General features: G+C 32.5%; 1 protein-coding gene across 1 annotated transcript; it reads right to left on the minus strand.

Moving 5' to 3' along the window:
• Nucleotides 1–10,263: 10,263 nt before the first annotated feature.
• LOC145284053 (uncharacterized) lies at nucleotides 10,264–56,549 on the minus strand. The gene is made up of 4 exons (XM_080133131.1): nucleotides 56,048–56,549; nucleotides 20,075–20,301; nucleotides 14,889–14,984; nucleotides 10,264–10,917 (listed from the first exon to the last, which is right to left on the minus strand). Exons 1-4 carry the CDS (start codon nucleotides 56,067–56,069, stop codon nucleotides 10,576–10,578), a joined length of 687 nt encoding a protein of 228 aa, XP_079989257.1. The 5' UTR covers nucleotides 56,070–56,549; the 3' UTR covers nucleotides 10,264–10,575.
• Nucleotides 56,550–72,089: the final 15,540 nt, after the last annotated feature.

A 72,089-nucleotide genomic window follows, 5' to 3' on the forward strand; every position in this document is an offset into this window, starting at 1 on the left:
AATTTATTCTATATTCATTATACTAATCAAAATTTATTCTATATTCATTATACTAATCAAAATTTATTCTATATTATTTATACTAATTCTAATTTATTCTATATTCATTATACTAATTCTAATTTATTCTATATTCATTATACAAATTTAATTTATTCTATATTCATTATACTAATTCTAATTTATACTATATTCATTATACTAATTCTAATTTATTCTATATTCATTATAGTAATTCAAATTTATTCTATATTCATTATACTAATCAAAATGTATTCTATATTCATTATACTAATTCTAATTTATTCTATATTCATTATATTAATTCAAATTTATTCTATATTAATTATACTAATTCAAATTTATTCTATATTCATTATACTAATTCAGATTTATTCTATATTCATTATAATAATTCAAATTTATTCTATACTCATTATACCAATTCAGATTTATTCTATATTCATCATACTACTCAAAATTTATTCTATATTCATTATACTAATTCTAATTTATAGTATATTCATTATACTAATTCTAATTTATTCTATATTCCTTATAATCATTCTAATTCATTCTATATTCATTATACTAATTCTAATTTATTTTATATTCATTATACTAATTCTAATTTATTCTCTATTCATTATACGAATTCAAATTTATTCTCTGTTCATTATACTAATTCTAATTTTTTCTGTATTCAGTATACTAATTCAAATTTATTCTATATTCATTATACTAATTGTAATTTCTTCTGTATTCATTATAATAATAAAGATTTATTCTATATTCATTATACTAATTCAGATTTATTCTATATTAATTATACTAATCAAAATTTATTCTTTATATTCATTATACTAATTCTAATTTATTCTATATTCCTTATACTAAATCTAATTTATTCTATATTCATTATACTAATTCTAATTTATTTTATATTCATTATACAAATTCTAATTTATTCTGTATTCAGTATACTAATCAAAATTTATTCTATATTCATTATACTAATTCAAATTTATTCTATATTCATTATACCAATTCAGATTTATTCTATATTCATTATACTCATTCTAATTTATTCTATATTCCGTATACTAATTCAAATTTATTCTGTATTCATTATACTAATTCAAATTTATTCTATATTCATTATAGTAATTCTAATTTATTCTATATTCATTATACCAATTCAGATTTATTCTATATTCATTATACTAATCAAAATTTATTCTATATTCATTATACTAATTCTAATTTATTCTATATTCATTATACTAATTCAAATTGATTCTATATTCATTATACTAATTAAAATTTATTCTATATTCATTATACTAATTAAGATTTATTCTATATTCATTATACTAATCAGAATGTATTCTATATTCAATATACTTATTCAAATTTATTCTATATTTATTATACTAATTCAAATTTATTCTATATTCATTATCCTAATTCAAATTTATTCTATATTCATTATCCTAATTCTAATTTATTCTGTATTCAGTATACTAATTCAAATTTATTCTATATTCATTATACTAATTCTAATTTATTCTGTATTCATTATAATAATTAAGATTTATTCTATATTCATTATACTAATTCAGATTTATTCTATATTCATTATAATAATTAAAATTTATTCTATACTCATTAAAATAATTCAGATTTATTCTATATTGATTATACTAATCAAAATTTATTCTATATTCATTATACTAATTCAAATTTATTCTATATTCATTATACTAATTCAGATTTATTCTATATTCATTATACTAATCAAAATTGATTCTATATTCATTATACTAATTCAGATTTATTCTATATTCATTATACTAATTCTAATTTATTCTATATTCATTAAAATAATTCAGATTTTTTTATATTCATTATACTAATTCTAATTTATTCTATATTCATTATAATAATTCAAATTTATTCTATATTAATTATACTAATTCTAATTTATTCTATATTAATTATACTAATTCAAATTTATTCTATATTCATTATACTAATTCAGATTTATTCTATATTCATTATAGTAATTCTAATTTATTCTATATTCATTATAATAATTCAAATTTATTCTATATTAATTATACTAATTCTAATTTATTCTATATTCATTATACTTATCAAAATTTATTCTATATTCATTATACTTATCAAAATTTATTCTATATTCATTATACTAATTCTAATTTATTCTATATTCATTATACTAATTCTAATTTATTCTATATTCATTATACTAATTCTAATTTATTCTATATTCACTATACTAATTCTAATTTATTCTGTTTCATTATACTAATTCAAATTTATTCTATATCAATCATACTAATTCAAATTGATTCTATATTCATTATACTAATTCAGATTTATTCTTTATTCATTATACTAATTCTAATTTATTCTATATTTATTATACTAATCAAAATTTATTCTGTATTCATTATAATAATTCCTTTTTATTTTATATTCATTATACTAATTTAAATGTATTCTGTATTCATAAAACTAATTCAAATTAGTTCTATATTCATTATACTAATCAATATTTGTTCTATATTCATTATAATAATTCGGATTAATTCTAAATTCATTATACTAATTCAAATTTATTCTATATTCATTATACTAATTCAAATTTATTTCCTATTAATTGTACTAATTCTACTTCATTCTATATACAATATACTAATTCAAATTTATTCTATATTAATTATACTAATTCAAATTTATTCCATATTCATTATACTTATTCTAATTCATTCTGTATTCAGTATAATATTTCTAATTTATGTTGTATTCACTATACTAATTCAATTTTATTCTGTATTCATTATACTAATTTAAATGTATTCTATATTCATTATACTTATTATAATTTATTCCATATTCTATTATACTAATTATAATTTATTCTTTATTCCTCATACTAATTATACTTTATTCTGTATTCATTATACTAATTCTATTTTTTTCTATGTTCATTATACTAAGTCTAATTTATTCTGTATTCACTATACTAATTCAAATTTATTCTGTATTAATTATACTAAGTCAGATGTATTATATATTCATTATGCTTATTATAATTTATTCTATATTCATTATACTGATTATAATTTATTCTGTATTCATTATACTAATTCTAATTTTTTCTCTATTCACTATACTAGTTCAGATTTATTCTGTATTTATTATACTAATTCAAATGTATTCTATATTCATTATACTTATTATAATTTATTCTATATTCATTATACTGATTATAATTTATTCTATATTCATTATACTGATTATAATTTATTTTATATTCATTATAGTAATTTTAATTTATTCTATATTGATTATACTAATTATTATTAATTCTGTATTCATTATACTAATTAAACGTTATTCTGTATTCATTATACTTATTATAATTTATTCTATATTCATTATACTAATTTTCATTTATTCTTTATTTATTATACTAATTATAATTTATTCTCTATTCACTATACTTATCCTTATTCATTCTGTAGTCACTATACTAATTCTAATTTATTCTATATTCATTATACTAATTCAAATTTATTCTATATTCATTATACTAATTCTAAAACATTCTATATTCATTATACTTATTTTAATTTATTCTATATACATTATACTAATTATAATTTTTTCTGTATTCACTATACTAATTATAATTTATTCTCTATTCACTATACTGATTTAATTTATTCTGTATTCACTATACTAATTCTAATTTAATCTGTATTCACTATACTAATTATAATTTATTCTGTATTCATTATTCTAATTCTAATTGATTCTGTATTGATTATACTAATTCAAATTTATTCTGTATTCACTATACTAATTCAAATTTATTCTGTATTCACTATACTAATTCAAATTTATTCTATATAGATTATACATATTCTAATTTTTTCTGTATTCACTATACTAATTCAAATTTATTCTGTATTCACTATACTAATTCTAATTGATTCTGTATTCACTATAATAAGTAAATTAATATAATTTCACACCAAATATTGTAACTCACTAATGGATTTCAATTATTTACAGTTTTAGTGTAAATTATAAAATGATTAATCTAAAAGAACAACAAACATTAAACAAGATTTCATTATTCTTTTATTACAATTATAATTACAAAAGATTCGATTAAAAATTGATTCTTTTTAAATGTGTCTTACAGTATTCAATCAATAATTAATCTTTTATCGGAGTTTATTCAGATAAAACCAGTATGTGTACTTTAAAATATGCCATATTTATTTCCGGTCGCCTAAAATAAATTTAGATTAATAAATAAATTTATTAATCAAAACTGAAACAGAAGTTATATGATTTCTGTAGAATAACGTCATTATAGTATACGTTTATAATATCTGTCATGTGTCAGTTTACACTCGTATTGTTAGGTTTATATATGCATAACAGGTGCACAATTAAGTGTGTGCATTCGAGGTTTGGAATGATTTATTTATTTAAATAAAATATGGCGTAGTATGGCGTCTAAGAAAAGAAGTGCATAAATACAATGATGTGATATAATTATGGATGATAATAGGATAAATGAATTAAAGGAAAATATTTTTGTTGCCTTGAATTTTGGAATAAATAAAAAAAAATATTTACTAAAATAAAAGTGTGAAATCTGAATACGTGTAACAGCAAAAAGTAGACAGTGTAAAAGGACGTCTTTGTTCTATTCCAGAACTGAAAACGTCGTTAGTAAAGAAAGTAGTAATAGCTTTGTTAAATATGGTTTGAGTGAGATTTCTAAACGTCATATCGTTTTTAGACATGTACAAATATACGATGCAATCGCCGTTATTTTTTGAATTTAAATGTTCGATGTGCAATTGAAATGAATTTAGTGTTTTTTGTTTTCGTATTTATTGAGTGATTATATGTGTTAATTTTTATAGGTATTATTTTCGGTTGTGTAAGCAAGTAAACTAGTGTCTAAATTTATGGCTCTGTTCTGTATATATATATATATATATACTGAAACATATTTAATTAAAGGAAAATTTTATAGACATTTGTATTGAGACGAACGCTTTCGATTATTTTAATAATATCGATAATTTATTCGTAATATAATATCATTTTAAATTTTAAAAAAAAATTCTTTGTCCGTGAATATGTTAAACAATTTTGAATAAAAGAGTTATGCGTAAATACGTCTATACATACACATGCACACACACACAAACACACACACACATATATATATATATATATATATATATATATATATATATAAATCAGGATTTTAAACTACTGAGTAGTATCACACTAATATGTGTGATATTTAAATAAATCTGGATATAAAAGAACCATTATAATAGACACCTATTTAGTCGGCTAACTGCGGAATATTATTTTATATGTGCAATTTCTGCACTTAGACATACATATAATTTTTCACAGACATTGAGTACTGTTTCTTTATTAATAACACTATTATATAAACAAATGTATATATATAAATATAAATGAATATATATATATACATATATATATATGTGCAGTAATAGCTTTGTTAATATATATATATATATATATATATATATATATATATATATATATATATATATAACGTAAATAGTAAGTTGCTTAAGTTTTTTGCTAATCTATCTATACTCATATAAATTCGTGTTTTTTTTGTGTGTATTGATATTCATATTAAAAATCCTCTTCTCTATTTATTTAAGTATTTATTCAAAAAGAAAATATCGCAAACTTTACAGAATTTTAAATTAAAATTACATAAAATGTGTAACAAGTCTTTTTAAATGTGGCATGAGGCCAAAAAGGGTGTGGGGGGAGAATGGGGGTCGAGGGTCGTCCACTTGGTCTATTCCCTATAACTAGCTGCAGTCACCACAATACTTCAGTCACTCTAGGGGTTGGATCTACTTAGAACCCCGATGATATGAACAATATTTACAATGACTTTTTTTTTTTTTTAAACACTGATTTATTTTACAATGAAACAATGAGGGTGATGCGTATGATGTATGAGGGGTGAAATTGTGATGCGTGTGATATATGAGGGTGACTGGCGGGGGTAATGAAAGCCTTAAAACACCCCAAAATAAAGAAAAATAACAGTAATAGAAAATAAATGAACCAAATAAAACGTTAAGCGATGAATGTGTTAATCAGAACCCACCCTTACCTATTTAATTTTGAAATGCTTCCTGTTTTCCGGTATCAGCCGAAAACAAGGGAGCACTTCCTAAGAGGGAATGGGGACAACTACGGACAGAATAAAGGGGGGGGAGGGGATATTCAGTGACCTCCAAGAAAAATACCATTGGGACAGGTTTGGACTAAAATAAATAAATCAGGACTGGGCTTCTTTGGAGGTATTCTAACACCTAAAATAAAGGTTGGGGACATGGAGCTCATTTATACCAACTAGCTAAGGGACTGATCCACTACGGGATTGTCTTAGTTTTGTCTGAGAGTTGCTTATCTGGTCGGCGTGTGCCATGCCTAAGCAGGGAACACGTACTCAAGCCTGTTTCGTACGAACGCACATAAACTAGCGGTGTGAATCCACCTCCTACTAAACTGTGAGCGAGATAACCTCCTTCTATCGCATCTGATTTTGATTTTAAGTTGGTGTTTAAAATACAAAATCAGATCCCGATGAGAAGGCGGCTCCCCCCCACGCCCTATCTCTATGCGTGAAACCCACACTACCAGTCTAGCTACGGTCAAGTTCGCTAGGAACACCATTCGTTCCTCCCTAGGCCACAAGGGATCTACGTTATAGACTACGGATGCTAAATCCAGGATCGTCACCTGATCGGGGACGATGCGAGCCGTGACCTCACTGACATACTCCCAGAATTCACGGAGCTTGGAACAAGTATAAAAAGCATGTTCTACAGTTTCTAAGCTATCTTCCTCGCACCGTGGACAAAAAGGACTAAACGTACTACCAATTCTGAACAGTATGTCATTGAGGGGTAAAGCGTTTCTAACCAACCGCCAGGTCAGGGAAAATTCGGAATTATTAAGATATCCCCGGCCTGGCGCCCAATTCCATAGACAGCGAACCTCCCCCTCCGACAGCTGCAGCCGCTCCCCAAGCGGGTCCGAAGCGGTCCCCACCACTAATCCCCGATCTCTTCTCTATTTATTTAAAAAGAAAATACAATTTTCTTATATATGGGTTGTGGAATTGCAGTCACTAGAAGAGGATCTAGCTAATTTGCATATTCTTTTAAACATTCATTTTAATTAATTATCTATTAGATTTTTCGGTTTTCTCATGGGATAATCATTTTTAGTTAACTATTACGTGTAATTATATTCATGCAGATATTCTACATGATTTATACTCGCATAATATTCGCGTAAAAAGGTTACAGCAAACACAAAATTGTTTCCTTATGTATATGTATATATTTTTGTTGCATCTATAAAATATATATTTTTTGTTGCATCTATAAAAGTGAAAGTGTCTATCTGTCTGTGTGTCTGTGTACATTTCCCTATGCAATAACTCTGTCAATTTTTAGTCTACAGACTCGAGATTTGACATAAGGGTACTGGGATTTGTGAAAATCGATGTGATCGGTTTTTGGCCAGAAATTCAGCTGTTAAGGGGTCAAAGTTCAACGATTTGACCTTTGAGAACTCCACCAAACCCCTCCGACAATTTGGGGTCTAAACACTTGCAATTTTAGATATTGGTTCCTTGGACATGGATCTAACTTAATAACTTGATTTGAGCCCAACACAATGAATGTTAAGGGGTAATAATAGGGGTCAAATTTATAAAAATTGACCATTTTTTTCTCAGCATACACCTACTAACACCCGGGCAACGCCGGGCCGAATGCTAGTATATATATATATATATATATATATATATATATATATATATATATGTATATGGGGGGGGTTTGCAACATCTTGTCAAACGAGTGCCACTCCCTCAGTCATTGGATGTCCATGAGCTCGAAGACGACATTTTAGTCCTGCCAGCGGACCCACACGCTGAAGCAGACATGACACCGAATACGGTCACTCGTACATATACATACATACACACACACACACACATACAAACATACATACACGCACATACACATACATATCTAAGAACATGCACACATACACACACACACATATATATATATATATATATATATATACATATATAATGATTGCAACGTGTTGTTAGACTAGTGCCACTCTCTCAGACACTCAAAGTCCATGAGCCCAAAAATGGCTTCCATCGCCACGGGACCATTTTACTAGACAAATGACTGAGAGAGTATCTATACAAAGATGATGTTACCGAGTCTTAGCTTTGTACGACAGCTAAGTCTCTCTCTCGGTTCAAAATGTTGAGATCCAGCAACAAGCAAGAGCAAGATAGCCAGCAACAAGTTAAACCGCAAACCAGCTTAATGCGGGTACTAGTATCCTGCTTTATGTTTTTTTAAATCAGAGATTTACTTCTCCTAGAAAGGTAGCCTTCACCACAACTTACGGGAGCGCTCTCCACCCGAACACACACATACATACACACAAACACACACAGTGCTAGTTGGCCGTTGATCCCGAAAAAGGGTTCATTCGCCCTTTATGTCAGGTCATGTCATATGCTACTGGTACCATGTAACCCAGTACTACCTGCCTCATGGTTGAGTCACCGGCGACAAAACTGGTTCCCCCACCAGACTTGTTTGGTGAAGAGAGTGGCTAGTCTCCCTGAAGGATTAAAACATACATACATACATACACAATACACAACACACATACAAACACATACATAGATACATATATATATACATATATACATACATGCACACACATATACATACATACGCACATATTCACACACATATACAAATACATACACACATATACATACATACACACATACATATACGTGCACATCTATGTACATATACATACATACACATACATTTACCTACATATATATATATACATATGTATGCATTTATACACTTACATATACATGCATATATACAGATACACACGCAAACATATATACATACAAACACACGTAAACATATATACAGACATACATATATATACATATGCACATAGATATTCATACTTATACATACACATGTACATATATAAACATATATACACATATACATACATGCACACATATACACATACATAGATACATATAATGATGGCAGATCATTTATTACATGTTTCCAACATTTCAGCTCTACACGCGTCACAACTTTTCCATCGTCACATGACTATTTTTATAGACAAATGCTTGAGGGAGTATCTATGCAAAGATGATGTTACAGAGTTTTAGCTTCATACGACAGCTAAGTCTCTCTCTCTCTCTACCTCCCTTTCTCTCTCTCTCTCTCTCTCTCTTGATTCAAAATGTTGAGATCCAGCAACAAGCAAGAGGAAGATAGCCAGCAACAAGCCAAACTGCAGACCAGCATAATGCGGGTATTAGTCTGCCGCTTTATGGTTTAAGTCAGAGATTTGCTTCTCCCAGTGGCGTTGCCTTCAGCATAATGCGGGTATTAGTCTGCCGCTTTATGGTTTAAGTCAGAGATTTGCTTCTCCCAATGGCGTTGCCTTCACTCTATATACACATGGAAATAAACACAGATACGTACACGTGCATGCATACATACGTAAGTACGCATACATGCCAACATGCGCATACACACATACACGCATAAATATACACATGTACATACATATGCATATACACACGTACACATACACGTACATGTAGAATATACATGAAGAAGCGTCCATGACGACGATGATGATGGATAGTACGAATAAGTGAATTTAACATGATTACGTAAAACAATCCAATAACTCCCAGCAGGTAGAAGAGACAGTCATTTGCTTTGCCGCTTGTGCAACTTTTAAATTCAAATGCGTCCACAACGGCACAGATCCTCAGCGTTCATAACGACGATGATGATGGTTGGTACGAATAAGTAAATTAAATATGAATAAAAATAGAAAAACAATCCAAATATACACAGCACGTAAAAGAGACAGACGTTCGCTTCGCCACTTGTACAATTTATATATATATATATATATATATATATATATATATATATATATATATATATATATATATATATATATACATACATGAAACTCACACAAGAAGTAATATCGGAATTTAAATATTTCATATTTGCATTACATGCTCGTTATTGACATTTGAATAATATTCTCCAAATAATACTTCTTTTTGATATTATTTAAGTTTATGCCTTAAATTAGAGTAATTATGTAGTTTCAAAATCATATAAACGATTTTGATCAAATTTTTAATAATTATTTTAAGTAATATTATATCTTGATTTTAATCTTCCTGAATATAAATCTATACAACTTCGTGCACACACACACACATATATATATATATATATATATATATATATATATATATACATGTTTTATTTGCTTTACATCTCACCATAATAATTTTGTTTTTTACGTTGAGTTACTTGTTTATTTGTTTCAAAATCCTATCTCATTTTCATATCGAGATAAGTGGAAATCTAAAAGTTCCACGTATTTTAAAACGACAATTAAAGTATTTTCAAAACGCATGAATGTCGATCTACTGCGTTGAATAGTCCTTGGTATAATGGATCTATCCGCAACTGGGAACTCCTGTGGCTGATTCTTAATTTCAAATGCGAGCTGAATCTCACACATCTGCGACAAGTTACTGAACAATAGCTGTTTTACGTCAAATTTCAGGTCCATGTCCATAACTTGGTGATAAATATAATCCAGAAACACAGCTACCCTTGATAACTGGCTATAATGATCGATCAACATTTTCATGATGTCAGCCTGAAAAACAAAGACAGAATATTAATACCAAAGTGTTTTACTTCTTTTAATAATTAACACATAAATGCGTGGGATTTTCCAAAGGCTATCTATAAATTTTATGCATGTGAAAACAAATGGAAAATCAGAATAACCACAAATGAAATGAGATTGAAAATTAATTCATGGAGTTACTCATATAATTATTAGTTAGTAATCAGAAGATTTTATCAGAAATGTGCGAAGATGTTTCTTTACTTCATAGTAAAGCAATGTCTACAGATTTTCTTTACTTTCTCTTTAGAAGAGTAATTACATTCTGATACACAAAAATTCTCTGAGCAGCCCTGTTAGCATTCCATGTTAAGGGCACCTTAGACGATTAGCAATAAACTTATTCCTCGTTAGAGAAAAAGTGAAACCCGTAAAGGTCGAGATCTTAGAACTGAACAAAAGTGTACGACATCAGTCAGATTGAAACAAAGACATTGTCGAACTGATTGTTATGACGTGTCCGCGTCTGGTTAGAATAACACGAGTAACACTCACATATATAAACTCACATATAAAACTGGGAGATAGAAACAGAGGGTTCAGGTTACTTGAAAAGTGTGCGAAATGGTATACGTGAAATAAAAGAAATAGAAGAAGAAAAAAATTATGTGAGATTTTTTATTTTATTTTGGACATGCATTGTCGTAGCTGGGAGGAATAAAGGAGATTGCTTTAATTGACTGACTGCTAAGTCCTGCTTGTTCACCGTAGATGTCGCGTGGTGTCGGAGGATGTTTTATTCTGATAACTAGAGCTATGACAACAGCATATTCTTTCCATTGTTTTTACTCTCGAGTATATATCCGACACAGACACAATCAATCAACCGAGAACCTCATCACTGTACATAAAAAAACATATGATATCAATGGATACCTGAGAATCAAACCAAGGAAAAGAATATGCTGTAGTCATAGCATTACTGATAACGTTTCCCTTTGGCCGATTGCCTTTGAAATTGCGTTTCTTCTCCCTGTTTCCCCGAAAGTACTTACATGAGAAAATTTTAATTTAGTTGTTGCCAAACTTTTTACTAACGTTGCCTCTTAATGATAATTCTCTCAAATTTACGCCTGAAAGGCAATATGCCTTTTTGGCTGAATAAATATAAATTAAGTGCAATAGAGGGACTATTGCGGAAATTCATCCCTTTTAGCACTAACACATGTGTTCGAAATATTTTAAAGGAGTCAAGATTTACTTTGAGTTATATAATGTCCTTACAATCCTTCATATATTATGTTGCAAAGATTTATGCTCAAATGCAAATGCATGGAAATTTGAATATATTAAATTTGGAAGGCATATAATGAGTGAAGAAACTAATAAATAGATTATTTCTTACAGGAATAAATTGGCAATTTAGTTTTAACTACATTATTAGAACGAAGAGTAAAACATTCTATCAATGAAAGTGTTCAAGTAATCAATGTTATTCCTTACTACAATGAGTATGTTTTAATACATATCCTTCATATGTAAGATCATTATCAATGTAATTTCAAAATATTGATGTATTATATAATTTATAGTTGTTTCTCTGAGTAAACTATCTTTCGGGCGTGGTAATTTTGATTCGACCGTAAGTTTTTCTCCAAAATGGAAAACCCTTTTGAATTAGCATACATATCTTTAAATATATTATTTTCGTGGGTAGAAGTTCGCCCCCGGAATAGTGGCCTTCAGTCAATTGCTTGACTTGCTGATTATTCATAGTCGTGTTCATTGTGTACGAGAAAAAATAGTTAGGAAATAATCAACGGGCAATCTAGTGTTTAGTGAAAACAAAACAGAAAAAGATTAAAATGATTTAAATTTTATTATTTTGTTTAGATGGTAGTTTACCAATTCAAACTCGTATTTCTCTTTATTGCATGCATATATATATATATAAATGATGATGATGATGATTGTTGCATCTTTCCAGATGATCACCGTCATTTTGAGTCTGCAGTACCCCTGCAGTTTTGCACATCTTGAAGCAGATGTGACATACAAATTGAGCAATTTCAACTGAGTTGACTTCGTCAGGAGGCCGAAGTGTATTCCTATAAACAATCATACGTCTTCTCAAACTAGCGGTATACTATATATATAATGACGATTGCTACATCTTTCTGTCACGAATTCTCCCCATCTCGTCGTCCATGCCATCTCAGATGATTCTGCTCTCCCGTCGCGGATTTGCATATTTTTACTGAGATGTGACATACAAATTGAGTACATTCTACCGAGTTGATTTCCTCTAGAGGTTGAAGGATATTTCTATGAAAAAGCATATGTCTGCTCAAACCAGCAGTGTATGTATATATATAAATATATATATATATATGTATATACTTACACACACACACACATATATATATATATATATATATATATATATATACTCGAAGTGTAACCCGATATTGCTATGATTAGATGCACCACACTTCTAATACATTTATTGTCAGTGTAACTGCACATTCGTCAATTAAATCGATCGACTACTTGCTTTAGTAAGGAATCCACAGTAAACACCGGGAATGAACACACACACGGTCAAGTGCTTTATATATATATATATATATATATATATATATATATATATATATATATATATATATATATGTACTCAAACACGTCTGATTGAACACGATAGTTATTTTTTTCGATTTTTCTGGATATCTTTTCCATTCGCTAAACGGTTTTTTTTTTAATTTCAGCTGGCATGTTGTATAAAAATGCGGCCAAAATTTGGTTTTCAACCATATTCTACTCAAACACTTTCTATCAGTACATTCGATTATCACCAGGAGCGATTGTTGTTGTTAGCATTTTCTTTTTCTTTCTGTTTAAGGCTTTGTGTATTTATATTTTTTCTTTGGTTATAAAGGTGGGTGCAGGAGGGTTAGGGATGAATTATTTTATCTTTTAATTTCGATTTTCCTATTTTATAGTTTATTCATTTAGTTTCTTATTAGTTATTAAATACTATATATATATATATTTGTCCCGGGGGTAACTGAGGTCCGGTTAAAAAGGGGGTGTAATTGTTTTATAAGTATGTCTTCTAATAATCTTAGTCGTCGTGTGCAGTTGTAAGGTATCGAATTTTAGTATTGTTAGTTAAGATATTTCTAATGTCGGACGACTCTAGGTTTTTATCATGGAATGTTAGGTGTTGTTTTATGGCGCTATTGTATGGTTAGTCATCGGGAGAGTGTTGTTGTGGTGTGGCGTATGTATGATGTGTATGAGTTTTTAGAGCGGGTTCGGAGACATTCTTCGAAAGGGACAAATAAATTCATACACTCTATTAGTTCGGTTTAGTTTGGTGATAGTATTGTTATTGTTTTTAATTATTAAATTGGAGGTCTTAAATTTGGTATAATATATTATTAGTTTGATCTTTTTGTTCTAGCGTGTTCAATCAGACGTGCTGGAACAATGACTTGCTGCCAATATATATATATATATATATATATATATATATATATATATATTGCTTAAAAAAAATAACCGGCAAAATCCTAGGGGCCCCTTTAACCAACAAACTCATCGGAAGTTGATCGTTGGTCTACGCAAAAAATAACTAAAAATAGCACGTAAGAGCAGAGACTTAATGGGGTGTGTCTGTAAATTTTATCGAGGTAGAACAAAGAGACGGGTCAGAATACAAATAAAATAAAATATTTACAATTATGTTAAATATATGTACACGTTGAAACAAACGGAGAGTTAAAATACATACCCAACTAAGTCTAATGAGGTGACAAATTTATTATGTTTACAGAGAGAGAACTTACGTGATGAGTTTGTTAGTGAAAAGAAGCACTAGGGGTTTGCTAGCTATTTGCTTTAAAGCAATTTATAAGTTTTGTACCGTTAGCAGCTGTGTGTGTGTGTGTGTGTGTGTGTGTGTTTGTGTGTGTGTGTGTGTGCTAAACCTTTCTTACCTTTTCAGGTATTTCCAGCTCAGCAGACTTCGGAAATCCCTCGAGATTCTTATTCCGTAAGAAGTTAATGATTTCGGGATCATTAAAGTGTGTTCTCTGAAACAGATAAATATATATATAATTATACACATTATGTTTAAAAATCAATAGTACAACTCAGAAATTATTATCCTTACGGTATCCATACTAAGATACACACACGGGAATACATGTGTGCGTTTATGTCTGTTGGTTTTCGACTTATGCGCCATAGTAAAAAATGCAGATCAACAATCATTATTGTAAACATTGGACACACAAAATTAATTTCTACATATTGAATATATAAAATCTATGTGAGAAGAGCACAGATAAGATAGGTCTGAGCCATGTGTTAGCACATATACCAACAATCCCGTTGACAATAAGTTAGATATGAAATCCATAATGCACAGATGAAAGGTCTTAGTGTTATGATCAACAGAAGTTTGTTTATAAATTCAACATCTTGTGAATTATGATCCGTCTTATTTCACATAACGTCATACAACAGACTAATTACAGTACATAATTATGTTAAGCATAAACCATTGATCGTAAAAGGATACAATATACGACGGACTAATTAGATTAGTAATGACATGCAAAAAGCACCACATTCATAATCAAATCCTGCCCTATACGTCATTGTTGGTTGGTTGTTTTTGCGTTACGGCATATCAACCCTTTTCGGGTTATTCAATGCAGATTCCAGTTATTTTGAAGAAACTTTTTTTAATAGAATATTTTTCTTTCAACTCGGTTTATATTTAATCCATAGTTGGGACCTCAACAGGTACTACCACTCCGGCTCAGGGTGGACTTGGGAGCAATAGCAACTAAAGGGTGGCTCAACACACCTCAAAGCTAGCAAGCTGGGGCCTCACCATCGGATAAAGTTTAAGGTCATATCCAGGACCCCTGCCCTATACACATATAAGATAGTTATGTGATATTAGAATTAAACAATAGATTTCATAAAACACAACAATGATTTGATTACAACATCTTTAAACACATTTAACCAAATGAGTGAAGACCTATTTCGAAATATAAATATAACGTATTGAAAGATAATAATCACTGATTAATTATGGATAAACGTCATAAAATGAACGTAGTTATATGTATTAATATCAACCTCAAATGCTTAAAATGCCATAAAAATTCATAATTATCAACTGTGTTTCATCGAATATGCTAGAACGAACCAATCAAAAATATTAATTAAGTTTTAATGGTATTATTTTTATTAGTATGCAATTTTTTTGTCGCTATTTCATGGACTATATATTTATGCATATATATATATATATAATATATATATATATATAATATATATATATATATATATATATATATATATTGTTACAAAATAAAGTTTTAAAATAAAAGTGGCGTCATAAAGAATCATGTGATAATATTACATGGTAGGGAGAGGAGAATATTAAAAACGATGTTTTCTGATGTCTATAAGTTCAGTGACCATTCTACTAAAATATTAAAGCTTTCAGAACAATATTAATGAGAAAAATGTTACTAAAAACTGGAAAAACTAGAACACGAGGCACTTTTTAGACAAAGCATCTTCAAGCGTGTAATGTTCAACGTTTAAAATAAATAAACGTGTACTTACATGAAGTTACCTGCAGTACATCACAAAAACGGCAAAATTATCAAGCGGGGAAGAGTAAAAACAAACATCATATAAATATCGTCCATATTCTAATAAAACGATGGAGAAATCGCCTTCTTAAAACGTATATAATTTTAAAATATATACAGTTTTGTTAGCACTTTTTAACTTATAAGACATGATTATTTTACCTGCAAGTCAAAGCTCTTGCTTGGTACAATTACGGCCTCCGCAACATAACACAGAACACGCTAGAACTTCCATACTTACAAAACAGTTTAAGCGCTGCCTTAAGGAGAAGTGCTTTGCGACTCCCTGGAAGACCTCATCAGTTTGACCTGTATTTAAGAATTCAGGTGATAAGTCATCTCCCTCTCAGTACAGACCAATAAGTCTCCTGTGTGTTATGAGTAAGTTGCTGGAATCCATATTAAATAGTGAAATAGTCAACCACCTCAGCAGAAACAATCTTCTTAGTGACACACAATATGGTTTCCGCTCTGCAAGATCTACCGCAGATATGCTAACGGTTATATCTCACAGGATTAGCGAATCTCTTGACAAAGGCTTCCTTTCTAGGGAAATTACTATTGACATATCAAAGGCCTTCGACAAGGTATGGCATAAGGGCCTACTTCACAAGATTTCCAGCTACGGTATGACTGGAAATGTTTTCTCAATCATTAAATCATTTCTCTCCGATAGGCTCATAAGAGTAGTGGTAGATGGACAAAAATCAGAGTCCTGCAGTATTAATGCTGGAGTCCCTCAAGGGTCAATCCTGGGCCCAACTCTCTTCCTGATCTACATCAATGACCTCCCTAAACACATACTTAAATCATTCGTTGACATCTATGCTGATGACACGACCATCTACGGCAACACATCAAAGGCTGCAAATGACAAAGTTCTCTCTGATTCTTTCTCCTCTGATCTCGAGCGCGTGGTTCAGTGGGGGAAGACGTGGCTGGTTACTTTCAATGCATCTAACACCAAACTCCTATCTTTACATCATTAACGCTCTGATCCCTATCCGGCATCAATTAAAATGGATGGCTCTCGTCTCGGAGAAGCCCCGTGTTTTGACAAGCTTCTGGGTTTGACCTTTACTCCTGATCTAAAATGGAACACGTACATCAAGTCTGTTGCCAAGGTCGCTGGAAAGACGGTGGGATCCTTCTACCGCTCCAGAAGATATCTCACTACTGATGAAATTCTCTATCTATATAAAAGCCAAGCACGCCCAAGGATGGAATACTGCTGCCATATCTGGGCTAAAAAAAAGCCTATCCTGCCTTGACAGAGTACAAAATCGACTTCATGGCTTAGTGGGGGATGCCCTTTTCTCTGCAACCTATCTCCCACAGAAGAGACGTTGCGAGCCTATCCTTGTTTTATCGTTATTTCCATGGCAGGTGCTCGACTGAACTCCAATCTCTGGCCCCCCTCGCCAATCTTTCACGAAAAACACCCGTCTAGCTGAATCCAGTGAAAAATTTCCCCCACTCTTTATCTGTGCCTAAATCAAAACGTGGATTCCATGAACAAAGCTTCTTTCTTAGAACTGCACGCCTGTTGAACTCTGTTCCATCTGCCTGCTTCCCACCTGACTACAACCTGGATGTCTTCAAGTCCAACGTAAGCAAATTCCTAATGAAACACTTAATCAAATCTCTACACTAACGTACTGTACTTGCAATAACCCTTATCCCTGAGTGCTTCCGGGCCTTGATAAGTGGTAACCACCGTGTAAAAAAAAGAAAGACACTGAGGTTGTATTTGAAACGGGCCTTGCGTATATGGCAAAAGCAACTACCAGCCTACACCTCGCCACGCTATTCTCATAGAGTTGCTGATCACTTAATGACTCAGCAAGAGCCGGAATACGCTATGTGAACGCCCGGATGTGTTCTTTAAACTCCTGGATACGCCCGTTTATACATTTCATTTCAATACCCGTAGCTTGCAAAAACCTGTAGGGATATGCCGCATCACTATGGTTTGAAGAGTACAACGAACATAGCCAGTCTCACGCAAATATTTCAGTTTATATATCACCACACATTTAGTAGTACATGAAGTACAAATTTCTAAAAGACTGTGAAGATACTGCTGGTGCCAAACATCGCACGGGGCTCTACTACATAACATTAATGAGATAAAAAGGGCATAATTATATCTAAAATATTGTTACTGATAAAAGCATTAAAGGAGATTTACAAATAAGCCCGACACTTGGGGAAACAAAAACAATACTGTTATATAAAGATTCCCAATTAATTTGGTAAATATACTTGAAAATTGTGTCACAGAGGAAATTAATCTTTCTACTATTTGGGAAAATAAATTTCAACTAATATACATGTTCGTAAATGTTGCTTTCATATATATAGTAGTGCTGAAGTTGTTCCCTGGTCTTTCTACGAAAACGACTAAACTTGGTAAAAGAGACATTCTGTTCTACCTTCAAAGTGAACTCTAGTTTTGGGTGGACATTATTTTATTTTAAGAAGATGACAACTAATATATGACGTAACAACGAGAAAGTATAAACCCAAAAGTTGCCTAAAAATCTAAATGAAAAGCAAAAATTTCTGAAAATCAATAAGATATTATCGCCGCCAGGTCAATATGATTATCCATTTCGTTATTAAGCTGAAACTGGCTTACTTAGAATAAGGTTTTCCAGAAAAGCAATGGGTTACAATACGGCCTAACAGCATTTATTTATTCGAGTTGATTTTTATTACTTCTTCGATACAGCTTTCATGTCCTAGTGGAATGTTATTTTGACTATTAAACATAGAAAAACAAAACAGAGAAAAGTTGGGTTTTTTTTTAAATTAATTCTTTCCCTTACCTCACCATGTAATATTTTTTGATTTATTATAAATCCACTTATTCTTTTTCAACTTGAAAATCTAAGTTTAAGAAGCTAATTCAACGTAAATATTTTTAAATAAACAAACGAGGGCGCTATGACGCAGAAAAATTCCATTTATAAACAAACAAATATTTGTTTGCTTTTTTTAATACCAGCGTCTTAAACTTACGTTTCCAATTCTCAATTTAAACAATGCAAAAAAAAAAATATATCTTCAAATCTACTTCACGTGCAACTACACGTATGTCTTCATTTGGACATTTGAAACTTCAGCGTTGACGAAGACCACAAGGATCTCATTTTTGTTAGTGATGTCGTGCTATGAGAGGATGGAAAGAATAATAAAATACACAAACTGTTTCTATTCTGACGACAGCAATATGATGCTGAAAATTGGATTTATATACAAATATGTGTTTTTATTTATTTATTGTAATATCTGCGTTGAATTTACTTTATGAACTTACATTTTCAATTTAGATTTAAACAACGTTTTTTCACGGAGGGAACTGCTCATATATATATATATATATATATATTATGATATATATATATATTATGATATATATATATCATAATATACAAGTATGCACACACAGAGAGTGATATTAGAGAGAGAGAAGGGAGGAAATCACGCTCGATACTTACAATTGTATTCTCGATGTATTTCGCCAGAAAATATGAATCTTTTGTTTTTTCGACCAGGTATACAATATTATTTTGGTCACTTCCTCTCTGACTTCTAGTAGAAGTAATACGATTAGTACATGGTTTAGCCCAAGGAAATGTCTCTCTTGCAAAAGGAATTGCTGTTGTTTGGGATATGAAAAGCAATACTATCGGGCCGTACACCAGGAATGCACCAATAAATATTTCTGAAAAGAATTGAAGATTGTTTTATTGGATTAGTTTTAGATTGATAATTAGTATTATTTTTCATGGTACTATTCTCATCTGAGTTTCACTGTGTTTCGGCCGATACAATCCCAAATCTTGTAATTAACACTCATTTCTAAGTGATAATGTTTTTGGTGATTGTAAATTCAACCCTAAGTACAAGCGATAATATCGAAGAATAATAGAATAATTAACACTTCTACAAGGCTTTTTCTGGCTGAAAGCAAACAATATATCCAGTTGATTAAAAAATATGCAGTTCAAAATCGGATATAGCTTTTCGTGGTAAGCATAAGGATCCGTAATTTTAAAAGAAAATGCACCTGAAAGAGTTCTTGAAAATATACACAGATAATGAGACTATCAGTCAAAAATACTCACATAATAATACAAATAAGCGAAGGTTATTTGCAATTTTTATTAATTTTTAACAATTCATAATTAATTTATTTATTGATAGTTTTCTTTTAAAGAAATGAATAAAAACGTAACTATTTCAAATGATTAACTGCACTTGGGTGACATTGGGAATATTAACTAACCAAATCAGAGTATATCATAATGTGGAATTGTTTTTCGGCTACTAGACTCCAGCTATGTACAAAATTCTTATGAGAAAAAATAACTGAAGAAAGATATAAAGGCACATATTTATATCATTCTTATAGTGGGAAGAGTAGAGCCATCGCTCCTAAAGTAAAGCAATTTGGACAATTAAATACGGCCTTGGTAATCTCGTCAACATTCCCTGTCGCGCCATCTCAGCCAGCTAGCAATAAACTAAGTTTAGCCGAAAAGGGGGTGACAATTTTTGTGAGAGTGCATATCCTAAAACCACCCAGGACCATACCTGAAACCAAATACGGGACCACCGAAATTACTTCTTTTCTACCAGACAAATTGTTGAGATCAGATTCATAACTGGTATGTATACAGACATCGATTGCAAATGGCCGCCGTTGCAACTGATTAATAAAACAAACATAAAACATATATTTCGAATAGATAAGGGTGTATACTCGTCTCCCGACACTGGCTGCAAAAGACTACTATGCGATCCTGAAGAGCGTTCAGATTTTGTTTTAAAGCATATATATATATATAAAGTTATGAAGTTTGCAGTATCCACATAATTCAAATACACATTATACATTACCTAAGTTTTAAAAGTGACGAATATGAAAAGATTACAAAAAAAGTGACGAATATGAAAAGATTACAAAAAAAGTGACAAATATGAAAAGATTACAAAAAAAGTGACAAATATGAAAATATTACAAAAAAAGTGACAAATATGAAAATATTACAAAAAAAGTGACAAATATGAAAATATTACAAAAAAAGTGACAAATATGAAAAGATTACAAAACAAGATATATGATGTGACCACTCAATATGTTTAACGTTAAACATGTTATTATTAATGATCTCTGCTTTGCGTATCTATTGTTATTTGATACCTAATTTCAAATGAATAAATCTTTCCTTTTATTTAGATGCAATTACTGTTAAAATGGCGTCATAGATGTGGAAGATATAACTCATGTTTTCGAATTTGCGTGCCATCTCTCCGCGTTTTGCCAAGTTGCTGCTAACCTTGATGCTGAGGTCTCCGCCTTCATTGTGATTAGCTAAGACACAATGCCAACGTCAATCCGCGCCGTTGGTGCGGTTGTAAAGTACGCTTAGTCAACCAACCTATTAGCATATTTTTAGCATTATTCCATGGGCCCGGGCCCGATGATCAATATTTTAGTCATATGATAACCTAAAATGAGGTACTTTATAGCTCCTTACGAAAATCCCATCATTATAAAAAAAAACGATCGAGCGTAACTGGAACAGACACCAAAAAAGAGATTGTGTACTCCATTTTCATAAGAGTGCACTAACTTTGATTAAAGAGTTCTCAAGTCTCGATTCATTTAATATTCTTTATAATTCCAATACTAACTATTATGTCTCTGTTAATATTCCTGCACAGGCGGCGATATTTTTTAAAAGATGAGGCCGGTGCATTGAAACTTAAAGCATTATAACAATTCTTCAAATATTCGTTATAGGTTCGTGTGAATGATATTTACAGGGTGGAACGATAAATTTGTCGCCCTAAAGGAAAGAACTATGCAGCTTTATTTGAAAACTTTCCTTGAAAAAAATCAATTCAGGTAACTTGATTATGTAGTAGAGCCGACATCTATTCCATGTAACTGCCTTCAGCCTCCAGCACTGCCTCGATACGGGTCCAGTACTGGGAACATGCTATTTCAACAAGCGCTGGCGGGAACTCGGCGAATACAACAGATGGCGGCGATCAGGTTGGCTTTGGTGTTGTGGGAGATCATGTTGGTAATGTTTTCGATGTATGACCAAATAACGTAGTCCAGCAGGTTCAGGTCAGAGGAGGGCAGGGGCAGTGAGAGAAGAATTCAAAGTCGTAGCACTCCTTCTGAAGCCACGCCTGGGTCACTTTGGACTTTTAGGTCGGCTTCGAGGCCTGTGGCACAGTGGGTAGAGACGTTGAATCTCAACGGTTCCTATTGAGCATTATGTGAAGATAGCGATTTCAATCCTACCTAAAGCCGGACAGACGCTTTGTTGGCCAAAACGTGGTGAGGTAACAACAACTATGGAAGGCAGTAATTGTTGAGGATGCAGTTAGAAGATTCGGGGTTCCTATCCCGTCGTGATAACCACCTGATGAAAGCCGAAATGAATAGTTGGTCGAAACATCGTGAAATAACAACAGATTAGGATATAAGTCGTCAATAAATAAATGAATAAATATTTAATCTATATATCTATAAAAGTTAAACTGTATGTCTGTCTGTGTCTGTGTGTCTCTGTACATTTCCCTACCAAATAACTCTATCAATTTTCTGTCTAGAGACTCGAGATTTGACATAAGGAGTATTGAGATTTGGGAAAGTTTTTTTAATAGGTTTTCGGACAAAAATTTGTTCAACGATTTGACCTTTGAAAACTCTACCAAACTTCTCCGCGGATTGTGAGTCTAAACACTTGACATTTTAAATGTAGGTTACTTGGACATGGATCAAATTTATCATTTAGTTTGAGCCCCAAAAACCAAATGTTAAGGGGTCAAAATTAGGGTCAAAGTTTTTAAAAAGTACCACTGCGGTCTCTACTAAATTACTCAGACAAATTTTGGTCTAACTATTTGAAATCTTACATAAAATGTATTTACATGTAGGACAAGTTATGAACAGTACATAGGGCCCGATCAAAGCCGGTCTGGACTGTTAGCTTTATACACTTTTAGGTAATGGACTAAGATGTATGTGGAAATGCTTGAGGAAAATTCGGACGCTGATGATGGTGAAGTTTTACCAATTGATATTTTGCATCAATTCATTGATATTCTATAAATTTCAGTTTAATTTGGTGTAATTTTAATATGTTTTAGTACGAAATGAAGGAGATACGAGTGCCCATTAAATATTAAATTATTTCAGATTTGCATTAACTTCGATCCACAGATAATAAGTCTTCTAAAATTTCAATATTAGGTTTAGATACCTTAATGTTCAGTTTACAACTTTAGACATTCATTTTCGAACCAGAATAATTTGGATCAAAGATGGAATGAGGATACTAGATAGAAATTTAGTACAAAAATGCCATGATTTTTATTTTCGTAAAGAGACAAAAACCTTGTGCAAATCTGTTTTGCTCCAAGAATTAACTCTACCATCCCAGTACGCACCTCGTTTAGCATTTTATATATACTTGACTGAATACATTTGCAAATATCCAAAGTGTCGTATTATTGCCTGTTATTAAACTGCAAGAGCATAGCTTCATGACGTAGTTTACGCTTAACTTCCGTTATTATTTTGGTAAACAGTAAATAGATGTCGACATTTCAGGTTCAGATCTAAAATTCGTAACCCCATATTAATCATTTGTTAAAAACCGAAATACCTGTTAGCCAGTGCAGTCGTCCATAACATGTAAGATTATGTTTTTCTAGGAGTAGCAATTTACCTTAAATAAGTAACGTTTTTCATTTCCAACGTTATCACTAATTGTTGTGTCGTGGAACAACAGTGAAAATAAGAACAATCAAGTCGAGATTCGGTTAAGGAACAAGTGTATTAACAAAATGTACAAAGATAAGAAAGCGTGTATATCTGCTAGGCACTCGGCTAGCAGTTGAAGTGCAATCGCATCTCTCTCACCGGTGTTAGAATTACTAGCAATATTTATAGTGCTAATCGGTGTAAATTCCTCTGTTCAAGGAAGGCCGGTATAACAGCCACCCCCCTTTGAAAGTATCCCGTCTGGGATTAATAAGGTTTTGTTTTGGGTTCACCCTAATCAATTCTGTTGATTTTCGTTTTCTGTTTGATCTTCTGTTCTCCGGAACTGTCTCTGGTATAGGCACCTGAAAAGTATCAAACACTGTGTCCATGATGTCCTCCTCGGGCGATCTGGTCACCTCACTGTTTGAGTATCTTTTCCGAATTTGTTTAGTGTGACGTTTGTGCACGAAGTCTGGTCCCTTAATCATGTAGAACATGTTGCCTATTTGTTTCTCAACAATGCCGGCCTCCCAGAAAGTCTTATTATTTTTGTGAATCTTGTAGAAGACTCTTTCGCCAACTTTATACCGTTTTTTGTAATCGGTTTTTTGAGGTTTGGCCTATCCTGGTTTTGTAACAACTTGTGAAAAATCGATCTAATATTGCGTCCGAACATAACCTCAGCAGTTGTCTTCGACATTTCGAAGTTTGCATTCGAAGTGACTCTGTAGACTTGTAAAACTGTTGGATTGACTTATCCGTCGGCGACCCACTTGCTTTTTTCATAACTCTCTTGAATTTCTCTGTTTGTCTATTACTTCTTGGGTGGTATGGCGGAATTGTTATATGCTCGATTAGATGATCCTCGTAAAAATGTTTAAATTCGGTAGACGTAAATTGCGTTCCATTGTCTGTAACAATGCAGTCTACTACTCCAAACCTAGCGAATAGTTCATACAGGAAGTTGATAGTTACCTCGGATGTGTGATTCTTACATTTTTATACTTCCGACCATTTAAATAGGCTGTTAACAATAATGAGATAGTAGAACCCATCGAGCGGTCCTGCAAAATCAAAATGATTCCTAGACCAAGGTTGGTCCGGTTTTGCTCAGGATCCGAACTGAGTCAGAGGAGCTTTCATAGCTAATGCGCATCCTTTACACTCCCTGATTTTTTCTTCTATATCTTTATCCATGTTTGGCCAATAAGCGAAAGAGCGCATAAGGCTTTACATTCTTGATATACCTGAATGTCCTACATGGAATTCGTTGAGCATTCTTTTCTGAAATGTCGCGGGAATTACGACCCGTTCGCTATATAACAGGACGTTATCGCAAATTGAATAAATTTCTTCGTCCAGTTCGTTATTGTTGATCCTTTCTTTCGTGCGTATAAAAAATTCGTCCACCTCTGCCTTACTCTTAATCTCATCAAGCGTTACTGGAAGTTCTCTTTTTGTGTCACATAACGAATTTTTTACTTCAACTTCTGCTTGAATGGCTGCTATTACCATATCCTCCAATGGTTTTGTCTGCTTAAGTATTAACCTCGATAACCCGTCTGCATGACCAAATTTTTTAGATGGTACATATTCCATTTGAAAATTGTAATTCAGAAGTATGGTACCCCATCTTTGGAATCTATTCCTCGTATGCTGTGGTAGTCCCTTTTTCGATCCGAAAATCATGTATAATGGTTTGTGGTCTGTTTGTAACAGAAATTGCCTACCATGAAGGAAATAATGAAATATCTTTACCGCGAATATAATGCTTAGCGCCTCTTTTACAATTTGTGAGTAGTTCTTTTCGGCTGGCAAGAGTGATCGGGATGAATGTGCTATGGGTTTCACTTTTCCATCATCCATTTTGTGTAAAATGCATGATCCTATGCCATAAGAGCCGACATCGCTAGCAACTGTTATTTCACGCTTGGGATTATAATGTTCCAGAAACAAGTCAGACCTTAAAGTCTTTTTAATTTCCCGAAATGCTTCTTCGCACTCTTGTGTACAGACTCATTTTTGGTCCATCCTTAACAGTTCATTTAAAGGCGACCTTAGTTTATGCATATTTGGCATAATTACATTGTAGTAATTTACCAAACCTAAGAAACTTTGTAAAGACGCAATATTATCTGGAGCAGGTATATTCTTTATTGCACTCGATCAATCTGGATCCGGCCTTCTTCCCTGTTTATCGATGTTTTCCCCGAGTATTTTATTTTCTCCATGAAAAATGTACATTTTTCCTGTTTTAATACTCCTGGATCCTTTTGAATAATAGGTTTACCTGAGCTTTGTGTTGTTCTTTGCTAGCGCTTTTCATTAACACATCGTCCAGGTACCCTACTGCGAAATCCAACCCATTTAACAATGTCCATAATTTGCTGAAAAATCGTAGGGGCGACTTTGACCCCAAAAGGAAGCCTGTTAAACTTGTACAATCTCTTATGCGTATTAATACATAGCAGCTTTGAACACTCCTCATCGACTGGAACTTGTAAGTACGGGTCACTGAGGTCGATTTTAGACAAATATTTCTCTCCACTCAGTTTTGCAAATATCTCTTCAGGGATCGGAAGAAGATAATGATTATTTTGTAATGTCCTATTTAAGCCTGTCGCGAAATCCGTGCAAACCCGAATCTCCTTACTCTTCTTTTTGATGTAAACCGTTGGTGCAGCCCACTCACTGTGATCAATTTTTCCGATGACACCCATGTTTTCGAGTCTTTCTAATTCACCGTCTATCTGTTCTATAGCGGCGTATGGAACATTTCTTTTCTTTCTGGACACTGACTGTTCACTTACTTTTACGTCAAATTTTGCTACCGCTTTTGTACACCTTCCCAAACCGCCTGAAAATACGTCTGGGAAATTATCTTTTTTACTCCGTCTTAAGTTTTTTCATCCACATTCGAATGCTCAACCTTTTGACAACATGATGTTAAAGGCAGATCCCATAGTCTAAACTTTTCGAACAGATCAGTTCCAAAGAGGTTGTTTGATTTTCGCATGACAAAATTCTTGCTTTTTCGGCCCTGTTCTGGAAAAAATATTCGTCAATAATTTTCCTTCGAAGGTAATTCTTTCGCCACTGACGCTTCTCGCCGTTTTATGTGATTTAATCATAGTGGGTTTCCCACGCCTCTTCCATGTATGTACATTAATAATGGAAATGTAAGACCCACTAACCCGCTGTAGCCTTACTTTCTTTTTAAACATTTTGACCTGTATATATTTCCGGATATTTTGTTCCTCAGGTTCAGTTGTCGTAAGTTTAATGGATGTCTTTCCACCAGATTTTTTTCTACAATGCGATGCTTTATGCCGTTACTGGTGGCAGTTGTCACATTGTTTTAATTTGTAGGGACACTCATTGTGCCAATGTTTATTTCAACACCTCCAACATGGTTCAGGTGGATCTTTTCCCTGTTTCTTTCTCTGGTTATTTTTTTTAAGTCGAATTTTTCTTTTGATGGATCTTTTTAATTTGCGACACCCCGCTTTCGTCTATGTCACGACTATCTTGTTTCAACGCAATAAACCGTTTAGTATTTCGCTAAGTTTTGTAGTTTTAAATTCGGTTCGTTTTCGAGTTTATTTAAAACACTACGCCTGATTTCAGCGTCTTTATTTCAGACCAACCCTTTCACAAATATTAAACATTTGATATTATCTTATTATAATTCCTCCAGTTTAAAATCGTCGAAATGCTTGTTCACTATACTTTCATAAGTTGTTTAATCGTCTTCCTTTCTTCTAGTAATACTCACATATTTATATCGCCTATGGAAAAGAGACGCTTTTGCAGAAAACAGTTCTGTAAGTAGCGTAACTGTTTCTGTGAAGCCCAACTCACTGGTCTTTTTTGGGAGAATAAAATCCACGAACTTTTTATGCTCGGTTGTTCTTAATTTCCTTAGCAAAAGCCATAATTTTCTCGCGTCTGACCAGGTACCACAATCTGATATAAAAATATCGTCATATCGTCTATAGTACTGGACGAACGTGACATCGTCTTATGGATTATAATTGAAATTTTCAATACCAGCCCACACAGCTGTTTGAGAAAATGCGTTATGATTATCGTTCGCTTTAGTAACTGTGTCACGTCCAGAATTTTTCTTTGTTCCTCCTGTGTTTTCATCAATATTTCCTCGAAGCGTTGTTGAAGCATTTTTCTTCCAGTGCTTGTTTAAATCTCTCGTTTCTTTCTACTTGTTGTTGAATTTGCTGCTTTTGCAACGCGAGATTTTGCTCTTTTTGGAATTGGAACAATTCCAAAAGTGAATTGTTGAATTTCGCATCCATCATACGAATTCAGTTTACAATTTACGTTTGTATTAAATAAATATTCCTTAGTACACAAAAAATAAGCCAAGTTTTCTTTCCCAATTCTTTTGTTTGAAGAACACCAGTTTAGCAGTCCTTTTGTAACTTCATTTGTTGAACGCTATATTTCTAGCCTTACTAGAAACAATCGAGCGAAATAACATTTGTTTAACATTTTTTTTTATTTGCACGCGTTTTTACGTAGCAGAAATAAAATCCGTCACTTTAGATATCCGACGAATTAGTATGGGATTTTTTTTTACTCTCTTTACCTTTTGCAAAAAATGACTTGGTTCTTTAGCACAAATGACGTACGCGAATAATTATTTTTCACGGTCTGTCTCTTTTTCTCTTGACAAAGTCAAGCGTGTTTTTTTTTTCAAATACTAGATGTTATCGAAATAACGATAAGCTTACACGGTATTTGCTAGTTGGTTTTGGACAATTAACTTTGCAGAAGAAATTTCTTACCGTATGAAACGGGCTTCTGGTGAAGAAAAAATGAACCCTTTTTTCTTTCTAAAACATTTGGTAAGTGTGGTCAGTTATTAAATAATTGACAACATTCGCGTTTTTCGTTGTAGATTTTGGTAGTAAGTTTTTTTTCCCCGTCGCCAAATTACTATTGTAGTAATTAAATCGCTGTTAATCCTTGCGTATCCAAATATCTGTTGAAATGACGAAGATGTTCTGCCGTAAAGATTTTACAAATCTTTGTTTCAATCACTTTGGGTGTATCTCTGCAGTGATTGTCGTTTCGATTTCTTATCGCCAATATGTTGTGTCATGGAACAACAGTGAAAATAAGAACACTAAAGTTGAGGTTCGGTTAAGGAACAAGTGTATTAACAATAATGTACAAAGATAGGAACGCGAGTATATCTGCTGGGCACTCGGCTAGCAGTTGACGCGCAGTCGCATCTCTCTCACCGGTGTTAGAATTACTAGCGTTATTTATAGTGCTAATCGGTGTAAATTCCTCTGTTCAAGGAAGGCCGATATAACACTAATTAATATAGACGTCTCCCTGCGTTAACCCGTTTCAATTGATAGTACTCAGAACCAGGACATTCTATCTGAAATAGATTTTATTTCACTGCGAATGTCATAGAATACCATTATATTGATTCGGTAAATAATGAGGGCTCTTCCACTAACAATATTGAAAAAAATGGTGAAAAATTAATGTACTTCATTGCCATTAAACTTTGTCTTATCCACATTAATGTGGAGACCAATGTCATTTGCGAACTTTTCTAACTTGCATAACAGTGTTTGCGCTTTTCTAACTTGCATAACAGTGTTCGCGAACAAAGAAATATCGACTGCGTTACCTGCATCAGATATGTGTGCTGATTGATGACGTCTGTTTCAGGATTCATTTAGGGTGACGCCTAGCGTGTTGTGTATATCAACAGAGGTGCGAATTACGTAATCAAGGCAAACAATGAAAAGAAAAGGGCCAAGAGTATCACCTTGTAGATGATGGTCGCCATTAAAATGTTCATAGTATCCATTTTTTGTTGTATATTTCTGGCCTCGATATAGAAGGAGAAATCCTTCTAACAATTTTGACCTCTTAACGTTTATTATTTTGGTCTCAAATAAAAATACCAAGTTTTACCCATGTCCATATTACCTACATCTAAAATCTCAAGTCTTTAGACCCAAAATTGGCGGGGTAATTTGGTAGAATCTGCAATGGTCAACTCTTTCAACTGCCAAATTGTCGCTCCAAAACTGATTAAAATGTTTGCCGCATGTCTGAATATCCGTTAAGTATGAATTTCAAAGGTTTAGACCAAGGATTGGCTGAGCAGTTTGCTGGACACCTCAACAGTCAAGTCTTTTGAACTTTGATCCCTTGGCAGCTCAAATTTTTGACCCAAACCGATTAAAAAGCGTGCTTTATCTCTAAATACATTTTATGTAAAAAATTTTAGACTGGAAATTTGCTGAATAATTTGGTAGAGACTGCAGAGGGCAAAATTTTTAAAACTTTGAGCTCAGTTTTGACCCCTTAACATTTATTTTTTGGGCTCAAATCAAATTTAAAAGTTTAATCCATGTCCAAGTAACCTACATTTAAATTTCAAGTGTTTAGACCCAAAATCGGCGGAAGAGTTTAGTAGAGTTTTCAAAAGGTCAAATCGTTGAATAGCTAAATTTCTGTCCGAAAACCGATTAAAAAGATATTGCTAAATCTCAATACTCCTTATGTAAACTCTCAAGTCTCTAGATCGAAAATTGACAGAGTTATTTAGTATGGAAATGTACACAGACACACAATTAAAGACTAACATTTTTACTTATATATATATATGTATATATATATATACATATATATTTATGTATGAATGTATGTATATATATATATATATATATGTGTATGTATGTGTGTGTGCGTGTGTAGTTGTAGAAGTAGTATAAGTAAAACAAATATTATGAAAAATAACATAGAAGTTCTGTTTAATTATGCCGGTTTTTTTTTATTATTTCGATTTTTAGTATTATCTATTTTATGCGGAAATCAAAAACGCATGTGTACCGTAAGTGTTATGAACGTTTTCGACTCCGCGTGGAATCAGTTTTCTCTAGTCACTGATTATTTACCTGTCACATGAAACAGATTCTGCGTGGAATCATCTTGGAGTGACAGTTAAATGAATAGAGTAGAGGAAACTGGCGGAGGAAAGAAGTTCAGGTAACACAAATGGTCAGTATTCGCAGACAAAAAATAAGAAACATCGAAAGAAATAAAAAGACATAATTTAATAGACGCTCTCTGTTATTTGTAATAATGTTTGTGTAAACGAAAACATTTTGCCTGGTATCACACAATCCAAATATATTACAAATACATATATTAATATATATATATATATATATATATATATATATATATATATATATATATATATATATATATATATATATATACAATTTTAGTCATTCAATAAATTTAAAAATTTATGACATAAAAGGGTTAGACATCGAAATCTTATAGGATAAAGAGAATATTTCCAATGTATTCTTTGTCTTACATAGAATAACAACAATCTTTTGATTTGAAATTTAACCATTTCACGTCATAAATTTCTAAATTTATTGAATGACTAAAATTTGATTTATTTGTTCTATCTTGTATATCGAGCAATTTTTATTTAGATGGGATATTACTTATAGAATATTACTGCCAATAATATTTTGTAAGACTTTCCTTACCAGTTGATCGTTAGATTATATATATATATATATATATATATATATATATATATATATATATATATATATATATATATATATGCATATATATATATATATTTTTTTTTTTATTACATTTTCACCCCAAACAAGGCAAATTGCCACTTTGGTGTAGGGGGATACTATCAGGGGCAACAACTACTGGGGTACTATGTAAGGATTTGGGCAGCAAGGTGTCGGTTCACGTTACACTTGAACTTCTGCACGTCAGTACTGTTGGGGAAGCAGGGACCTGGAATGGAATTCCAGAGTCTTGCGGTTCTGGGGAAGAAACTATTGGAGTAAAAAGATCTTTTACATCTAGGGACCTCTACAGTGTGGGGGTGGGATCTAGTAGCCTGTCGGGTTTGTCGAGGGTGCTCGCGTCGTGGGGGCACAAGTGATTGCAGTTCATCAGAGCATTCACCACTAAAATACTTGTAGAAAAGGCAGAGGGATGCAACATTTCGTCGATGGGACAGAGGCTGAAGCTTAGATGCCAGTTCAGGGCCTATCAGGTTTGCGACTCTTTTGAACCTTGTCAAGAAGCGAGAGACTAGTAGCAGATGCACCAGCCCAGATGTGGCAGCAATACTCCATACATGGGCGAATGGTGGCCTTATAGAGGTACAGGATACTTTCGGGTGTTAGTAGTTTTCTAGCACGGTAGAGTGAGCCTACCTTTCTTGCAGCGGCCCTGGCAATGCCTTCAATGTAATTGTTCCAACTCATGTTTCCTGTGAACGTTAGGCCAAGGAGTTTGAAAGATGGACTCTCAGATAAAGAGTCGTTGGCCATTGCTATTGGTGGTAGAGAGGGTTTCTTGTAATTATTGAATGAAACTAGTTTAGTCTTGGCAGCATTGAACGCGACCAACCACTTTTGTCCCCATTCCACTACAGATTGGAGGTCTTCCTCTAGTGTTTCTGCCATTTCTTTAGAAATGTGTTCATTCGTCTTCCTGTCGTGTCTGCCATAGAGTGTAGTGTCATCAGCATATATACCCACCTCAGAGGCAATGTTGTCGGGGAGGTCATTTATGAATATCAGGAACAATAGAGGTCCAAGGATAGAACCTTGGGGCACTCCCGCATTTATATCATATTGTTTAGATGTGCGACCGTCGAGGACTACCTGGATTTTTCTCTTATCTAAGAAGGATTTAATTATGTTAAGTATTCTACCAGTGATACCGTATGATCTGATTTTACTGAGGAGACCCTCATGCCATACCCTGTCAAAAGCCTTAGATATATCTAGAGCTACCGCTCTGCCTTCCCCCGCTTTGTCCAGTGATTGGTATATACGTTCAGAGATCACGGTGAGGATGTCTGCTGTGGAACGGGCTTGTCTAAATCCATATTGTTTGTCAGTCAGTAGTTTAGCATCTGTAAGATGATGGACTAGAGCATGGTTAATTATGGTCTCAAATATTTTGGCAAAAAGTGGGAGGAGGCTAATGGGGCGATAATTTGATGGGTCTGTCCTTTCGCCAGAATTCTTGAATACTGGTACAACAGAAGCAGTTTTCCAACAGCCCGGAAAGCAAGCTTCATTAAGACATTTGTTGTAGAGTTTGGAGAGAACTGGAGCTACTTCGGCTGAGCACTTTTTTAATAGCACAGCTGGGATAAGATCGGGTCCACATGCTTTTGAGGTGTCAAGGTTTTTTATGATAGCATGCACCTGAGCAGGGGTGGTTTTCAGATCGTCTAGTGTGGCGTCTGTCCGCATAGGAAAGTCAGGTAGGGGGTGGTTGGAAGGGTCCAGTGTGGAGTTTGAGGCAAACCGACTGGCAAGCATGTTAGCCTTGTCGGTTGCTGAGGAGACAACCTCGTGATTGTTGGTTAGTGGGGGAATTGTTGATTGCCCATTATTTACTACACTTATAGATTTTCCAGAAGTCTCGAGTTCCTAGTTTTTGTGCTTCGATGCGCTTTTTAGTGGTTTCCGTAAATTCTCTCTTAGCTGTCGCTATTTCTTTCTTAACGTTATTTCTAGCTTCTATATACTTCAGTCTGTTTGAACTGGACTTATGTCGGTTAAACCTACGGTATGCATGCTGCTTTTGAGTAATGGCAGTTGCACAAGTCGACGTAAACCATTGGGGAGAGTGGGGCTTACTATAAAATTTCCGCATGGGAACATGCGCTTCGATTGCAGTTTTGAACCAGTCAGTGGTCTCGTTTGCACACTGTTCAGCAGGGAGAGAGAAAATATTTTTCCATGGAGCATCTCTAATTAGTTCCCTGATGGCTTCCCAGTCAGCCTTATTATAATATCTCGTTGTTTTGAGCACTGGCTCTTCAGTTTTGGGTCTAGAGTTTAGGGCGATTTCAACCATTATCACTGCATGATCAGCGTTCCCGAGTGGGCTGTGGGCCTTCGCTATGCAGTCATCGGGAACTGTGGTCAAAAACAGATCTAGAAGTGATGCGTGTTGTTCTTCCTGGTCAGGGAAACGGGTTGGAAACGTAACAATTTGTGATAGGGAGTGAGATATAGCGAAGCTATGGGTTGTGCTGCCCGCTGCATCTGTGTGAGTAGAGAATCCAAGCCAGTTTTTGTGGTGGACATTAAAGTCACCAAACACATGTATTTGTGCGCTAGTGTCGAGGGACAGTGCCGTGTCTATGCTGTCAGATACTTTGTTTATTATGGAGCAGTCCTGAGTCGAGGGAGAGCGGTAGAGGAAATAATAGTAGCTAATACTGTGTTGCACGTTTAGTCTAAAGCACATAAAGGCTTGATCATCTGTTTCTAGGTTTGTTTCTCTAGTCAAGGGAAGGGTATTACGGATGTAAACTCCAAGTCCGTGCATATGTCTGTCAGAGTCCTTACGGCAGAGTGGGAGATATCCAGGCATGTTAAAGTGGTTAGAGGGAATGGAGGAGTGTAGGTTAGTCTCACTTAGTGCTAAGATATCCGGGGTATTTGTTAAGAGAAATGCTTCAACATCAGCTAAGTTAGTTCTAAGCCCACGGATATTTGTGAATGAGAGCCTCAAGGGAGGAGGCAAGTTGAATTTGTTTGTCCCTAATCCTGGTTTAAGCTTATTTTTAGATTGTACTGTCGTCATATTTATTTTTAAGAGTTTCGGTAAGGGGGAGCTAAACAAGAGGTTATGCGGAGCTTCAGACATGCATCACAAGTAGACCATCAGCTGACCTTTCGCTAATTAGGATTGTGGCCTCAGGAAAGCCCACCGGGGATGAGTGCAGGGTCCCTTTCCATGCGCGTCATGGCACTGCAAACAACCCGATATTATTCAACTGTTGATGGAGCAGCCGCTCTAAGCGCTACCAAAGAGTTAGGGCTCCTGTACTACCAGTCGGGAACAGCAGCCAGGAACTGTCAATCCGGTACCCTCAACCCTTTAGAAGAAGGTCAACCCAATCTAACCGCTCAGGCATATCTTATACTCAAGCACTCCCAAATGTTCAGTTTTAGGGGTGGGGCGTGCTGGGAATGGGGAAGAACGGCGTTCATTGCCCTAGCCAGGAAACAAGATCTACCGCTGGGTGTTTCTGTCGAATCACTGAGATAGTGTCTCTGCGCTTGACTAATAGGCAAAGAAGGAGTATGGAAGCCGGGCGATAGACAGAGCCTATCTACTCCTTAAGCAATTTAGGTTTGCAAACCGGTGAATTTGTTTGAGTCACCAGCTCTAGGAAGGTTGTCATCCAAGACTGAAGAGGCCTCTCTCCCCTTTGGTTTAGTTTCAGAGTTTTCCTTCTCCTAGACGGATGATCTGGGAAGACCTGGGTCCGTCAGCCCTGAGAAGGTTTTCTCCGCGCCTAGGTTCTAATCCAGGTATTTCTGCGACCCCGCGTTGTTAGTGTTACTGGGTTAGTTTGTGGGGGATTATATCTACTGATTAGTTACACTCCTCAAAGTGATTTAGGGACATGCTATTTACTTGTTAATGGATAAAGGGGGTGGGTGAAGTTCATGCAGTGTAAGCGTCTATGTTTGTAAGAGGGCTTGTTAGGGAGGAGATAATGTGATTTTAGTCGTACCCTTTTTTTATTTTATTAATGTTAGCTTAGGTCTAGTATAGTGTTACTGTATGAGTAGGTATTAAGAATTGAGCTACGAGTTGTGCCCGAGCTATTTTAGATGATAGGAGGGTCAAGATGTAAGTGCAATATAGCATGGATAAGACAGCAAGTATTGAGTCATGCGTAATTAGGTGAATAGATATATATGGGCAGGTTTTCAGTAGGTGCGAATAGAGTTGAAGTTGTAGGTATTTTTTAGTAAGAGTCATGGGGCGTTTTGCATAACAAGGAGGGTCGTTTCAATAACGTAATTAATCGTTGCAAAACTCGAGACAGTTGTGTAGTGCATATCGCTTTGTTTCTGGGTACTTTGGCTGTTAAGTACCTGCCTTTGTGTGCATAGGCTGTTAAGTCCCTTACTGGATAGGAATGAGCTGTAATGCATGCCTTAGAGGTAGAAATGTATAGATGTTTAGTGATGGTTATTAAAACAGTTTGCATGTGAGGGATTAGGGGCTGGAAGTTAGCGATTCAACTACAGATGCGGAGCAATGTGGGAGTTTAGTGGCGGATAGGTTGGAAGGAGTAGATTGTTAGCGTTCAAGAGAAGAGGGGTTATTTATTTACAGATGGATTTCCATTAGGATTTTTGAGTTACAGGTAAGGTTTAGTCTGAAAAAGGGAGGAAATTTTTTTTTTTTTTATGCATGCAGGTAAGACAAACGCAATCGTCTTGGAGGTAAAATGTATAAGATTTCGTAGCTAGCTATTAGGTTTTTCCCTCCCAGTTATAGGGACAGCTAATTCGTTGGGATTTGGAATTGTAGTCATTAAGGTCAGGCGCAGAGTGTTGCATCTATTCAGAAAATTAGCCCTAGTATAACAGCTGGGATTATGTATATTGCAGTTACAAATATAGTGCCAGTAAAATTATGAGCCACGTGCAGTGGTTTGGTATGGTATGGGTATCATGGAGGATACTTAAATACAAGCAAGCGTACGATGATTGCATATATAAAGTATACTACTTAAATAAAGTTCTTCTGTCTTCTATAGTAGAAAGAAAGGTGGTCCTAGCTCTTCTATATTCTTGCATAGGCTATTCGTTATCGAGTAGAGTTCTTCTGACCATAAAAACGGCTCGCGTGTGACTAAGTGTTAGAGACCATTTTTACGCATATGTAATTAAAATGCATTAAATAAATACATTTAAAGAGAAGGTATACACAGTTGGTAAAAGCAAAAAGAGAAATAAATAAACAAAGTGAATTAATAAATAAAAAATAAATAGAAGAAACGACTCGCATGGAAGCAAAGAATTAAAGACAATATATGCGCATATATAGTTAAAATACATTAGTCAAAATTAAGAAAAAAAAAAAAAGCAGTTGCCATTTTGGTAATATTAGGATTTGTTAAATTAACTTAGCTTATATTGTTTGCCCATTTTCAAAATTGTCGCGTCTGTCAGCGAGCGAACCCTGTTAGTGTGACGGCTTCACTTCCTTTCCCCGGATTTTATATCTATTTATAGTTTATAGTGCGCACATGTGTATGGTAATTTTACTTTTTTATTTTTTTCTTTTATTCTTTATTTTTTTTTTTATTTAGGTTAAACTTCTGTCTTCTATAGTAGAAAGAAAGGTGGTCCTAGCTCTTCTATATTCTTGCATAGGCTATTCGTTATCGAGTAGAGTTCTTCTGACCATAAAAACGGCTCGCGTGTGACTAAGTGTTAGAGACCATTTTTACGCATATGTAATTAAAATGCATTAAATAAATACATTTAAAGAGAAGGTATACACAGTTGGTAAAAGCAAAAAGAGAAATAAATAAACAAAGTGAATTAATAAATAAAAAATAAATAGAAGAAACGACTCGCATGGAAGCAAAGAATTAAAGACAATATATGCGCATATATAGTTAAAATACATTAGTCAAAATTAAGAAAAAAAAAAAAAGCAGTTGCCATTTTGGTAATATTAGGATTTGTTAAATTAACTTAGCTTATATTGTTTGCCCATTTTCAAAATTGTCGCGTCTGTCAGCGAGCGAACCCTGTTAGTGTGACGGCTTCACTTCCTTTCCCCGGATTTTATATCTATTTATAGTTTATAGTGCGCACATGTGTATGGTAATTTTACTTTTTTATTTTTTTCTTTTATTCTTTATTTTTTTTTTTTATTTAGGTTAAACTTCTGTCTTCTATAGTAGAAAGAAAGGTGGTCCTAGCTCTTCTATATTCTTGCATAGGCTATTCGTTATCGAGTAGAGTTCTTCTGACCATAAAAAACGGCTCGCGTGTGACTAAGTGTTAGAGACCATTTTTACGCATATGTAATTAAAATGCATTAAATAAATACATTTAAAGAGAAGGTATACACAGTTGGTAAAAGCAAAAAGAGAAATAAATAAACAAAGTGAATAAATAAATAAAAAATAAATAGAAGAAACGATTCGCATTGAAGCAAAGAGTTAAAGACAATATATGCGCATATAGTTAAAATACATTAGTCAAAATTAAGAAAAAAAAAAAAAAAAAAGCAGTTGCCATTTTGGTAATATTAGGATTTATTAAATTAACTTAGCTTATATTGTTTGCCCATTTTCAAAATTGTCGCGTCTGTCAGCGAGCGAACCCTGTTAGTGTGACGGCTTCACTTCCTTTCCCCGGATTTTATATCTATTTATAGTTTATAGTGCGCACATGTGTATGGTAATTTTACTTTTTTCTTTTTTTCTTTTATTCTTTATTTTTTTTTTTATTTAGGTTAAACTTCTGTCTTCTATAGTAGAAAGAAAGGTGGTCCTAGCTCTTCTATATTCTTGCATAGGCTATTCGTTATCGAGTAGAGTTCTTCTGACCATAAAAACGGCTCGCGTGTGACTAAGTGTTAGAGACCATTTTTACGCATATGTAATTAAAATGCATTAAATAAATACATTTAAAGAGAAGGTATACACAGTTGGTAAAAGCAAAAAGAGAAATAAATAAACAAAGTGAATAAATAAATAAAAAATAAATAGAAGAAACGACTCGCATGGAAGCAAAGAGTTAAAGACAATATATGCGCATATAGTTAAAATACATTAGTCAAAATTAAGAAAAAAAAAAAAAAAAAAAGCAGTTGCCATTTTGGTAATATTAGGATTTGTTAAATTAACTTAGCTTATATTGTTTGCCCATTTTCAAAATTGTCGCGTCTGTCAGCGAGCGAACCCTGTTAGTGTGACGGCTTCACTTCCTTTCCCCGGATTTTATATCTATTTATAGTTTATAGTGCGCACATGTGTATGGTAATTTTACTTTTTTATTTTCTTCTTTTATTCTTTTTTTTTTTTTATTTAGGTTAAACTTCTGTCTTCTATAGTAGAAAGAAAGGTGGTCCTAGCTCTTCTATATTCTTGCATAGGCTATTCGTTATCGAGTAGAGTTCTTCTGACCATAAAAAACGGCTCGCGTGTGACTAAGTGTTAGAGACCATTTTTACGCATATGTAATTAAAATGCATTAAATAAATACATTTAAAGAGAAGGTATACACAGTTGGTAAAAGCAAAAAGAGAAATAAATAAACAAAGTGAATAAATAAATAAAAAATAAATAGAAGAAACGACTCGCATGGAAGCAAAGAGTTAAAGACAATATATGCGCATATAGTTAAAATACATTAGTCAAAATTAAGAAAAAAAAAAAAAAAGCAGTTGCCATTTTGGTAATATTAGGATTTGTTAAATTAACTTAGCTTATATTGTTTGCCCATTTTCAAAATTGTCGCGTCTGTCAGCGAGCGAACCCTGTTAGTGTGACGGCTTCACTTCCTTTCCCCGGATTTTATATCTATTTATAGTTTATAGTGCGCACATGTGTATGGTAATTTTACTTTTTTATTTTTTTATTTTATTCTTTATTTTTTTTTATTTAGGTTAAACTTCTGTCTTCTATAGTAGAAAGAAAGGTGGTCCTAGCTCTTCTATATTCTTGCATAGGCTATTCGTTATCGAGTAGAGTTCTTCTGACCATAAAAAACGGCTCGCGTGTGACTAAGTGTTAGAGACCATTTTTACGCATATGTAATTAAAATGCATTAAATAAATACATTTAAAGAGAAGGTATACACAGTTGGTAAAAGCAAAAAGAGAAATAAATAAACAAAGTGAATAAATAAATAAAAAATAAATAGAAGAAACGACTCGCATGGAAGCAAAGAGTTAAAGACAATATATGCGCATATAGTTAAAATACATTAGTCAAAATTAAGAAAAAAAAAAAAAAAGCAGTTGCCATTTTGGTAATATTAGGATTTGTTAAATTAACTTAGCTTATATTGTTTGCCCATTTTCAAAATTGTCGCGTCTGTCAGCGAGCGAACCCTGTTAGTGTGACGGCTTCACTTCCTTTCCCCGGATTTTATATCTATTTATAGTTTATAGTGCGCACATGTGTATGGTAATTTTACTTTTTTATTTTTTTCTTTTATTCTTTTTTTTTTTTTTTATTTAGGTTAAACTTCTGTCTTCTATAGTAGAAAGAAAGGTGGTCCTAGCTCTTCTATATTCTTGCATAGGCTATTCGTTATCGAGTAGAGTTCTTCTGACCATAAAAAACGGCTCGCGTGTGACTAAGTGTTAGAGACCATTTTTACGCATATGTAATTAAAATGCATTAAATAAATACATTTAAAGAGAAGGTATACACAGTTGGTAAAAGCAAAAAGAGAAATAAATACACAAAGTGAATAAATAAATAAAAAATAAATAGAAGAAACGACTCGCATGGAAGCAAAGAGTTAAAGACAATATATGCGCATATAGTTAAAATACATTAGTCAAAATTAAGAAAAAAAAAAAAAAAAAAAAGCAGTTGCCATTTTGGTAATATTAGGATTTATTAAATTAACTTAGCTTATATTGTTTGCCCATTTTCAAAATTGTCGCGTCTGTCAGCGAGCGAACCCTGTTAGTGTGACGGCTTCACTTCCTTTCCCCGGATTTTATATCTATTTATAGTTTATAGTGCGCACATGTGTATGGTAATTTTACTTTTTTCTTTTTTTCTTTTATTCTTTATTTTTTTTTTTATTTAGGTTAAACTTCTGTCTTCTATAGTAGAAAGAAAGGTGGTCCTAGCTCTTCTATATTCTAGCATAGGCTATTCGTTATCGAGTAGAGTTCTTCTGACCATAAAAACGGCTCGCGTGTGACTAAGTGTTAGAGACCATTTTTACGCATATGTAATTAAAATGCATTAAATAAATACATTTAAAGAGAAGGTATACACAGTTGGTAAAAGCAAAAAGAGAAATAAATAAACAAAGTGAATAAATAAATAAAAAATAAATAGAAGAAACGACTCGCATGGAAGCAAAGAGTTAAAGACAATATATGCGCATATAGTTAAAATACATTAGTCAAAATTAAGAAAAAAAAAAAAAAAAAAAAAGCAGTTGCCATTTTGGTAATATTAGGATTTGTGAAATTAACTTAGCTTATATTGTTTGCCCATTTTCAAAATTGTCGCGTCTGTCAGCGAGCGAACCCTGTTAGTGTGACGGCTTCACTTCCTTTCCCCGGATTTTATATCTATTTATAGTTTATAGTGCGCACATGTGTATGGTAATTTTACTTTTTTATTTTCTTCTTTTATTCTTTATTTTTTTTTTATTTAGGTTAAACTTCTGTCTTCTATAGTAGAAAGAAAGGTGGTCCTAGCTCTTCTATATTCTTGCATAGGCTATTCGTTATCGAGTAGAGTTCTACTGACCATAAAAACGGCTCGCGTGTGACTAAGTGTTAGAGACCATTTTTACGCATATGTAATTAAAATGCATTAAATAAATACATTTAAAGAGAAGGTATACACAGTTGGTAAAAGCAAAAAGAGAAATAAATAAACAAAGTGAATAAATAAATAAAAAATAAATAGAAGAAACGACTCGCATGGAAGCAAAGAGTTAAAGACAATATATGCGCATATAGTTAAAATACATTAGTCAAAATTAAGAAAAAAAAAAAAAAAAAAAAAAGCAGTTGCCATTTTGGTAATATTAGGATTTGTTAAATTAACTTAGCTTATATTGTTTGCCCATTTTCAAAATTGTCGCGTCTGTCAGCGAGCGAACCCTGTTAGTGTGACGGCTTCACTTCCTTTCCCCGGATTTTATATCTATTTATAGTTTATAGTGCGCACATGTGTATGGTAATTTTACTTTTTTATTTTTTTCTTTTATTCTTTATTTTTTTTTTATTTAGGTTAAACTTCTGTCTTCTATAGTAGAAAGAAAGGTGGTCCTAGCTCTTCTATATTCTTGCATAGGCTAATCGTTATCGAGTAGAGTTCTTCTGACCATAAAAACGGCTCGCGTGTGACTAAGTGTTAGAGACCATTTTTACGCATATGTAATTAAAATGCATTAAATAAATACATTTAAAGAGAAGGTATACACAGTTGGTAAAAGCAAAAAGAGAAATAAATAAACAAAGTGAATAAATAAATAAAAAATAAATAGAAGAAACGACTCGCATGGAAGCAAAGAGTTAAAGACAATATATGCGCATATAGTTAAAATACATTAGTCAAAATTAAGAAAAAAAAAAAAAAAAAAAAAAAAGCAGTTGCCATTTTGGTAATATTAGGATTTGTTAAATTAACTTAGCTTATATTGTTTGCCCATTTTCAAAATTGTCGCGTCTGTCAGCGAGCGAACCCTGTTAGTGTGACGGCTTCACTTCCTTTCCCCGGATTTTATATCTATTTATAGTTTATAGTGCGCACATGTGTATGGTAATTTTACTTTTTTATTTTTTTCTTTTATTCTTTATTTTTTTTTTATTTAGGTTAAACTTCTGTCTTCTATAGTAGAAAGAAAGGTGGTCCTAGCTCTTCTATATTCTTGCATAGGCTATTCGTTATCGAGTAGAGTTCTTCTGACCATAAAAACGGCTCGCGTGTGACTAAGTGTTAGAGACCATTTTTACGCATATGTAATTAAAATGCATTAAATAAATACATTTAAAGAGAAGGTATACACAGTTGGTAAAAGCAAAAAGAGAAATAAATAAACAAAGTGAATAAATAAATAAAACATAAATAGAAGAAACGACTCGCATGGAAGCAAAGAATTAAAGACTATATATGCGCATATAGTTAAAATACATTAGTCAAAATTAAGAAAAAAAAAAAAAAAAAGCAGTTGCCATTTTGGTAATATTAGGATTTATTAAATTAACTTAGCTTATATTGTTTGCCCATTTTCAAAATTGTCGCGTCTGTCAGCGAGCGAACCCTGTTAGTGTGACGGCTTCGCTTCCTTTCCCCGGATTTTATATCTATTTATAGTTTATAGTGCGCACATGTGTATGGTAATTTTACTTTTTTATTTTTTTCTTTTATTCTTTATTTTTTTTTTATTTAGGTTAAACTTCTGTCTTCTATAGTAGAAAGAAAGGTGGTCCTAGCTCTTCTATATTCTTGCATAGGCTATTCGTTATCGAGTAGAGTTCTTCTGACCATAAAAACGGCTCGCGTGTGACTAAGTGTTAGAGACCATTTTTACGCATATGTAATTAAAATGCATTAAATAAATACATTTAAAGAGAAGGTATACACAGTTGGTAAAAGCAAAAAGAGAAATAAATAAACAAAGTGAATAAATAAATAAAAAATAAATAGAAGAAACGACTCGCATGGAAGCAAAGAATTAAAGACTATATATGCGCATATAGTTAAAATACATTAGTCAAAATTAAGAAAAAAAAAAAAAAAAAGCAGTTGCCATTTTGGTAATATTAGGATTTGTTAAATTAACTTAGCTTATATTGTTTGCCCATTTTCAAAATTGTCGCGTCTGTCAGCGAGCGAACCCTGTTAGTGTGACGGCTTCACTTCCTTTCCCCGGATTTTATATCTATTTATAGTTTATAGTGCGCACATGTGTATGGTAATTTTACTTTTTTCTTTTTTTCTTTTATTCTTTATTTTTTTTTTTTATTTAGGTTAAACTTCTGTCTTCTATAGTAGAAAGAAAGGTGGTCCTAGCTCTTCTATATTCTTGCATAGGCTATTCGTTATCGAGTAGAGTTCTTCTGACCATAAAAACGGCTCGCGTGTGACTAAGTGTTAGAGACCATTTTTACGCATATGTAATTAAAATGCATTAAATAAATACATTTAAAGAGAAGGTATACACAGTTGGTAAAAGCAAAAAGAGAAATAAATAAACAAAGTGAATTAATAAATAAAAAATAAATAGAAGAAACGACTCGCATGGAAGCAAAGAATTAAAGACAATATATGCGCATATATAGTTAAAATACATTAGTCAAAATTAAGAAAAAAAAAAAAAGCAGTTGCCATTTTGGTAATATTAGGATTTGTTAAATTAACTTAGCTTATATTGTTTGCCCATTTTCAAAATTGTCGCGTCTGTCAGCGAGCGAACCCTGTTAGGCTTCACTTCCTTTCCCCGGATTTTATATCTATTTATAGTTTATAGTGCGCACATGTGTATGGTAATTTTACTTTTTTATTTTTTTCTTTTATTCTTTATTTTTTTTTTATTTAGGTTAAACTTCTGTCTTCTATAGTAGAAAGAAAGGTGGTCCTAGCTCTTCTATATTCTTGCATAGGCTATTCGTTATCGAGTAGAGTTCTTCTGACCATAAAAACGGCTCGCGTGTGACTAAGTGTTAGAGACCATTTTTACGCATATGTAATTAAAATGCATTAAATAAATACATTTAAAGAGAAGGTATACACAGTTGGTAAAAGCAAAAAGAGAAATAAATAAACAAAGTGAATAAATAAATAAAAAATAAATAGAAGAAACGACTCGCATGGAAGCAAAGAGTTAAAGACAATATATGCGCATATAGTTAAAATACATTAGTCAAAATTAAGAAAAAAAAAAAAAAAAAAAAAAAAAAGCAGTTGCCATTTTGGTAATATTAGGATTTGTTAAATTAACTTAGCTTATATTGTTTGCCCATTTTCAAAATTGTCGCGTCTGTCAGCGAGCGAACCCTGTTAGTGTGACGGCTTCACTTCCTTTCCCCGGATTTTATATCTATTTATAGTTTATAGTGCGCACATGTGTATGGTAATTTTACTTTTTTATTTTTTTATTTTATTCTTTATTTTTTTTTTTTATTTAGGTTAAACTTCTGTCTTCTATAGTAGAAAGAAAGGTGGTCCTAGCTCTTCTATATTCTTGCATAGGCTATTCGTTATCGAGTAGAGTTCTTCTGACCATAAAAAACGGCTCGCGTGTGACTAAGTGTTAGAGACCATTTTTACGCATATGTAATTAAAATGCATTAAATAAATACATTTAAAGAGAAGGTATACACAGTTGGTAAAAGCAAAAAGAGAAATAAATAAACAAAGTGAATAAATAAATAAAAAATAAATAGAAGAAACGACTCGCATGGAAGCAAAGAATTAAAGACAATATATGCGCATATAGTTAAAATACATTAGTCAAAATTAAGAAAAAAAAAAAAAAAAAAAGCAGTTGCCATTTTGGTAATATTAGGATTTATTAAATTAACTTAGCTTATATTGTTTGCCCATTTTCAAAATTGTCGCGTCTGTCAGCGAGCGAACCCTGTTAGTGTGACGGCTTCACTTCCTTTCCCCGGATTTTATATCTATTTATAGTTTATAGTGCGCACATGTGTATGGTAATTTTACTTTTTTCTTTTTTTCTTTTATTCTTTATTTTTTTTTTTTATTTAGGTTAAACTTCTGTCTTCTATAGTAGAAAGAAAGGTGGTCCTAGCTCTTCTATATTCTTGCATAGGCTATTCGTTATCGAGTAGAGTTCTTCTGACCATAAAAACGGCTCGCGTGTGACTAAGTGTTAGAGACCATTTTTACGCATATGTAATTAAAATGCATTAAATAAATACATTTAAAGAGAAGGTATACACAGTTGGTAAAAGCAAAAAGAGAAATAAATAAACAAAGTGAATAAATAAATAAAAAATAAATAGAAGAAACGACTCGCATGGAAGCAAAGAGTTAAAGACAATATATGCGCATATAGTTAAAATACATTAGTCAAAATTAAGAAAAAAAAAAAAAAAAAGCAGTTGCCATTTTGGTAATATTAGGATTTGTTAAATTAACTTAGCTTATATTGTTTGCCCATTTTCAAAATTGTCGCGTCTGTCAGCGAGCGAACCCTGTTAGTGTGACGGCTTCACTTCCTTTCCCCGGATTTTATATCTATTTATAGTTTATAGTGCGCACATGTGTATGGTAATTTTACTTTTTTCTTTTTTTCTTTTATTCTTTATTTTTTTTTTTTATTTAGGTTAAACTTCTGTCTTCTATAGTAGAAAGAAAGGTGGTCCTAGCTCTTCTATATTCTTGCATAGGCTATTCGTTATCGAGTAGAGTTCTTCTGACCATAAAAACGGCTCGCGTGTGACTAAGTGTTAGAGACCATTTTTACGCATATGTAATTAAAATGCATTAAATAAATACATTTAAAGAGAAGGTATACACAGTTGGTAAAAGCAAAAAGAGAAATAAATAAACAAAGTGAATAAATAAATAAAAAATAAATAGAAGAAACGACTCGCATGGAAGCAAAGAGTTAAAGACAATATATGCGCATATAGTTAAAATACATTAGTCAAAATTAAGAAAAAAAAAAAAAAAAAAAGCAGTTGCCATTTTGGTAATATTAGGATTTGTTAAATTAACTTAGCTTATATTGTTTGCCCATTTTCAAAATTGTCGCGTCTGTCAGCGAGCGAACCCTGTTAGTGTGACGGCTTCACTTCCTTTCCCCGGATTTTATATCTATTTATAGTTTATAGTGCGCACATGTGTATGGTAATTTTACTTTTTTATTTTTTTCTTTTATTCTTTATTTTTTTTTTTATTTAGGTTAAACTTCTGTCTTCTATAGTAGAAAGAAAGGTGGTCCTAGCTCTTCTATATTCTTGCATAGGCTATTCGTTATCGAGTAGAGTTCTTCTGACCATAAAAACGGCTCGCGTGTGACTAAGTGTTAGAGACCATTTTTACGCATATGTAATTAAAATGCATTAAATAAATACATTTAAAGAGAAGGTATACACAGTTGGTAAAAGCAAAAAGAGAAATAAATAAACAAAGTGAATTAATAAATAAAAAATAAATAGAAGAAACGACTCGCATGGAAGCAAAGAATTAAAGACAATATATGCGCATATATAGTTAAAATACATTAGTCAAAATTAAGAAAAAAAAAAAAAGCAGTTGCCATTTTGGTAATATTAGGATTTGTTAAATTAACTTAGCTTATATTGTTTGCCCATTTTCAAAATTGTCGCGTCTGTCAGCGAGCGAACCCTGTTAGTGTGACGGCTTCACTTCCTTTCCCCGGATTTTATATCTATTTATAGTTTATAGTGCGCACATGTGTATGGTAATTTTACTTTTTTATTTTTTTCTTTTATTCTTTATTTTTTTTTTATTTAGGTTAAACTTCTGTCTTCTATAGTAGAAAGAAAGGTGGTCCTAGCTCTTCTATATTCTTGCATAGGCTATTCGTTATCGAGTAGAGTTCTTCTGACCATAAAAACGGCTCGCGTGTGACTAAGTGTTAGAGACCATTTTTACGCATATGTAATTAAAATGCATTAAATAAATACATTTAAAGAGAAGGTATACACAGTTGGTAAAAGCAAAAAGAGAAATAAATAAACAAAGTGAATAAATAAATAAAAAATAAATAGAAGAAACGACTCGCATGGAAGCAAAGAGTTAAAGACAATATATGCGCATATAGTTAAAATACATTAGTCAAAATTAAGAAAAAAAAAAAAAAAAAAAGCAGTTGCCATTTTGGTAATATTAGGATTTGTTAAATTAACTTAGCTTATATTGTTTGCCCATTTTCAAAATTGTCGCGTCTGTCAGCGAGCGAACCCTGTTAGTGTGACGGCTTCACTTCCTTTCCCCGGATTTTATATCTATTTATAGTTTATAGTGCGCACATGTGTATGGTAATTTTACTTTTTTCTTTTTTTCTTTTATTCTTTATTTTTTTTTTTTATTTAGGTTAAACTTCTGTCTTCTATAGTAGAAAGAAAGGTGGTCCTAGCTCTTCTATATTCTTGCATAGGCTATTCGTTATCGAGTAGAGTTCTTCTGACCATAAAAACGGCTCGCGTGTGACTAAGTGTTAGAGACCATTTTTACGCATATGTAATTAAAATGCATTAAATAAATACATTTAAAGAGAAGGTATACACAGTTGGTAAAAGCAAAAAGAGAAATAAATAAACAAAGTGAATAAATAAATAAAAAATAAATAGAAGAAACGACTCGCATGGAAGCAAAGAGTTAAAGACAATATATGCGCATATAGTTAAAATACATTAGTCAAAATTAAGAAAAAAAAAAAAAAAGCAGTTGCCATTTTGGTAATATTAGGATTTGTTAAATTAACTTAGCTTATATTGTTTGCCCATTTTCAAAATTGTCGCGTCTGTCAGCGAGCGAACCCTGTTAGTGTGACGGCTTCACTTCCTTTCCCCGGATTTTATATCTATTTATAGTTTATAGTGCGCACATGTGTATGGTAATTTTACTTTTTTATTTTTTTCTTTTATTCTTTATTTTTTTTTTTTATTTAGGTTAAACTTCTGTCTTCTATAGTAGAAAGAAAGGTGGTCCTAGCTCTTCTATATTCTTGCATAGGCTATTCGTTATCGAGTAGAGTTCTTCTGACCATAAAAACGGCTCGCGTGTGACTAAGTGTTAGAGACCATTTTTACGCATATGTAATTAAAATGCATTAAATAAATACATTTAAAGAGAAGGTATACACAGTTGGTAAAAGCAAAAAGAGAAATAAATAAACAAAGTGAATTAATAAATAAAAAATAAATAGAAGAAACGACTCGCATGGAAGCAAAGAATTAAAGACAATATATGCGCATATATAGTTAAAATACATTAGTCAAAATTAAGAAAAAAAAAAAAAGCAGTTGCCATTTTGGTAATATTAGGATTTGTTAAATTAACTTAGCCTATATTGTTTGCCCATTTTCAAAATTGTCGCGTCTGTCAGCGAGCGAACCCTGTTAGTGTGACGGCTTCACTTCCTTTCCCCGGATTTTATATCTATTTATAGTTTATAGTGCGCACATGTGTATGGTAATTTTACTTTTTTATTTTTTTCTTTTATTCTTTATTTTTTTTTTTTATTTAGGTTAAACTTCTGTCTTCTATAGTAGAAAGAAAGGTGGTCCTAGCTCTTCTATATTCTTGCATAGGCTATTCGTTATCGAGTAGAGTTCTTCTGACCATAAAAACGGCTCGCGTGTGACTAAGTGTTAGAGACCATTTTTACGCATATGTAATTAAAATGCATTAAATAAATACATTTAAAGAGAAGGTATACACAGTTGGTAAAAGCAAAAAGAGAAATAAATAAACAAAGTGAATTAATAAATAAAAAATAAATAGAAGAAACGACTCGCATGGAAGCAAAGAATTAAAGACAATATATGCGCATATATAGTTAAAATACATTAGTCAAAATTAAGAAAAAAAAAAAAAGCAGTTGCCATTTTGGTAATATTAGGATTTGTTAAATTAACTTAGCTTATATTGTTTGCCCATTTTCAAAATTGTCGCGTCTGTCAGCGAGCGAACCCTGTTAGTGTGACGGCTTCACTTCCTTTCCCCGGATTTTATATCTATTTATAGTTTATAGTGCGCACATGTGTATGGTAATTTTACTTTTTTATTTTTTTCTTTTATTCTTTATTTTTTTTTTATTTAGGTTAAACTTCTGTCTTCTATAGTAGAAAGAAAGGTGGTCCTAGCTCTTCTATATTCTTGCATAGGCTATTCGTTATCGAGTAGAGTTCTACTGACCATAAAAACGGCTCGCGTGTGACTAAGTGTTAGAGACCATTTTTACGCATATGTAATTAAAATGCATTAAATAAATACATTTAAAGAGAAGGTATACACAGTTGGTAAAAGCAAAAAGAGAAATAAATAAACAAAGTGAATAAATAAATAAAAAATAAATAGAAGAAACGACTCGCATGGAAGCAAAGAATTAAAGACAATATATGCGCATATAGTTAAAATACATTAGTCAAAATTAAGAAAAAAAAAAAAAAAAAAAGCAGTTGCCATTTTGGTAATATTAGGATTTATTAAATTAACTTAGCTTATATTGTTTGCCCATTTTCAAAATTGTCGCGTCTGTCAGCGAGCGAACCCTGTTAGTGTGACGGCTTCACTTCCTTTCCCCGGATTTTATATCTATTTATAGTTTATAGTGCGCACATGTGTATGGTAATTTTACTTTTTTCTTTTTTTCTTTTATTCTTTATTTTTTTTTTTATTTAGGTTAAACTTCTGTCTTCTATAGTAGAAAGAAAGGTGGTCCTAGCTCTTCTATATTCTTGCATAGGCTATTCGTTATCGAGTAGAGTTCTTCTGACCATAAAAACGGCTCGCGTGTGACTAAGTGTTAGAGACCATTTTTACGCATATGTAATTAAAATGCATTAAATAAATACATTTAAAGAGAAGGTATACACAGTTGGTAAAAGCAAAAAGAGAAATAAATAAACAAAGTGAATAAATAAATAAAAAATAAATAGAAGAAACGACTCGCATGGAAGCAAAGAGTTAAAGACAATATATGCGCATATAGTTAAAATACATTAGTCAAAATTAAGAAAAAAAAAAAAAAAAAAAAGCAGTTGCCATTTTGGTAATATTAGGATTTGTTAAATTAACTTAGCTTATATTGTTTGCCCATTTTCAAAATTGTCGCGTCTGTCAGCGAGCGAACCCTGTTAGTGTGACGGCTTCACTTCCTTTCCCCGGATTTTATATCTATTTATAGTTTATAGTGCGCACATGTGTATGGTAATTTTACTTTTTTCTTTTTTTCTTTTATTCTTTATTTTTTTTTTTATTTAGGTTAAACTTCTGTCTTCTATAGTAGAAAGAAAGGTGGTCCTAGCTCTTCTATATTCTTGCATAGGCTATTCGTTATCGAGTAGAGTTCTTCTGACCATAAAAACGGCTCGCGTGTGACTAAGTGTTAGAGACCATTTTTACGCATATGTAATTAAAATGCATTAAATAAATACATTTAAAGAGAAGGTATACACAGTTGGTAAAAGCAAAAAGAGAAATAAATAAACAAAGTGAATAAATAAATAAAAAATAAATAGAAGAAACGACTCGCATGGAAGCAAAGAGTTAAAGACAATATATGCGCATATAGTTAAAATACATTAGTCAAAATTAAGAAAAAAAAAAAAAAAAAAAAAGCAGTTGCCATTTTGGTAATATTAGGATTTGTTAAATTAACTTAGCTTATATTGTTTGCCCATTTTCAAAATTGTCGCGTCTGTCAGCGAGCGAACCCTGTTAGTGTGACGGCTTCACTTCCTTTCCCCGGATTTTATATCTATTTATAGTTTATAGTGCGCACATGTGTATGGTAATTTTACTTTTTTCTTTTTTTCTTTTATTCTTTATTTTTTTTTTTATTTAGGTTAAACTTCTGTCTTCTATAGTAGAAAGAAAGGTGGTCCTAGCTCTTCTATATTCTAGCATAGGCTATTCGTTATCGAGTAGAGTTCTTCTGACCATAAAAACGGCTCGCGTGTGACTAAGTGTTAGAGACCATTTTTACGCATATGTAATTAAAATGCATTAAATAAATACATTTAAAGAGAAGGTATACACAGTTGGTAAAAGCAAAAAGAGAAATAAATAAACAAAGTGAATAAATAAATAAAAAATAAATAGAAGAAACGACTCGCATGGAAGCAAAGAGTTAAAGACAATATATGCGCATATAGTTAAAATACATTAGTCAAAATTAAGAAAAAAAAAAAAAAAAAAAAGCAGTTGCCATTTTGGTAATATTAGGATTTGTGAAATTAACTTAGCTTATATTGTTTGCCCATTTTCAAAATTGTCGCGTCTGTCAGCGAGCGAACCCTGTTAGTGTGACGGCTTCACTTCCTTTCCCCGGATTTTATATCTATTTATAGTTTATAGTGCGCACATGTGTATGGTAATTTTACTTTTTTATTTTCTTCTTTTATTCTTTATTTTTTTTTTATTTAGGTTAAACTTCTGTCTTCTATAGTAGAAAGAAAGGTGGTCCTAGCTCTTCTATATTCTTGCATAGGCTATTCGTTATCGAGTAGAGTTCTACTGACCATAAAAACGGCTCGCGTGTGACTAAGTGTTAGAGACCATTTTTACGCATATGTAATTAAAATGCATTAAATAAATACATTTAAAGAGAAGGTATACACAGTTGGTAAAAGCAAAAAGAGAAATAAATAAACAAAGTGAATAAATAAATAAAAAATAAATAGAAGAAACGACTCGCATGGAAGCAAAGAGTTAAAGACAATATATGCGCATATAGTTAAAATACATTAGTCAAAATTAAGAAAAAAAAAAAAAAAAAAAAAAGCAGTTGCCATTTTGGTAATATTAGGATTTGTTAAATTAACTTAGCTTATATTGTTTGCCCATTTTCAAAATTGTCGCGTCTGTCAGCGAGCGAACCCTGTTAGTGTGACGGCTTCACTTCCTTTCCCCGGATTTTATATCTATTTATAGTTTATAGTGCGCACATGTGTATGGTAATTTTACTTTTTTATTTTTTTCTTTTATTCTTTATTTTTTTTTTATTTAGGTTAAACTTCTGTCTTCTATAGTAGAAAGAAAGGTGGTCCTAGCTCTTCTATATTCTTGCATAGGCTATTCGTTATCGAGTAGAGTTCTTCTGACCATAAAAACGGCTCGCGTGTGACTAAGTGTTAGAGACCATTTTTACGCATATGTAATTAAAATGCATTAAATAAATACATTTAAAGAGAAGGTATACACAGTTGGTAAAAGCAAAAAGAGAAATAAATAAACAAAGTGAATAAATAAATAAAAAATAAATAGAAGAAACGACTCGCATGGAAGCAAAGAGTTAAAGACAATATATGCGCATATAGTTAAAATACATTAGTCAAAATTAAGAAAAAAAAAAAAAAAAAAAAAAAGCAGTTGCCATTTTGGTAATATTAGGATTTGTTAAATTAACTTAGCTTATATTGTTTGCCCATTTTCAAAATTGTCGCGTCTGTCAGCGAGCGAACCCTGTTAGTGTGACGGCTTCACTTCCTTTCCCCGGATTTTATATCTATTTATAGTTTATAGTGCGCACATGTGTATGGTAATTTTACTTTTTTATTTTTTTCTTTTATTCTTTATTTTTTTTTTTTATTTAGGTTAAACTTCTGTCTTCTATAGTAGAAAGAAAGGTGGTCCTAGCTCTTCTATATTCTTGCATAGGCTATTCGTTATCGAGTAGAGTTCTTCTGACCATAAAAACGGCTCGCGTGTGACTAAGTGTTAGAGACCATTTTTACGCATATGTAATTAAAATGCATTAAATAAATACATTTAAAGAGAAGGTATACACAGTTGGTAAAAGCAAAAAGAGAAATAAATAAACAAAGTGAATAAATAAATAAAAAATAAATAGAAGAAACGACTCGCATGGAAGCAAAGAATTAAAGACAATATATGCGCATATAGTTAAAATACATTAGTCAAAATTAAGAAAAAAAAAAAAAAAAGCAGTTGCCATTTTGGTAATATTAGGATTTGTTAAATTAACTTAGCTTATATTGTTTGCCCATTTTCAAAATTGTCGCGTCTGTCAGCGAGCGAACCCTGTTAGTGTGACGGCTTCACTTCCTTTCCCCGGATTTTATATCTATTTATAGTTTATAGTGCGCACATGTGTATGGTAATTTTACTTTTTTATTTTTTTCTTTTATTCTTTATTTTTTTTTATTTTTTTTATTTAGGTTAAACTATATATATATATATATTACATGGAGTTCACCACTTATCAAGGCCCAATGGCCACTCAGGGATAAGGGTTATTGTGTGTACAGTAATCAAAGGGATAGTGTAGAAATAGTAATGGAGAAGTGGTAAGGTGTCATTACTTGGGGGAGCGGTTCATCGGGAATTTGTTTGTGTTGGACTTGACGACATCGAGGTTGAAGTCGGGAGGGAAACAGGCAAGCGGAACAGAGTTCCACAGGTGTGCAGTTCTGAGAAAGAAGCTTTGTTCATGGTATCTACGTTTTGATTTAGGCACAGATAGGGAGTGGGGAAAATTATTGACGGTGGTTGCAGCTAGTCGGGTGTTTTTCGTGAAAGATTGGCGAGGGGGGACCAGAGAATGGAGCTCAGACGAGCACCTGCCATGGAAATAACGATAGAACAATGACAGGCTCGCTACGTCTCTTCTGTGGGAAAGAGATTGCAGGGTAGAGAAAAGGGCATCCTCCACCAAGCCACGAAGTCTATTTTGTACTCCGTCAAGGCAGGATAGGCTATTTTTTGCAGCCCCCGCCCAGATGTGCCAGCAGTACTCCATCTTTGGACGTACTTGGCTCTTATATAGATAGAGAATTGCATCATTAGTGAGATATATCTTCTGCAGCGGTAGAAGGATCCCACTATTTTCCCAGCGACCTTGGCCACAGACTTGATGTATGTGTTCCATTTAAGATCAGGTGTAAAGGTCAAACCCAGGAGCTTATCCAATCCTGGGGCCTACCTTAGACGAGAGCCATCCATTTCAATTGATGCCAGATGGGGATCAGAGCGTTTATGATGTAGATATAGGAGCTTGGTCTTAGATGCATTAAAGGTAACCAGCCACCTCTTTCCCCACTGTACCACGCGCTCAAGATCAGAGGAGAGAGAATCAGAGAGAACATCATCATTAACGGCCTTTGATGTGTTGCCATAGATGGTCATGTCATCAGCATAGATGTCAACGAAAGATTTTAGTATGTGTTAAGGGAGATCATTGATGTAGATCAGGAAGAGAGTTGGGCGCAGGATTGACCCCTGAGGGGCTCCAGCATTAATACTGTGGGCCTCTGATTTCTGCCCATCAACAACTACTCTTAGGAGCCTATCTGAGAGAAATAACTTAATCATAGAGAAAACATTTCCAGTTATACCGTAGCTGAAAATCTTGTGTAGTAGGCCTTTATGCCAAACCTTATCGAAGGCCTTTGATATGTCGAGAGCAATTGCCCTAGAAATGAAGCCTTTGTATATATATATATATATATATATATATATATATATATATATATATATATATATAAAGAGAGAGAGAGAGAGAGAGAGGAGATAGAGAAAGACAGACATACAGAGACAGAGACAGAGAGATAAAAAGAGCTCATGGAGATACACTGTGTAGATATAAGATACAAAAGCTAGATTTTTCACAGTTTGTAAAATTAGTAACAAGTGTACGTTGATATCTACAAGTAAATATTCTCTCCGCCATTTGAAAGCACGTTTTCACGGGCAGCGACATTTACTTAAAAGGATGAAGCGATACGAGTGAATATTCCATACAATAGTTCTGCAAAGTTTAAAATGTCCATAAAGTGCTGCATAGTCATTCGAAAGCATTTTTGATAAAAGACTGAGGACTATTGGAAAAATTAAATTACAAATTACAATATCATTTTCTGCCATGCATTTATGTTTTCCATAAAGTTATTAATTATTTGCCGAATGTGAGAAAATTTATCTCATTTAGCCGGGAAAGACACAATATTTTAGAAATAGAAGTTACAACAAAAGCGTTCGTGATATATATTTTCTTTTCTATGCCTCGCAGTCCTTTATGTCTGAAGATGACCATGCAAAGGCCTGCTGCATTATCCGACGGTGTTGAAGCTCTCCTCTTTTGCTTTGATATATATATATATATATATATATATATATATATATATATATATATATATATATATATATATATAGTGAGTGATTGCGCATTCGTACCGGGTCTGTGTCTGTGTATGGTAGTATGCGTGCGGGATTTGATGATGGATATAGATAGAAAGCCGAACAGAAATATGCTAACATATTCTAGTCTATTAATTTCGTTAACAGACGAATGCACAGCGAAATAACTAGTGCACCACCTCTCAAAGCATAGCCTGCATACATGAAATCCGTTTCATAAAGCCTTGAAAATGCAAACAAAATAAATCGCCTTACCTTTTGAATTTTGCCCGAACATTTTACTCTTCTTAATTTCACAGTCACGCTACTTGTTCTTCTTGTTTTTCGTCCTTTTTTCTTTTCCTTCTTCTCTTTTCCTTTTTTGTTCTTCTCTATATCTTCTTTTACTTTTTTCGTTTGTAGTTATTCTTTGGAGAAAGCCTTCTTTTTCTTTTTCAAGTTGTTTAATCTGATGGGCTTCAAATTAGAAATACTTATTTCGTGATTGAAAGATTATTAACACTGCAGCTCTGTGCATAGGTTTATATATATATACTCAACTGCATCATGATTTTCAAGAAAAGGTATTTCCCAGAAAAATAATAAACAGATGGGGAATCCTTACTTAATTGAGGAGTGCCCGTTTTAGCTGGAACAGGATTCACACCCAGAGCTTCGATTACAATATTTCTGTGATTTATATGCACATATACACGCCCAAAAAATATTTCTTAAATCACATATCCATTCAGAAATTAATAATGCGTGGTACACACTATTCATTATAAATAATATAAAACGTCACCATTCATAATTGACAGTATGGTACACAATCACAATAATTATGACCAACGTTTAATAGAATATGAAATAAATTTACTCACATATAAGTTCAGCATTGATGATTTAAAAAAAATACATTTAAACGACTGTTCATAATTGTTAGAATAACAATTTTTTTAAAAAATGTTTCTGTTATTTCATTATGACTCTTTTTATTTGTCTTTTTCATCCAAACTTTGCAAAACAAAAATCAATATTCGTAATCAATATGCGTTTGCTCCGATGAAATCTATTAATATGTGCTGAGATAACCGGATGGTATCTCCGAATTCGTTCGTTTCAAACATATTTATCAAAATAATACAGTATAAACTTAGCGCGGATTATATATCCAATCTTCTGCCAGTTAAATTGCCATTTAAACTTTAAACTTGATAGACGGAAAAAGAATGTAATTTCAAACTTGAGCTTGATAGACCAACACAAAGTTTGTTCAAGCATAAATTTTATAGACTGGCAAAAATGATATTTCAAACTTAAGCTTGATAATCCAAGTAGAAGATTTTAAACCTTACCTTGCCCTAGATAATCAGTTTTGGTTTATCTAAAAAAAAAAATATTTTTTAAAAAACTTGATTCTTTAGAAATCAGATAAACAGCTGTTAAGAATTATGTTTGTTGGAAAAAAAAGTATAGTTATTATGAACCGCTTTTATTTTCCTATCTCTCTCTCTCTCTATCTATCTATCTATCTATGTGTATATATATATATATATATATATATATATATATATATATATATATATATATATATAAGTGAACGTGTCTGTGTGCCTGTCTGTCCGCATACATTTTCATTCGCAATAACTCTGTTAATTTTTAGTCTACAGACTCGAAATTTGATATGCAGGGTACTAAGATTTGGGAAAATCGATGTGACCGGTCTTCGGCCAGAAATTTCGCTGTTAAGGGGTCAAAGTTCAACGATTTTTCCTTTAGAACTCTACCAAACTCCTCCGACAATTTTGGGTCTAAATACTTGAAATTTTAGATATAAGTTTCTTGGACATGGATCAACTTAGTAATGTAATTTGAGACCAAAACAATAAATTTAAAGGGGTCATAATAGGGGTCAAGTTAAAATAATTGACCCTTTTTTTTGCTCAGCATACGTCTCCAAACACCCGGGCAACGAGGGCCACCCATGCTCGTATATCTATAAAAGTGAACGTGTCTGTGTGTCTGTCTTTCTGTCTGTCTGTGTGTCTGTGTAATTTCACGAACTCCATCATCTATATAAATGTATAAAATGATAACACCCACACACGTAATGTAGCACGTCGAGTTAGTGTGTTTGCACTTAAAATAATCATTCATATACCATTTGGAAATATCTGAATGCATTTAAAGGGATGTCATTTTTTTAAGTATTGAGGGTTAAATATACCCGATTATCTTTATAGCAACCATTGAGCTTCTATTTCTAGAGAGGACACTCTTCTATATTTTCTTTATATTTTAAAATACGGGAAATATGTTTGCTGCACATTAAAATATGTATATACACCTGGAAATAAGTTTGTATATTATTCTCAGAATGTAACCAGATATAATCAGAGACTCATTGACTATATATATATATATATATATATATATATATATATATATATATATAAATATATATATATATGTAACACCGACTCTGGTGAAGTTACGTAAGGACCCTTGATCTTCTTGAAAACTTCGGCTCGTGTTGTCTGGTACTCAGAGAGGCCGTCACATTGAATGGTATGCTGAAAGCTGAATATCGAAGCCGCATATACCAGAAAGCGAATATCGAAGCCGCATATACCAGAAAGAAAAACAAAAAATAGAAATTCTATTCTACTTAACTTAAATTCACAAATATATTACAGACTTTGTACAAATGTATTGTTCAGTTCTCAGTAAGTTTTAAAAGTCTCAAATCTCTCTTCTCTTTGGAGACAGCACTCAGGCGGGTCGGAGGAGGGGTGTACTGGTCACGTCTTCAGGGAGCGTTTTGTTACTTCGAGTTTCGCGCACAAACTGGTTAATTTCGAGCGACATTAGTATTATATAGTGGTGTGTGTGTTCGAGGTGGAAATTTCCTAAACCTATCAAATCACGACACGCATTTGGAGAACCAAAATTTGTTTGTGTGCAATTCAGCCATATTACTAGCCTTGCAATTTGGAACCAAAATATGATATCCATTCCCATGACTCCCAGAGTTCATCAGTCATAACCACGGGTACTGAGTTCATCGAGACAGAAACGTCAACACTATTATTCTAACATTTCCTGTCGTAATTTTCGAATAACAAATATATCTCTGATTTCCAAACAATAAAGCAAAATATATCTATTTTGACAATGAAATAAAATATATATATATCTATACTACTTTAAGTCTTTGGGATATCCGCAGTGTCCCGGGATCTATTAAAGCTATCTTAGCATAATTATACGGCCTTCTTCAGTCCCTGGGAAGTCTGAAACTTCCCAATGAGGGGCAAATCGCTCCACAGGTCGAGATATATATATATATATATATATATATATATATATAGTTCAAGTGTAATGTGAACAAACATCTTGCTACTAATCTCCCTTCATAATATTCCTGCAACTTATGTTTTTGATAGTAGACCCCTACTTCAAAGTGACATTGTGCCTTGTTTGGGGGGAAAATTGATATATATATATATATATATATATATATATATGTGTGTGTGTGTGTGTTTTTAATCCTTAAATAATGATCATTTCCTTTCACGAGGGGATGAAGGCCAGTGTTGTCTCAGATGGTATGATGTCTGATCCATTTGATGTTACGAATGGGACCAAACAGGGATGTGTAATGGTGCTAGTCCTCTTTGCGCTCTTCTTTTCACTAATGATGAAACATGCATTTGATGATTTGGACACTGGTGTCATGTTTCAATTTCGGTCATCCGGTGGCTTATTTAACCATCAACGGTTTAAAGCCAAGAATCTTCTTCGCACCGAAATTATTCGCGACTTGCTCTTCGCTGACGATGCCGCACTGGTAGCCACGTCCTTTGAGGAAGCCCAGGTTCTTCTTGATCGATTTTTAGCCGCGTGCAAGACCTTTGGCCTGACAATTAGCATAAGGAAGACTGGGGTAGTGCATCAGCCACACCCTACCCCAAAACAAGTTGAAGGCGTAAAGCAAAATCCACCAGAGTATAGATTTCCTGCGCGCAAGCTGAAAGTCGACGGTCATGATATCAATTATGTCAAGTCCTTTCCTTACCTTGGTAGCAAGGTGAACCAGGGCGGTTCTCTTGATGATGAAATTGTCAACAGGATTGCTAAGGCCACTTCTGCCTTTGGAAATCTTCGCCATCGCTTGTGGAACGAAAGGGGTATTCGACTAGACACAAAAATCCTTGTCTACCGTGCTGTTGTTCTTTCCATTCTTCTTTATGGATCTGAGTCATAGACTCCATACAGACATCACATTAATCAGCTGGACGTTTTCCACAAAAGCTGTCTACGCTCCATATGTGGTCTTAGCCTCCGCGACAAGGTATCAAATGCCGAATTATTCACAAAATGCAAAATATCTGGCATTGAATTATTCCTTATTCAATCGCAATTGCGGTGGGCTGAACCTCATACGTCGAAATCGACGGGAGAGTCCATCATATATATATATATATATATATATATATATATGGGTTGAGAGATTCCAACGAGAGAAAGATGTATATTTGAATGAGTGAGGTCAAAAATAATTGGTATGTATTTTTTTAAAATGATTTATTATTCCGCATTTTGATTTTTAATTAAAAAAATATTTAGATCATTGTAATAATTTTTACAAATAGTTTTTAACGCATTTCATACGTTCTGTGAAATATCCGCTTAGTATTAAAATATATTTAAAATGTGTTTTAAATGTACAACAGCATTTTCGCAGCCCATTTTGATGACATGTTTCTAAGCGGCGGAAATATATTTAAATGATTTTAAAGGTCCTCATGGGTGTGTTCCACCACTACCCTTGCTTATTGGGGGTCAGACCGGTGGCATGGCTTTCCTTTGTGTTTCCCTCTCTTTTCTCACGTTTATCTCTTTCCACCTTTCCTTTATTTATTTTTTCTTACTTGGATGGAAGTGATCGGCACGTTTGTACTTGGTCAAATTGGGTGCGTGTTGGTGGGTGCCTGAGTGTGTGTGAGGGGTTTCTTGTATTGGTTTGTAAAATGTGTGGTGTCTTATAGTTTTATAACATTATAAATTTATTTGGTTCTCTACGAAAGCAAATGTTACACAAGGTCGTTTTTAATGTGGTTGACCAGCTCCCCTAAATCAAGGATAATTGGTAGAGATGTTTTCATTCAATTGTTATTTTTTTTTTGCTCTTTTAGATTTATTTCTATTGTGATTTTCGTTTTAGCATTAGTTGCTTCGGTTATTCATAATATTATGTTTGTTTATATAAAGAGACGTATTTATGGATTGACATAGGAAATTTATAGTTTAGCATAAACATGAAAATACATAAACATAAATACATAATAATATATATATATATATATATATATATTCAGAAATAAAATCAGCATTTAAGCATGCATTCATGAATGTACATGTACATGTATACTAAGAAAAGGAAGAGTATGAACAAAATGTATTTCGTATTTATAGGAATTTTGGAATAAAAACTTGCATAATTTAGAAAGATCGAATATTAAAGAACTACATATTGTTTACTTTCTATTTTCTCTTGGCGAATAAACTAGAAAAAATAAACTAGATCCGCTATTCACAAGAACATTTAGTAATTCGATGACACAGCAATGTAATCATAGAACAAACTGAATATGAATTTACATAAGCGGTATTGTACAATTATTTGTCTAAAATCGGACAAAACAACGACGCCCACAATATCCAAGAAAACTATAAACTATATCCGCGTGTAAGATAACCCACAGAGGTACTCACTTACCCATATACTTACACGTACATATATATATATATATATATGTGTGTGTGTGTGTGTGTGTGTGTGTGTGTGTGTGTGTGTGTGTGTGTGTGTGACAAGTTAATTGTTTCATTGATTTAGTTATAATAGTTGATTCTATTGAAAATTACTTATGGTTACCAAACGTGTTTATATATTTTAAGATTTATGCTAAACTATATATATTTTTTATTTTACTCTATTTTTTTCTCTTCACCATTGAAAATGTATGGGTTAAAGAATTTTCTAAATTATAATGTTTTGATTGTTGATTGATTATTGTAACATATTGTAATTTATGTAGTTTTTATTTTACATAAATTTCCCTTGTTTATACATGAATATATATAAGAAATATATATAGGATATATATATATATATATATATGATGATTGCAACGTCTTGTCAGACGAGTGCCACTCCCTCAGACATTTAAAATTCATGAGCCCAAATGTCTGAGGGAGTATCTATACAAATATGATGTTACAGAGTCTTAGCTTTGTACGACAGCTAAATCTCTCTCTCTCGGTTTAAAATGTTTAGATCCAGCAATAACCAAGAGCAAGATAGCCAGCAGCAAATTGAACTGCAGACCAGCTTAATGCGGGTACTGGTCTTCCGCTTTATGGTTTTTTAAATCAGAGATTTGCTTCTCTTTGAAAGGTTTCCTTCACCACGGCTTACGGGAGCCCTCTCTACCCCAATACAGATATACACACACAGATATACACGGTAGTTTGCCGTTGACCCAGGAAAAGAGTTCATTCGCCCTTTGGAAGGTCTTGTCATATGCTACTGGTACCATGTAACCCACCTGCCTCCTGGTCGGGTCACCGGCGACTAGTTCCTCCACCAGACTTGTTTGATGAGAAGGGCGGCTAGTCTCCCTATATATATATATATATATATATATATATATATATATATATATATATAATTGGACCATTTGGAACTTACATGTTGGATTGGAAGTTTCTTAATTCGACCGTGTTTGGATTTTACAATTCTTGGATTTTTAATCCTTCACCGGACTATCCATTCATGTGAAATATTTTTATCATTTTTTCTTTTACTTCCTATTCCCCTTACCTCACCCTTCTTTTTAACCAAGTAAGATCTGTGACTTACTTGTGGTTTCATTAAATACTTTTGCATACAAAATCCGATCCCGCATTTTGCTAATTCCTGTCCTCTGATGAGAAGGAGAGTATTTCTTCGAAACTCCGCGGATTAAGGACTATCCACTTATCGTGTGCTTCCTTTTTAAAATTAAATATGTTTTAAACTCTTTTTCAAGATGTTTTTTAACATGTTTTATTAATCATTTGTTCATATTATAAGCCCTATTTCCTTTTCGGTTTTATTGAGCTTTTACATCTGGTTGAGATTACTTTACTTGTAAATATTTACTCTTTAATATTTATAATATATTTTAAGTTTATCATTTTGGTTACCTTGGTAAACTTATTATAATTTATATATATATATATATATATATATATATATATATATATATATATATATATATATATATATATATAAACAGTGAACCTGTCTATGTGTCTGTGTGTCTGTGTACCTATCTGCGTGTCTGCGTACATTTTCCTACGGAATAACTGTCAATTTTCAGTCTACAGACGCAAAATTGATATACAAGGTACTGAGATTTGGGAAAATCTTTGTAATCTGTTTTCGGACAGAAATTTGGCTGTTAACGGGTCAAAGTTATGCGATTTGACCTTTGAGAACTACCAAACTCCTCCGACAATTTTGGGTATACACACTTGAAATTTTAGATTTAGTTTCTTTGGACATGGATCTAACTTTATAACTTTATTTGAGCCCACAAAAGTAAATGTTAAGCTGTCATAATAGGGGTCACAGTTTTAAGATATTTAACCCCTGCGGTCTCACCCAAATTACTCAGGCAATTTCTGGTCTAAAGATTTGAAATAAAGGGTATTCAGAGATAGGGCAAGCTTTTTAATCGGTTTGGGTCGAAAATTTTTTGTTACCAATATATAAATGTATGTATTATGTATGTTTGCATGTATGCCTAAAACTTTCGAGAGAAGCGACGGATTTTACCAAGATCAGTAGCGTTTTGAAGTTCGACCTTTCAGACGACAAATATCGAAATATTGGCTAAAAACATTAATATCTTCTCCTTCAACTTTGCACTTTTCTACAGAGGGGTCGCTTTTTTAGCCGATATTTTAGAACGTCATCCTATCCTTTCGATTGTCTAGCCTTAATTTAAACATAAGTCCTTCCGGTTTGGCGGTGGTCGTAACAGCAAAGACCTCAGGTTTTCCCCGTTCTTTTCCTCCTTTGCAGTACGTGTTCGAGCCTGCCTTCCTACTAAGACTTTTTTTTTTGCTAAACATTCACAGCCAAACACCCAGGCAACGGGATGAAATGCTAGTATATACATATATATGGAGAAATGTATTTATTTAATTATATTTCCCCTTTTATTCATGTCAGTTCTTTAATTTACAAAGCTCAATTTAACTACATAGCATATCTATACACATATAAATATCTATCTATATATCTATATATATATTCTATATATATATAAAAGTGAACGTGTCTCTGTGTGTGTGTCTGTGTGTGTGTCTGTGTACATTCCCCTACGCAATAATTCTGTCAATTTTTGTCTACAGACTCGAAATTTGATATATAGGGTATTGAGATTTGGGAAAATCGATGTGATCGGTTTTTGGACAGTAATTTGGTGATTAAGGAAGCAAAGTTCAACGATTTGACATTTGAGAACTCTACCAAACTCCTCCGACAATTTTGGGTCTACGCACTTGAAATTTTAGATATAGGTTCCTTGGACATGGATGTCACTTTATAACTTGATTTGAGCCAAAAACAATAAATTTTTAGGGGTCATAATTGGGGTCAAAGTTAAAACAAAATTGACCCCTGCGGTCTCTTCCAAATTACTCAGACAATTTCGGGTCTAAATATTTTAAATTTTACATAAAGGGTATTCAGAGATAGGGCAAGCTTTTTCATCAGTTTGGGTCGAAAATTTTTAGTTACCAATACATAAATGTATGTATGTATGCATGTATGTTTGCATGTCTGCCTTAAACTTTCAATAGAGGCGACGGATTTTACCAAGATTAGTATCGTTTTAAAATTCGACTTTTCACACGACAAATATCGAAGAATTGGCTAAAAACATTAATTACAATTATAGGTCGCGATTTTTTTAATTATGTGTAATTACATCAAACATAAAGTTCACTATTATATTGAGTCTTATTAGGTCAAATACATTAAAATATTAAAGTTTTATTAAGCATAGGAAAAATTTATAACATAACATATAACATAAATAACAATGTGTCAGTTCTTATACAATTTTAGATCTACATGTTCCTAAACTATTAATGCATAAATTTACTTGTTTACATATCTATGAAGTTTAGTGAAATATACATGCATAGTTTACCAACATTAACCCGACGTTTTAATGTCATCTAGTAAAATATTGTTTCCTACATTTCGTAAAATAAGTGGATTGCTTCGATAGTGAATTTATATGACAACACAACATGCATTTTATTTAGAGAGATATTAGAAGGTTAATATTATTAAATATTAAAATTAATATTATGGGCAGTTTTAAGGAAAAGATAGTTTATTATAGCATTGTCGGTAAACAAACATGTAAGAGGTGTATACAACGGCTGTCACAATGTTGATGTAATGTGACGTTTTAACCAAACATACAAACGGACGAATGTCTTTCTTATTTATAAATTTTCGTATAACTAATTTTGAAAAATCAATCATTTGTATAAATCAGTAATATGCAGTTACTGTTTAATATAAGAGAGTAAGTGTCTTTAATATTTCGAGAATAATGTTTCTTTTTCAAAATGAAAATAAATTAGAGAAAATGCTGTAAAAAAGAAAATGCCGTAAGAACGAAAGAAGATTTGTTTATTTAAATTAAATTAGATAAGATAAATTTTTTAATACCGTGCAGACACACACGAAAGCTGTTTTTTGTGTTATAGACTCATTATCACGCTTGAGTAACTACACTTAAGAGGCGGGCAGCCGTTGAGTTGTTTAACAAAACTGAAGGAATCTCTGATAAAAATATTTTTAAAAACTTTAAAATTGTTTTGTATATACACGCGTGACGTGCCGACGAAAATAAGGTTTCAAATTTAAGCTAAACAAACAAATAACAACTGTTTTATAGATAGATAAAAAGTGAAGAAAAGGGCAGAGAGCGATTTCTTCCTTAAGCATGACTAGCACAAATGAATTTATTTCAAACATAAGCTTTACATAAGAAAAAATATATATTTCAAATTTAAGGAAAATAGACCAAATAAAATGTTATTTCTAAAACAAATTTTAACAGACAAATGGAAAATTTAATTTCAACATTTGCCTGGCAGACTAATGTAAATTTATTAAAAACAGAGCCGTCTGCTTAAGTGAAATAGGATTTACAACTTATTGATAACAGTTCAAATATATATATATATGTGTGTGTGTGTGTGTGTGTGTGTGTGTGTGTGTGTGTGTGTGTGTGTGTGTGTGCGTGTGTGTGTATGTCATATATATATATATATATATATATATATTTATATTCAATATATGCACAGTAGACCATGAAAATCCTATTTCAAAGGTAAGAATGTGAAGGAAAAACATATTTATGTCTATATATTTTTAATCATGGGAAATGCACAGAAAATCGATTTTTACTGAAAGCAGAACAAATGATCCGAAATTTTATTCAAAACATAAAATGCAATTTTTAGATTTTTTTTTTCAAATATAAGCCTGGTAGACAGATGAAAATATGACTTAAAACTAGAAAACAATTATTTTAAACGTACATTTGCCAGAATTACAAGATGTTATTTCAAATTTATACACATAATGACGTATGCATATGCTTTCTCATAAAGTTGTGTTCGTACATCTTTAATGTAATATTGTTTAATTTAACAAACGAACTAGTGATAAGATCACTATTTAAAATGGAATAGTCCCAAACAACATGCAATGCAAAGTGAAAGGGCAAATCTACTAGACACAAAACGTTAAAGTTTTTTTGTTAATTTTTAAGACAACTGTTAAGACAACAATTTTAAGAATACCTGTTGCTAGAGGTTTTCATGAAATATTATTGTTGCACTATATGACCTCTATATGGCTTTGGCACAATGTTTTACTGCAGTTAATCCGGTATGGAATTATTTACCTGGAAATGAATAGATTCTCTTCGGAAAAGAAAGCAAAATTACATTATCCATCGTACGTGCTAAGCAATTTAACAAATAACAAAGCAATAAAACCTGACTTTCTCCGAAAAACCAAAAGAGGAAGATAAAAAAGAATAGACAAGAAACATATAGAGTAACATTGATTCAATTTCTTTGAAATGCACTAAAGTATATCCTTTTAAATGACTCACAAGCAAGGGTATATTGTTTTATTACATAAGATGCGATCATTTGGAAGAATTATTATGTCCAACTTACCAGAAATACTTTGTCATGATTTTCTGTTTTGATCTTATCAAAACATTTTCTTGGAAATGAGTACCCGGAAGCTGTCATAATTTTGAAAAGCGTATAAGTGTAACAGGTACTAACAAAATGTATTCGGCGATGGCAAACACTTTCTCATAAGAAAACATACGAATTAAATTTATGTTTAAAGCTTATGTTTGTTTTAAGTTGATATTTCTTCAAATTGCTGATCCACATGAATGTGTCACAATAAGATGTTCAAATATTTTCTGTTTAGGACAGTCTCTCTCTCTCTCCAATGTATTTGATTAGCAACTGTGTGCTTGACATTTTTTTAAATATATTGTGTGTGTGTGTTTTCTTTTTTGGCTTGAAGAATTTTTCGTGTTAAAAAAATGATTTCTACTGAAAAGGTATTGAGAATCTTGTTGAATGTTGGGAAAAGGTTGTCAACAGGAAGTCAACAGGAATGGAGAATACATTATTCATTGACTAGTTTTTTTCTGATCTAAATGTTTTCCTGATCTACATTAATGATCTTCCAAATCACATCCTTACATCATTTGTAGACATTTATGCTGACGACACTACCATTTATGGTAGCACATCTAAGACAGTAAACGACCAAGTTCTCTCCAATTCTCGCTCCTCTGATCTTGAGCATGTAGTACAATGGGGAAAGGAGTGGCTGGTTACTTTTAATGCATCTAAAACCAAGCTTCTCTCTTTACATCATCAACATTCTGATCCACATCTGGCATCAATTGAAATGAATGGCTCTCGCCTTCAGGAGGCCTCAAGTTTTGACAAGCTTCTGGGCTTGACCATTACTCCTGATCTTAAATGGAACACGTACATCAAATCTGTTGCCAAGGCCGCTGGAAAAATGGTGGGATCTTTCTATCGATCCAGTAGATATCTCACTGCTGATGCAATTCTCTATCTATATAAGAGCCAGGTATGTCCAAGGATGGAATACTGTTGCCACATCTGGGCAGGAGTTGCTAGAAAGGACTTGTCCTGCCTTGATAGAGTTCAAAATAGACTTCGTAGCCTCGTAGGAGATGTCCTTTTCTCCTCCTTGCAACCTCTATCTCACAGAAGAGATGTTGCGAGTTTGTCTCTGATGTATCGTTATTTTCATGGAAAGTGTTCGACTGAGCTTCAATCTATGGTCCCCCCTCGCAAAACTTTCACAAGAAACACTCGTCTAGCTGTAAACACTATCAATAATTATCCCCACTCTTTATCTGTGCCTAAACCTAAACGTAGATTCCATGAACAAAGCTTTTTTATTAGAACTGCACGCCTGTGGAATTGCCTTCCGTTTTCCTGCTTTCCGGCTGACTACAATATGGTTGTCTTCAAGTCTAACGTAAATAAGTTCTTGATGAGCCGTTCCATATAAGTTATCAAATTTAACAAATTTTCATTACTAATGATTATTATATTGTCCAATTTCTACTGTACACTCTTTAACCCTTATCCTTTAGTGGCCTCTTGGCCTTGATAATGAGTTGATACCTATGAAAAAAAAAGAAAAAGTCCAATGTGAACAAGTTCTAATTGAATCGTCCCCCTTAAGTAATCCAAGTTACAAAATTCCCACTGTTTACTATGCTAAAATCACAATGACTAATGTATACCTATTAACCCTTATCCTCGAGTGGCCTCTGGGCCTTGATAAGCGGTGACACCCTTGTAAAAAAAAATAGTTGTTAGTTCTTATTTTACTTTATAAAAATGTAGATTTCAAAAACAGTAAGAACTTAGTGTCAAGCTAATATATATATATATATATATATATATATATATATATATATATATATATATACTGTGTAAGCAAAATCAAGACTTCAAAACAAGGTGTTAGTGGCAACAAAAAGTGTATTTCACGAACTCAGTATAATTACATATAAGTATATATATATATATATATGGTAATCTCCAAAAATACCGTTAGGGCTTACAACATGGCCGCCAGAAGAGTCAACAAAAAACTGCGAATAAAATTTATAAAACTCGTAATTTCTGTTTTTAAAGTGGGTTGTCAATTTTCTTTATGAAATATACTTCCAAAATAAACTATTACAGTCGTTTAAAACATAATAGAAGTATTATTTTTTAAAAACAATGTTTACAAAATGTCTACGAACGTGCGTAGACATTTTGTAAACATTGTTTTTAAAAAATAAAAAATACTTCTATTATGTTTTAAACGACTAATAGTTTATTTTGGAAGTATATTTCATAAAGAAAATTGACAACCCACTTTAAAAACAGAAATTACGAGTTTTATATATTTTATTCGCAGTTTTTTGTTAACTCTTCTGGCGGCCATGTTGTAAGCCCTAACGGTATTTTTGGAGATTACCATATATATATATATATATATATATATATATATATATATATATATATATATATATATATATATAGAGAGAGAGAGAGAGAGAGAAATATATATATATATATATATATATATATATATATATATATATATATATATATATATATATAAGGTATCTTCATGGCTTATATGAGCTCCATGTATTTAATTACGTAATTAAGCATTTATAAGCTTTTCAGCGGGTCTATGTGCAAAGATTAAGTGAATATTTTGGTCGTATATTTACATTTTTCTTGTTTAAGTTTATTTTATAAATCTATGTATACATATTTATCTATATATTATAGATATTATAGATAGTAACATATTTAATACACCTCTCAAATAAAAAAAATAATGAATATGAGTATGTATCTATTAATATATTTAAATTGTGATTGTGCTAGAGATTATGAGGATGCGGTTGTACCTTGGATTTGCACTTAGAAGAGGTATGTGGAGTTTGTATATATGATATATTAATGATATAAAGAATTTATTTTGATAATAATTGAAAAATCTAGCGACGGGTGGTTAGGTCTTGAAGCTTGTTAAATACTAGAAAGTGTTTATTTATTATTATTTACTAACATGACCCGTTAACCGGCGTAGTCTGTTGGGAGCCGTTAAGAACAGCTTTCGGAATAGACACCCCTAAGCTCCTCATGTTAAGAAAGTCGTATGGAATAGCCACACTCAACCACGCAAAGATAAAAGCGGCTTTCAGAATAGACCTCCCCATTTAATGAGGGGAGGGATTGTCAAAGTATTGGCACCAAGTTTAACCTTGACAGATGTTGTCAGCAAAAACCATAAAGCAAAAAAGAAATGTGGGAGTGAAAATGTCGTGCATTACAGTGTATAATACATGTCATTATATCTCGAAAATTACTTGTCTACGCCAAAGCTTATTCAGCATAGTTTAAAAGATATAGAAGTCGTCATTTTTAAAGAAATTGTGTAGGTGGAGCTTAGGTAAAAAATTACAAAAAAAAAAGAACAAAATTAATGTTTGAGCGGTGTCAGAAATGAGTCATGAAAAGAGAACAAAAAAAAAACAATTACAGTAAAAAAAAAAACAAATGTATAACAAATAAGTCTATACGTAGGCAATGTAATCAAGGGGAAATTTGTACTTTAGCAGCGTAAATTAATTGACAGACAAAATAATTATAAAAACTGGCGTAAATGTAGTCAGATGAAACTGAATAAAAATTAAGTGTAAACTGGGTATGATATAAAAAGAAATAGTTTTTTATGCTTTGTTAGTCTGTCAACAACAGAAGCATCCACAGTAGTGTTAAATAATAAAAAGGCAGCAGAATAGAATCCAAAAAAAAAACAAAGGAAACTAAAAAAAAAAAAAAAAAAACGTGTAAGGGTTTAAAAGACGCTCCTAAATCGAAAATTAGTTTGTGTGTTTTATTTTTAGCTTAATAACGCCAATCTAGGCTCGGTGCCACTTTGATATAGACAGCTACTAAAACTCTCTTTTATATCGAGATTCATTCATAATTTAATCTCATAAGTTCGGAAGCTTTATCGAACGAAAATTTTTATAAAATCAAAACAGTAAAGGAAGAAAGATGGAACGAGTTTTTGTTTAATGTTAGAGACAAATGTTTTAAAAACGTTTTTTTACTGTTAAAAAAATAAAAGAAAAAGAAATAGTTGCTGCAGCTTATTTTTTAAATGTTTTCATCTAATGGAAATATTGTTGTCTCATCTTATTTGTAAGCACTGTACGATATCACTTACTGTTAAATCAAAGTATAAGGTGCCGCCGCTTCTTGTGTAAATGTTTTCATGTAATGAAAGTATTGTTGGTTCGGCGGTTTTAGTAAGAGATCAGTTCATTTTATCTAGGATAATATAGGATGCTGAAACCGAACATGATAAAAAAAAGCTGCTACGAAGATTTTATTGTAAACAATATATACAGAATTGTGCTTACAGTATAAATTGAACCAATGTATACCAATTAAAATTTTAATTTTAGACAACACAAGTAAAAATGTTATATTTTCTTGGAAAGAAATATTGTGCACAGAAGTTAATTAGTTATTTGCGTTTATTTTTTAAGTATTTTAAGTACACAAACTATTCTACAGTATATATATATATATATATATATATATATATATATATATATATATATATATATATATATATATATATATATCGTACTTTGGGGTAATTGCGCCAAGTCCGAGGTAATTGCGCCAACTAGCTATAATACTCGTTTGGCAACCACACATATAACGAACATCTTTTTTTCAGTTGGAGCAATTACCCCCGGATTTTCCGCAATTACGCCAAAGTACGGTTATATATATATTTACCATTAGCATATAAGCGACGTACAGACGGTCGGGTTTCAATCCTGGCTTGAGGTAGTTGCCTGTCTAGCCGCACTGATGAGCTGTGAAACAGCGAAACAGTACTGTATGTGGATGGCTATAATGCTCCTCACCTTGAGTTGAGCATATTGAGAAGTGATACACGAATTACCATTAGCATATAAGCGTCGTGCAGTCGGTCGGGTTTCAATCCTGGCTTGAGGTAGTTGCCTGTCTAGCCGCACTGATGAGCTGTGAAACAGCGGAA

The sequence above is a fragment of the Euprymna scolopes genome, chromosome 8 (genome assembly GCF_053919585.1).
Source record: "Euprymna scolopes isolate OS-2025 chromosome 8, ASM5391958v1, whole genome shotgun sequence".
In the NCBI taxonomy this organism is placed as follows: domain Eukaryota; kingdom Metazoa; phylum Mollusca; class Cephalopoda; order Sepiida; family Sepiolidae; genus Euprymna; species Euprymna scolopes.

Excerpts from the sequence above, each read along its gene's own strand:
- LOC145284053 (XM_080133131.1), bottom strand. The coding sequence starts at position 56,069 with ATGTTCGGGCAAAATTCAAAAG. Across the intron at positions 14,985-20,074 it reads AATACATCGAGAATACAATT|AGAACACACTTTAATGATCC; the intron begins GTAAGTATCGAG and ends TATCTGTTTCAG. Across the intron at positions 10,918-14,888 it reads AGCTGGAAATACCTGAAAAG|GCTGACATCATGAAAATGTT; the intron begins GTAAGAAAGGTT and ends TTTGTTTTTCAG.